This window comes from Ursus arctos, chromosome X (genome assembly GCF_023065955.2).
Source record: "Ursus arctos isolate Adak ecotype North America chromosome X, UrsArc2.0, whole genome shotgun sequence".
Lineage (NCBI taxonomy): Eukaryota > Metazoa > Chordata > Mammalia > Carnivora > Ursidae > Ursus > Ursus arctos.
Genome location: NC_079873.1, coordinates 1956342 through 2028430, shown reverse-complemented (window position 1 = coordinate 2028430; position 72089 = coordinate 1956342). Strand labels below are relative to the sequence as shown.

Here is a 72089-nt window from a genome sequence, read left to right as displayed (position 1 = left end):
TTGGAACAAAACCACCACCACAGCCCATTTTCCCGGCATTCAGCGTTTGCTCTGAGATTTGCCCTCGGTGAGCTTGCCTTCTGCTTCTCGGACTTGTTTTGCACATTGTGATGCGAGATTGGCCTGAGAACGTGCTGAGAACCAGCATCATTGGTTCCTCAGCCTGGCTTTCGGTGTCTATGTGCACTCTCCTGATTTCAGGTGTCTATCGTGCTTTTGCAGTAGATACTTGTCAGAAAGATCCATTTCTTCTCCTGCCTCAGGAGTCCCTCCCGTGGATGGGGGCAGTACTTTGTCCCGTTTACAGAAGTGGTTGAGAAGGAAGCTCCGTGGGCTGGGGCTGCCTCCACTCCGAGAGTCAACCCCAAGATGGCATCCCGCGGCTGTGCTCAGTCCTCGCGTCCGCCTTGCCCGCATCACCTCCGTGGAAGCTTTCTCTGCCAAATCGCCAGCGCTCTCAATTCTTCAGCATTTTGGTAAAGTTCTTGCATTCCGTCCAACGCTATCCTTGGAGGATCTGTGGACTTAGCAACCCAATGTCATGGGTCCGTTTTAACTTGAACTTGATCGCCATTTCTTTACGAATGTCACCTTGTGTATATTATAAATGATGTCACCTTCCATCCTTCCGTGTATTCCACACCGTGTGCACGGTATGGTAAGACTCAATAATTATCTGTCTCCAAATGCAACTTGGGAAAGGCAACTTTCTTCAATAATCATAAACCACAGAGAAGACAAGTAAGAGGCTACTCCCCTTTATCCTTGCACTAAAACACAACATGTTTTTGATGAGATCCTTCTGGGTGAAAGTCGCTGAGGCTCACGAAAACAAGAAGTAAAATTACTTCGGCAAAGACAGTTGGCCAAGGAAAGAGGAAAAGCAAAGACAGTGTTTTTCGAAAGGGTGTTCTGTGTTTTCCTCCAAATGGCTCCACCACATATGTGAGTTTGGATGTCGAATTCGGTGACCTGTGTGGGCTGGGGTATTGAAATGAAGACTGGCCCCTGGAGAAAATCCGCGGCAGGGCCGGAGCCCTCGGAAAAGGATCACGGACGTGTCCGTAACCGCAAACAGCTGTCTCTTGCAAACCGCTGGACAGTGGTCGTTCCTCTGCAATCTTAGGTGTGGCTCGTCCAGAAAAAGCCATCGGGCTGACTTCATTGTAAACTAGTCTCGGGGAAGGACGAAGGCCATCTGGAAAGAGAAAGACATGGTCTCTGACGCCGATTTCAAGTATTTCCCCCACTTCGCTTTACGTGGGTTGCAGGGACGTGGTTCCTGAGGGCGCCTTGACTCACACCATCTGCTCCCCCATCGGCAGCAGCATGAGGGCGTGAAGCCGCAGGAAACGTGAGTGGATCCGCGTCCCTGGGACGTGTGGGTGCTCCCCTGCAGAGGGGCACGTGCACGGCTAGATGCGGTGTGCGTGCAAAGTAACATTGCCTAACACGTCCCAAGAGGCCGTTTGTGGTGGGGTCTGATGAACCCATTACCGAGAACGCGTGCTTCAGAGATGGAAAACCCTAGTGGCTTTGCAATGGCTCTGCATCGCTCAGTTCTTTCAAGGAGGGAGCATTTGCCGATGACTTTTTAATTAGTCGTATTTTAACGATTAAAAATCTAGTTTTAAAAAGCAAATATGAATGGGGGTTTTGCCCATCTAATCTACAGGGCATGCCTTTGGGGCGGATGGAAACCTGATCGGTCTACCCAAACAAATAGGGAGGGCCTGTGTTTCCAAAGGGACGATTGACCAGAATAGGGCTTTATATGGTAGAAGGGGGAGATTTGTTTCGAATAGCTTTCCGTTAGCATTTCCACGATAGCCCTGTTCCGGTGTGTGGTATGCTGAACCCTCTCGCTCTGATGGTTGACGTACTAACACACAAGAGTCATTACATTAAGGCCGGTAGAAATCAGAACCACAGCATAGCCGTGCCGAGAATGCACGTTCTCAGCTCACGGACAACACCCACTGCCGTTTCTGCACAACCCAAGGCAGGCAACACCCATCTGTCACAAGGTGAGCAGCCCGCATTTCTAGCTCTGCATGCATTGACTCATAAACGCGCAAATTTGGAAGGCAACTGTGCAGACGTACGGGCGAGCCTCTTGCAGGGGTTAGAGTAGCGACTTCCACTTGACCTCAGCATGGGTTCCAGTTGTGGCTTTGCAGGTTGGCCTGCCCTAAAACGATAGAATCGAATGCATTTGCCTAACTTTAGAGAACCACCAGCAGAACCAAGAAGAACCTCGGCAAAAGGAAACTTCTCCCTAAATCTGTCCGGGAATATAGGCATGGATCCTATCATGCTTGGAACTTCACAGTGTCCTAATGATGACGTTTACCTGCAACTTTGCATGTGGACCTGGATGTGTGGTCAGTCACGCCATGCCTCCTTCACACAGTGTCTCGTGCATCCACAATGATCGGCACTAGACAAAGCAAAAACCCATCTACTATATGTTAACATCCAGCGTAGAATTAATAGTTAAAAACATGCAAAGTGCCAGAAACACTGGAAAGAGATGAACTTTTTGGACGTTCACAAGGTCACATGAAGGTTTCAGTTGATAACGCTTTGATGGCTTCTGTTTTCAACAGACTTGAGCCCTTTGATGGCTTCTGTTTTCAACAGACTTGAGCCCGTACTTCTTAATCTTAGTCACAAAGACCTTACAAATGGGTCCCTTCCTACAGGAATCATCCTTGTCATTACTGACTGATTGTTCCAGTAACCTACCCTCTGCAACACCCAAATTAAATGGTTTGCTCCTCTCTGCACCTGCGTCATGCCTCGGTTGGTTCACAACATGAATTCATGCATACTATGGGTTCTCCACGTCTTTGTGGACCAGTAAAACCCAATTTTCAGCACCAAGCCTCATTGGATGCCTCCCATAGGCATTTCTTGGGTTCTCTTTCCAGGAAACCCTCCCTTAGACACCGTTGTGTGTCCCGCGTATCGCCTAGCAGCTTGGAGCAGCCCTTCTGCCTGCTTCCCCACAGACTGCGAACCGCTGCGTACGTACGAGGAACAGGACAGACCCGCAATGACACCAACTGAAACCATTTACCACATAACCCGTATCTAAGAACATTCTTGTAGACACTTGGTGTCCAGATGCGTCCGTCCCTTGCACTTCCATTTTTAGGATTTGCTTCCACTGCAAAAATTTACTCTCACACAGTGGAAGCTTATGGAGAGCCTGTTTATAAGCCTACAACACGGGTCCAACTATAGACAGAGATGATCTAATTCACCAAACATACACTCATCCCCCCAACACATGAGCCCGGACAGGGAATGTTGTGTGTGTGGCAGCTGCTGGGTCCCACCCTGCCAGTGGAGGCTCTTTCTGGACTGCCTCCCCTCGAGCCTCCTGGAGGGAAATCCCTGTTTTATGTCTACAAAATACAAAATATCCCTTCTCTTTTCTCTTTCAAGAACCCTGTGGGGTTTTTTGTTAGGTTTTATTATGGGATTTTTCTCCCTGTTTGTGGCATAACGCATGTAAGAGTCAAGAAAACGATTTACTGAAGAATACAGTAAAACCTAGACGACAATGTGTGTGAGTGTGTGTGTCTTGAGCACAATCTAATTCTTCATGGCGAACCACCCTGCCTGCATTATTCATGACAATTGTAAATTTAATAGAGTGGGTGTGATCAGAGCTGTCTAAATTTCAAGCTACAGGCTCAATTGTTACTTCAGTGTACCTTCCTCCAGAGAGCTTCCCAGGCAGGGCTAGAAGCCTCCTTTGGGTTTTTTTTTTTCCAGAAACTCCTGCCTTTCTGATAAAACCTTTCCCCCACAGCACTCTGTTGCTCTCCCTTTCTTCTATCCCTGGTTATTAGTTCTGCCCCTTTGCTTTTGTTGTAGGTAGAATGATGGGTCTCCCCAGCAAAGGTGCCCACGTCCTAATTCCCAGGACCCGTGAATATTTTTGGTTACAGGGCAAAAGGGGGGTTAAAATTGCAGATGGGATTAAGGTTTTTCATCCACTGACCCCTCACGTCAGGAGAGGATCCTGGGTTATCCAGGTGGGTCCAACGTGACCACAGGGATTTTTAAACATCGAAGACGGCAACGGAGGTCAGACTAACTCTGTCTGAGAAGGACCTCATCCGCCGTTGCTGGTTTGAGGATGGACGGAGGGGCCGTGAGCCAAGGGATGCAGGCGCCCTCCAGGAGCAAGGGAGTGGATTCTCTATCGGAGCCTCCGGGACGAACACACCCCTGGGCACACCATGATGTTAGCACGGAAAGATCTTTCCCAGACTCCTAACCTCTGCAATTGAAAGAGACTCATTGGTTATGGCAGCCCTAAGAAATGACTACAGCTTGCTCTGTGGATGACGGCAGGCCAGCTACTTAAATCTGCAGAACACCAGCTTGCTCACGTAATGGTGTCACCTTCTACACTCATGGCCACTGGACTGAGTCTACTGGGCAGAAGCCAGGAATGCTGCTAAAAATCCTCTAATGCATGTGGCAGCCTCTGATGACAGAGAATTTTCTGACGCCAGACGTCAAGAGGACCCAGGTCAAAAAGCCCTACCTTCTCCAAAGCTGAGATTATTAGGCACATCTTCATCTTCAAAGTTCCTGCAGGCTACTGTTGTGGTCTTTCTTCACCACGTACCATAGGTGATCATTTCTTTTTCTGGCTTTCAGGTAGTATTTTTCCAAACTCGATGCACCACTCAGTTTCAAAGCCAATACAGATGTTTGTTCGCTCTTGTTATAGGAGCAGCCTTCCCCTAGGTCACACTTTCTGGACCAGTTACAGCTACATGTAAAATCAACTCTACGTTTGATGCTTCACTAAAACAAACACTGTATTTGCTCATAATTCTTTTTTTTAAAGATTTGTTTATTGAGAGAGAGAGCATGAGCAGGGGAAGAGTCAGAGGGAGAGAGTCCTCAAGTAGACTCCGCCCTGAGCACGGAGCCCCATGTTGGGCTTGAACTAGGACCCTGAGATCATGACCTGAGCTGAAATCAAGGGTCAGACGCTTAACCGACTGAGCCACCCAGGTGCCCCTGCTAATAGTTCAGTGAATCAACCACTTGTGCTGGTCTCCATTGGGAAGTCCTTCTGTTGGTCTTGTCTGGGGTCACTCATGCAGACGCCATCATCAGAATGGTTTTGATGAGACTGGATGGTCTCAAGCCAATTCATTCCCATGCCTACTGGCCATTAACCTAGAGCCCTGAGACCCCCATGTGAAGAAGCCAAAGCTCATCTTTGAGATGAGCAACCATGAGAGAGATACTGAGGAGACAGCAACACCACTAGCCAGGCATGTGAGTGGGTCCCGGCTGGGCTCATCCATCCACCCTCGGTGAAGCTGCCAGCTGACTTCTGCCACATGACGAACTCTAGACTAGACCCGCAGAAGGACCACCCAGTGGGGCCCAGGCCAAATTGCTCACCCAGAGAAATGTGAGCAAACAAGATGGCGGGTGTTCTTAGCAACTCAATATTGGAGTTGTTTGTTACCCAGCAATGCATAACTGACATGGGTCTTTAACAAGCAAACAGCTTGCTTCCTGGAGACGTAGAAGCTTTCGTGTCTATTTTATCATGAATTCTAACATGGCGGAGAAGTTCATCATTGGTTCTGTGGGGCTGGAAGGGACATGATGTAATGGGGAGCCTATGGGCAGGTGGTGGCTCGTTTTAGCTGCAGTGTGCTCTTGGCGGGTGTATTCTTCCTACATGGCTTAATGTTGTGGTCGTGGGCCAAGGTCAGCTTGGGTCTCCAAGGGAAATTCCCTTAGAATAGGGGAAGTTGGACACAGTGGGAGCAATTTATCTGCTTTAGACAGGATTTTGTTTGCTGGTCAGTTGACTTGGATATAGTATAGTCTCTTCACTGCCTAATCCATAACCCGTTCCATTCAACCATTACCCCTTCTTTACAATTTCCAACAAAGCCCTGAAAACGTACATGGTCAGGATTCCTCCTTGTATGCAGACATGATGTCATTATTTGCACAGAACATTTTAACTTTAGTTGGGAGTATTAGTAGCGGCTCTGAACTATAATGGAGATCTTTAAATGTTTCTGTTTGGGTAATTGATATTTTTTTCATTGATCTGGTTTTTATCCCTCATCTTCTTAATGCTTTGGTGCTTGTGTAATCTAAGGGAGAATCGGCCTGTTTCTGATTTATTTTATATTAACTCAGTGAATGTTTTTTATATGTACAAGAAGTCTTCTGAGAGTATTTAATATACTATTTTGATCTTTCTGTGCTAAAAGCATGAAGCCATAATTTTTTTCCTAAGGGTAGAAATCTGGAAGAGATTTAAATTATGATCAAAACAGCAAACTCGTGAAGTTTGAATGGTTTCTAAACTTGGAAAAAAGAATTCGTCAGACCTCTTTCCTTTTAGAAGAAAATCAATTCTCAACTCCCTGGCATTGTACAAAATACCCTTTTTTTTTTTTTTTTGTCAATGTACATAAGAATCAATTGTATGTGATGCATTGATTTTCCTACCAATCCTATCATCGTATTTCAAGTCATTAAAACATTGCAAAAACAGCTTAATAATCAGTTGATCATGTTAACCTTCTTCTTGGCATAAGGAGGAGGTACTTGGAAGACATATATGATTTAAACATGGTGGTGATTTTTCAGGAACATTTAGTCACGTTGCTTTGGGTAAGAAGGTAGGAAGCGAACAGATGAAGGAGAGCACACGGTGGCTTACACACGGTTCTTTCTCCATACGTCAGTGCGGGGAGCTGCTGGATGGGAGATGCAGCACGGTTTGCCCCGCCACCTGCAAATATCAGGAATTCTCCCGGGGGCGCCCGGCTGTCCGCAGATGTGCGCCATGCAGGATCAGACCAAAGTCCATTTAACTTCCCTCGCGCTGAAACAGAGCCAGATGCATTGGGACCGCGGTGGGAGAAAGGCTGGCCACACAACTCTCCAGGATGTCAGTTTTATTGAACATGATTTGAAAGGGGATGTCAGGAATAAGTCGCCTCTCACCGTGTCCTTGCAGCTGCTTTCTGGAGCTGGACACAGACTCCCCTCCTAATGTTTATTGGATCTCTGGAGTTAAAAATCAGCACTCAGAGTTGTAGAATTCTTTCCATGGGCCATAAGAGAAACTGAGTCATCCATTCAGTTACTGACCTATCTATGTGTATCGCGCGGTCCTGATTCCAGTGCAGGTGAGGGATGGGGATAAATGGAGTGAGGAGGGCCTCTGGATGGCCGTGGTGTGTGCATGTGTGTGTGTGCATGTGTGTGCATGGGATAGACAACTGACCAGCGATCGCAGGGGACATGGTGACCCTTAGGAGCTGGCTAGGGCACGGACAGGGGCTCTGTGCTGCTGGGGATGCAGAGATGGGTGGAGGGCGCAAGGCAGGCTGTCCCCACAAATGACCCCTACGTGTGCTTCGATGTGAAGAGTCAGTACACAGGGAATCGGGCCCATCACTGAATACTAACTCCTGGAGAGACAGCAATTTCTGTGTATACCAAGGTACCCATTTTATCCCCTTAAAATGTTTCATTTTAAATGCTCGTGTATTTATAAATATCTATCTACCTATTTGTCTATCATCTATGTATCAATTGTATATATATAATAAGCAGATAAGAATAAATAGAGTGGACTGTAATATAAAATATGAATGAGATTAGTTAGAATAGATAAATGGTAGCTGGGTAGACAGATATAGATACATAGGTAGGTGGTATATACCAGCTAGCTAGATAATAGGTAATAGATAGATAGATAGATATAGATAGATAAAGAATAGATGGATGGACGTATGGATGGATGGATGGTAGATAGATAAAGAATAGATGATGGATAGATGATGGATGGATGGATGGATGGATGGATGGATGGATGGATGGATAGGTAGATAGATGATAGATATAGATAGATTTTAAAAAAGTGGATGGATGGATGTATAGATGTGGATGGATGGATAGAAGATAGATGATAGATAGATAGATAGATAGATAGATAGATAGATAGATAGATAAGGATGATGGATGGATGGGCGGGTGGATAGATGGGTGGAAGGATGGATGGATGGATGGATGGATGGATAGATAGATGATGGATGATAGATGATTTCAACAGGTTTCAAAGTTTTCAGCAAGTACTTGGTTGACCATTTTTACTGTTGATAAAATTTATGGCAATTCATATTACACTGGATGGTTTGAGCATCTTTTGAAGATTCCTTGGCTGGTTTTTACTATTTTCCTAACAGCTGTCTAAGGAATGTCCCATTTGTCTGGACCCCAGACCTGAGCTGTTAACAGGGGAGCTGTTATAGGTACTTTCTGTCACAGGGAAGGCGAACAGACAGGTGAGTTAGCACGTGGCCCAGCCTACAACCCTGGCTTCCCTGGGTCCCCTATGGACATGTTTTTGGTAAATCAGTAAAATGGACCATTTCTAGGATTTGATCCCCTGGTGAATTGGCTTTTGGAGAACCGACCTAAAGTCAGGTATGATGGGATGAGGACCTGAGGTTAGTCAAAGGCAGTGTAAAGTGGAGAGACAGTGCCAGATGGTCCCCTGGGCTGGGATCCATGGCAGACCCCAGGCTGTGGCTGATGAGACGGACAGAGAGGGTCTTGGTGAGAAGTCCAAGTCTCTTCTGGAATGTGATGGGGGACCTCCCATAAACCAACGTGCCTCACTATGATATTTTTCCAAGAACGGACCTGTTTCTTGGTGTGCACCATGACTAAACTTCCCTAAAATTCCAGGTGGGCCACCCAGCTGTGGTGACAAAGCTCTCATTATTCCCATGAAGTGGCCAACTCCCACTTTAAAAAAAAAAAAAAAGCAATATAATTGACAGACACCATTGTCCAGGTTTCAGGGGTGCAGCGTGTTGATTCGATGCATGTCTGTCATGTATGGCTGCCCTTCTCGCCCGAGCTAGCATCTCCATTACGTCACAGAATTGCCATGTCTTGCCTACGGCAGGAATAATTGGGATCTAGCGTCTTAGCAGGTGTGCTGCTGAGAATCTAAAATTGTTGTCTGGAGTCACTAGCATATGCATTGGATCTCCAGGATGGACTTATCTACCAGCTGCAAGTTCGTACCCTTCAACCAACATCTGTCCTACCCTCCTGCCCTCAGCCCGCGGTAACCACTCTGTTTTCACAAGTTCAGCTTTGTTTAGATGCCACATGTAAGTGAGATCATATGGTATTTGTGTTTCTCTGAGTTTTCCCACTAAGCCTAATGCCCTCGAGGTCCATCCACACTGGGGCAAATGGCAGGGCGGCTTTCTTTCTCACGGATGAGTAATGTCACCTTGTACGTATACACCGCACTTTCTTTCTTTGCTTTTTCCCCTGGTGAAGCCACTTTCTTTAATTTTCATGTATTTATTTTTAAATTCCAGTTAACATACAATACAATATTAGTTTCAGCTGTCCAATACAGATTCAGCACTTCCATGTGACACCCAGTGCTCATCACAGCAGGTGCCCTCCTTCACTCCCAGCACCTGGTTCCCCCATCCCCCCATCCACCTGCCTTCTGGTCACCATCAGTGTGTTCTCTGGAGTTAAGAGTCCGTTTTTTGTTTGTCTCTCTTTTTTTTTTCCTTTGTTCATTTGTTTTGTTTCTTAAATTCCTCGTATGAGTGAAATCATACGGTATTTGTCTTTCTTTGACTGACTTATTTCACTTAGCGTTACACCTTCTAGTTCCATCCACGTTGTTGCAAATGCAAAGATTTCATTCTTTTTATGCCTAAATAATATATATGTTTTCTTTGTGTATATGTACGTCTTTATATATATATCTTCTTTCTATATATAAAGTCTTCTTTATATATGTATGTCTTCTTTATATATGTATGTTCTTTATCCATTCATCAGTAGATGGACCCTTGGGCTGCTTCCGTATCTTGGCTTTCTAGATAACGCGCCTGTAAACATAGGAATGCACCCACTCTTCAGGATCCTGTTCTTGTTACCTTTGGATACCGAACTCCCACTTTGAATTCTCCAGAGTTCAGATGCATTTGCAGGGAAATCTGAGCTCTCTCGGAACCTGCTACAGCTCTCCTTAGGTTTTACAGGGAGAGAACACACACACACAAGCCCATCACCGGGGCCACGGCCACCGCGGGTTACACACTTGGCATTTGCTCCACATCTGCTTTCCACTAAGTGAAATGAGTGAATGAGGATGACATCCACTTGAGAAAACAAGGAAGGTTTTAAAGCTGGTTCCATGCACATCCTTCGCATGTAACACCAGTACTCCAGTTAGTTATTTGCCTGTATTCTTTAGTTGAGCATTTGTCCGTGGTGGGGCAGCTGACATTTTGGACCTGGTCACTCTCTGAACGGAGGAGGTGTCCTGTGCACGGTAGGGTGTGGAGCTGCGTCTCTGGTCTCCAGCCACCATGTGCCAGGAGCACTCCCTACACCTCCATTTCAACAACCAGAAATGTCTCCAGACATTGCCGAGTGTCCCCTGGTGAGCAAAAGCACCCTTTGTGCAAACCTCTTCTCTGTGCGATATGAGTAAGAGAGTATTGCTTTCTCTCCCTACATAGATATGGGAAGAATGTAGTCGTGACTAACACAGAATTAGTACAGCTGGGTGAGGGCTGCCATAGAGGATGCCCTCTGGGTTTTGGTTAGGTTTCTCACGGACACGAAAAGTGTGGTAGAGATGACCTAAAGCTCAAGATCTTTGGTGGTCTTTTCATGAGATTTCCAAACCGCCAAGTTTTGAGACACTAGGAAGAAAAATGAGTTCTAGATTTGATGCCCAGTATCGTGCCTAGAGTCAAGACTAAAACGTCACGCAATTAAAAATGTGTGAGGAGGGTAGATTTCATGTTCAGTGTGCTCACCTGCATAAAATAATGTTTTCTTAGAGCAAGCCAAGACGTTCTCCTACACCGCGCAAGGAAGGGGGAGTCTGGGCTTGCCTGTCTGGGGGGGCTCTAGCTGCGTTATCAACAAAGGGACGTTATCTTATCTGTATCGGAACCTGCTACAGCTCTCCTTAGGTTTTACAGGGAGAGAACACACACACACAAGCCCATCACCGGGGCCACGGCCACCGCGGGTTACACACTTGGCGTTGGCTCCACGTCTGCTTTCCAGTACGTGACAAACACCAATAAACCACAACGTAACTGGCTGTTTACCTCCACTCTGACCATCCAGAGATGGGCTGACGCCCTTTCCTGCAGGAGGGACTCGTTCCCATAACATGCTCATCCACCCTCATCCCTAAAACCATTACTCTTCAGGTTAACGGAGTTACTGGTTTTCTTTGCATCTGGCTGGCATCTCATCCTAGATGCAGCCGTGAAGAGAAGTCCATGCCATTTGCTCGGTCGTGTTGGAAATCTTTGTTTCACTGAAACTCGGTTCATGTAAGACATGAATGTGTGTTTCTCTTGTTTTCCTTTTCCCCTAACTTCATCAGACCACAAGTAGGTTTTCAGATGATCGTTTGGGAGGTTTTCCTTCCAACATTCCACTTCCCGGCACGATGGAACGCAAAGTCAGGTTTCGTGGAGACTTTTCTTAGATCTGCTTCCCTCCGTTTCATAAGTTTTTGAGAGTCGAATAATTTATGATGTGGCGGGTCAGGGGAAAATATGCGGAGAGCGGATGGGTGTGTTTAACTTAAACATGTAGGGTGTATTGAAACCAAGTTGAACCTACAGATAATGTGTTGGGGGAATAAGGAGGGTGCTCTGTTACCAGGAATTCAACCAGATGAGGATCTCTAGTTCCTCGTCGCTGTAACAAGTGGGTGGATAAATTCGTGAATGCGTGAAAGAGAATCAGAGCTCCAACTCATGTCAGTTGATGTCCACCTTCAATCAAGCCATATGGGGAGACCGGGGCCGCAGATGGGCGCACGTGTTCTCCTCCACAGGGCTCCCCAGCAAAACAACCAGAACCTCTTTTTCAATAAAGTTCTCTTCTCTGCTTCCACATGCATGAACTTCAAAAACATTAAGCTCAGTGAGAGAAGCCAGACACAAAGGGGCACGTCGTGTGTGACTCCGTGGATCTGAAACATTCCAGAACAGGGGAATTTGCAGAGAGGGAAAGCAGCTTGGTGGACGCCAGGGGCTGGGGAGGGGACAGGGAACGCCCGCTCATGGGGCCACGGGGTTGCCTTTTTGTGGGGCAGAGACGGTATTTGTGCAACTTTCTGAATGTACTAAGTGCCTCTGAATGGTTTGTTTTAAAATGGTTACTCTTATGTTAACATGGCTTTTGTCTCAATTAAAAAGAAAACAAACAAAATGAAAACACTCGGCTCAATTGTGTCCTCAGTCGGGGTTTTGCAGGAAAACGAAAGAGAAAGCCTTTTTGAACCCGATGAACTTCCCGGCAAACAGATAGCAACTTTACAAAGAATTAAATTGTAAATTAAATTCCCACATTCTTTCCATTTTGATTTCATGAAAATGTATCTTCTTTTGAAGAAAATTAGCCAAGTTTCAGTGAAACAAAGAGCAAGCCAAGAAGATGCGCAGACTCCAAGTCAGGCTTACTTATCCAGGGAGGTGGGTTTGACGTGAAAATCTCAGCAAATATCCAGACCAAATGCCTCAGCATCACTGGGAATTCAGGCCCCGGGGGGCTTTGGACTCAGAGACCAGCAGGACACTGTAGGAAATGGGATTGGGACCCAACGAGATGATTCTGGGTGAAAGCATGGATTCTAGGATGAGGGAGAGGGACAGAGAGCTCTGAGGGCTCCCTGCGCCCTCCCTGTGTGAGGGAGACAGAACCAGCGGGATGTGTGCGTACAGGTAGCAATAGGCAGGTGATGCACCAACATCTATCCATAACCAGTGTCTATATCCATAGCCATCTATGTACCTATTTATCTTTCAAGATTTATTGTCAAGAATTGGCTCAAATGATTGTGTGGGTTTGGAGAGTCTGAAATTGGGTGGGTGGGCTGGCAGGCTGGAAACTCAAGGAAGCTTTGCAGTTCAAGGCCAAAGGCTGTCTGTTCCAGAAGTCCCTCTTCTTCAGGGGGAGGTCAGGCTTTGTTCTCTCCAGGACTTCAACTGGTTAGACGAGGCCCACCCACATACCACATAGGAAGGCAATCTGCTTTATTCAAAGTGTGCTGATTTGAATGTTAATCTCCTCCAAAGTCCACCCTCACAGAAATATCTAGAATAATGTTGAAACACATATCTGGGCACCACGGCCCAGCCCAGCCGACGTGTGCAGTTAACCTTCACGTACTAGTATGGGATGAATTACAAGTGCTAAGAAAATGAGGTGACAGTTCTGCATCAGTGGTTTTCAACTGGGGGTGATTCTGCTCCTAGGGGACACGTGGCAATGGAGATATTCTTTGGTGGTTGTCGTGGGGGTGAGGGGGTGCTCCTGGCACCTGGTAGGTGTAGACCAGGGACACAGCTCAACACCCTGCAGTGCCCAGGATGCCCCACTCCAGAGAATTATTTGGCTTAAATGTCAGATAGTGTGAATATTGAGAAGCCCTGATGTAAATGACAAAGGTTAGAAGACTGTTGGTTTGAACACTAGTTTCACGATAGTCCATTTTCCTTTGAAAATTAAGTAGATAGTTTTCATGTTATTTGATATTTACTAATGCATTTTGATACTTTTCCATATGAAAAGACATTTGTCTCTAACTGTATTATCTGTCTACCCATCCAGCCATCGTATCTATCCATCCATCTATCTGTTTATCTATCATCCATCTATCTATCCATCATATCTATCTATCTATCTATCTATCTATCTATCTATCTATCTATCTATCATCCATCTATCCATCCATCATATCTATCTGTCTATCAGCCAACTCTTCATCCATCTACCCATCTGTCATGTCTGTCTGTCATCTTTCTGTCCATCCATCTGTTCATATCCATCCATCCATCCATCCATCCATCCATCCATCCATCCAGTAAGTCTGAACAGCTGTCTCAACTGCTTGCACAGGAAGTGATTACGCCACTCTTCTGAAGAAGAATGACTCAGAGCCAAAGTATTAATCTTCCCACAAAGGTCTAACAAACATTCTCTGAACTCATCCCAATTTTAGATCACCCTGAGGATTTCTGGAGAAGTGACTCAGGCGGGCTTGGAAGGACAGAGAGCTTGCATATTCCATGTCGCTTTCACGTATAACGCAGTTGGCTTTAAAATATGTTTTCACAGGAATATAGAGCCATTTCTTTAACTCAGCATTTTCTTACTTATTTTCCCCAAGTGAAAGATTCCATGCTTTGATGACCTTGTCTAAATGTAAGCTTTAATCAAAATTGATATGACGGTGTGGAGAAAGGGGAACCCTCTTAACTGAAGGTCGAAATGCACACTGGTACAGCCATGCTGGAAAACAGCATGGAGGGTCCTCAAAAATTCAAAATAGAACTACCCTATGATCCAGTAATTCCACTTCTGGGAATACATCTAAAGGAAATAACGCTACCTTGAAGAGGTATCTGTACACCTATGTTCGAAGCAACATTACTTATAACAGCCAAGACATGGAAACAACTTAAGTGTCTACCAATGGATGAATGAATAAAGAAGGTGTGACATATATAAATCAAACCACAACATATATAAATCAAACCATTATGCTATACACCTTAAACGTGCACAGTGATACATGTCAATTATTTCTCAAACTGGACGAAAAACTGATACCACTAGAGAACTTTTTGTAAATAACACATAGATCATTTTATCAAAAACAACACTGAAGCTCATTTTGTTTTTAATAGGAAGGTGTACTTTAATAACCTGAATTTATCCATGGCTTCAGAGTTTCAACAGTGAGAACAGGAAATATATTCACCTTTAGAAGACAGGATTGAATACTTCCATCCGATTGGTACGCCTTTGTGGTCTGTGGAGAAGAAGGGGTTTGACTGGATGATCCCCCAAATCCTGTCGAGGTACGTATTTTAATATTCTAATTACAAAGAGCAAACATAATGTCCTGTAGACAGAACAAGCAAGTTCGACGATCCACGAAAGGTGGAAATGGCAACATGTGGGCAGACCCTCGGTCCAAGTGTCTACACAAGATGTGGCTCAGTCATGCATGTGACTGGATGTTGTTCGTTTGCATCTCAAGGGCATCTCCCGGGTGATCTGATGCAGCCGTTACAGTGGTGACATGGAGGGGTGCCATAGATTGAATGTGCGTGTCCCCCTCCAAAATTCATATGTTTTTGATGCCTAAACCCCAGGTTGATGGTGTTCCACAGTGAGGCCTTTGGGAGGACGTGAAATCATGAACGTGGGACCCCCATGAATCAGAATCGTGCCCTTATAACAAGAGGTTGAAAGAAGTTGCTTTTCTCTCTCCGCTTTGTGAAGACACAGCAGTAAGACAGCGTGATGAACCAGAAGACCGTCCTCGCCACACACTGATTCTGCCTACACCTGGATGTTGGACTTCCAGCTTCCCAAAATGTGAGGAGTACATTTCTTTTGTTGATAAACCACCCAGTTCATGGTGACTGTAAGCACCACGTTGTATGATAGATGTCTAGAATTTATTCATTTTGCATAATCGAACATATTTACCATTGATACACAACTGCCTATTGCCCTCTTGCCTGGGACCAGGAGAACCTTCTGTCCTCCCTGTATATGTGAGTTTGACTATTTCAGACACCTCCGATAAGTAGAATCATTCACTATGTGTGTTTCTGCATCAGGCTTATTTCACTGAGCCCTGCGCTCTCCAGGTTCACCCACATTGCACCGAATGGCAGGATTGCCTTCTTTTCTTTTTTCTTTCTTTCTTTCTTTCTTTCTTTCTTTCTTTCTTTCTTTCTTTCTTTCTTCTTTCTTTCTTTCTTCTTTCTTTCTTTCTTTCTTTCTTTCTTTCTTTCTTTCTTCTTTTCTTTCTTTCTTTCTTTCTTTCTTTCTTTCTTTCTTTCTTCTTTCTTTCTTCTTTCTTTCTTTCTTCTTTCTTTCTTTCTTTCTTCTTTCTTTCTTTCTTTCTTTCTTCTTTTCTTTCTTTCTTTCTTTCTTTCTTTCTTTCTTTCTTCTTTTCTTTCTTTCTTTCTTTCTTCTTTTCTTTTCTTTCTTTCTTCCTTTCTTTCTTTCTTTCTTTCTTTCTTTCTTTCTTTCTTTCTTTCTTTCATTTTTTTAAACCGTATCCCCACCTCCCCTCTCTTCCAGTAACCCTCGGTTTTGTTTCCTAAGATTCTTTCTTTCTTTCTTTCTTTCTTTCTTTCTTTCTTTCTTTCTTTCTTTCTTTCTTTCTTTCTTTCTATTTTTTTAAACCCTATCCCCCCCTCCCCTCTCTTCCAGTAACCCTCGGTTTTGTTTCCTAAGATTCTTTCTTCCTTCCTTCCTTTCTTTCTTTCTTTCTTTCTTTCTTTCTTTCTTTCTATTTTTTTAAACCCTATCCCCCCTCCCCTCTCTTCCAGTAACCCTCGGTTTTGTTTCCTAAGATTCAGAGTCTCTTATGGTTTGTCTCCCTCTCTGGTTTCATCGTGTTTCATTTTTTCCTCTCTTCCCCTATGATGCTCTGCCTTGTTTTCTTAAATGTCACATATCAGGGAGATCATATGATAATTGTCTTTCTCTGATTGACTTATTTCACTCAGCATAATATCCTCTAGTTCCATCCACATTGTTGCAAATAGAAAGATTTCATTCGTTTTGATGGCTGCATAATATTCCATTGTATATATGAACCACATCTTCTTTATCCAGACATCTGTCAATGAACATCTGGGCTCTTTCCACAATTTGGCTATTGTGGACATTGCTGCTGTGAACATTGGGGTCAGGTGCCCCTTTGGATCACTACATGTGTATCTTTGGGGTAAATAGCCAGTAGTGCAATTGCTGGGTCACAGGGTAGCTCCCTTTTCAACTTTTTGAGGAACCTCCATACTGGTTTCCAGAGTGGCTGTAGGAGGGTTCCCCTGTCTCCTCATCCTCGCCAACACCCATTGTTGCCTGACTAGTTAATTTTGGCCATTCTGACTGATGTGAGGTGGTATCTCACTGTGGTTTTGATTTGTATTTCCCTGATGCCGAGTGATGTTGAGCACGTTTTTATGTGCCTGTTGGTCATTCGTCTTTGCAGAAATGCCTGTTCATGTCTTCTGCCCATTGCTTGATGGGATTATTTGTTCTCTGGGTGTCAACTTTGATAAGTTCTTTATAGATTTTGGATTCTAGCCCTTTATCTGATACATCATTTGCAAATATCTTCTCCCATTCTGCCGGTTGTCTTTTGGTTCTGTTGACTATTTCCTTGGCTGTGCAAAAGCTTTTTATCTTGATGAAGTCCCAATAGTTCATTTTTGCTTTCGTTTCCCTTGCCTTTGGAGACGTGTCTAGCAAGAAGTTGCTGAGGCTGAGGTTACAGAGGTTGCTGCCTGGGTTGTCCTGTAGGATTTTGATGGATTCCTGTCCCACATTTAGGTCTTTCAGCCATTTTGAGTCTATTTTTGTGTACGGTGTAAGGAAATGGTCCAGTTTCATTCTTCTGCATGAGGCTTCTTTCTTAAGGCTGATTAGTACCTGTTGTCTGTATATCCACATTGTTTTGTCTGTGTCTGTTCGTCTGTGGATGAACATTTAGGTTGTTTCTACGTCTTGCTTATTGTGAATAGTGCTGCAGTGCACGTGGGGTACGTATAGCTCTCCGAGATCCCAATTTGAAGTTTTTGTCTGTCCCCCTAGGGAGTGGCATTGTTGGATTACTTCCCGTGTCACCCTTGAAAGCAATCAAAATATTCGTCTTTCACTAAGCGTCCTGGTGACCCTGACTAGAATGCTTTTACTCTGATTTCTTTCCCCCTTCTTGCTTTACACTCTTTTTGTACAGTTTGTTAATCTGTTCTTCCTTTCAGACCAATTAGACAGGGGGTCACGGGAGGTCCTGCAGGGAGTACATTTACATCCTGGGGTGGAGTTGTCGGGGGTAAATGTTTGTGAAGGGGAAGAGGGAGCACACCTGACCGCAGTGAAAGGGGAGAGGCGCAGCAAGAGCGGGGGAGGGGTTTGGGGGGTGAGAGAGGGAGGGAGGGAACCAGAGCCTGGAGCACAGCACTGAGGATGTCCTGGCCAGGCCTGTGAGGAGCCCCAGAGCAAAGCGGGAGTCCCAAGTCAGGCAGAAATGGCCCACACTGCTTCCTGCCCCACCCTAACCCGCCCACCACTCTCCATCAGCGTTTTCCAAAACTGTCCAAGGGGCCCAAGCAGTGCATTCACACAGCTGTACATTTTTGCAAATCTGCCAAGGGTAAGATATGTTTGAATTCCTTTTCTTAAAGACAACCCCTCCACACTCTCTGAGCTTCCCCAGCTGCAAAACCTGGGTCTTCCCCTACACGCACGCAAACCATTCATTCCTGGCGGGGACGGTGGTGGTGAAGGTGGTGGCCATTTTCGATGTCTCAGGCAGGGAGGCCCTGGGGTTACCTGAAACTTTGGTTCCTGTCCTGGGTTCAGAGCTGAGTGATCGAGTGAGCTCACTCCCTGTGAAGGGATTTACCCCGTGTACTTACTCACCATCCCCCACCGCCCATCTCCCCGTGCATATGCTTTATTTTGTTGGCTCAGCGGAAAGAATTAGGTTGAAATTCTTTGACTAGGCTCAATGCAAGGATTGCAAAACTCCATGGGTCTTGGAAATATGGTTTCAGTTGCAGACAGACACAAGGCAGGAAGCACACATGAGCGTCCCCACATTGGCAATTTTGAGCACATTTTCTTTATTCTTCGTCTTTGAAGCCTTAATAGCTACTGCGATTCAAGTTTGCGATGCCAGTAATGATCTCTTATTTCCTAAAATAATATAGAATGCAGTTTTATCCATATTTTCCATATGAAAAAGTCGCTTGCTTTCCAGTGCAGACCTCTGGAGCTGCCCTGAGGAATAACCGTGCCTATTTAAAGGAAACTTTCAACTTTGGGAAAAACATGAGAAACAAGTCAGTAGAATAAACGCCGTCTGGGCCCTTCCGAGAAATGCACATTCTCAGGTCCCACTGCAAACCTGCTAAAAATCAGAAAATCTGGGGCGGGACTTAACAACTCTGTTTATCAGACCCTCTGGGTGATTTGAGACAAACAAGGTCAAGTTGAGAACCAACCAAGTAGTTTCCGCCCCCTGATCACACATCAGAACCACCAGATTTCCAAAACTCGCCATGGTGGGACTCAACCCAAGCAATTCTGACTTAGTTGGTTTGGGGTGGGGTTTGGGCTCAGAGGGCACGACACTTCTTGAAACCATGGTTCTCAAACTTGACTGCATTTTGGGATCACTTAATGACCTTCTAAAAACCTCATTGCCCAGACCCAGCTGTTCAGTCTCCCCAGGTGGGTTTGATGGGCCGTCCAGGCCAAGAGCCACGCGTGCCTTGGGATTCGGCTTGGCATTCGGCTGTGCAGAGGATGTTGTGAATGCACGGTCTGCTTGTTCCCAGACTTTGACGTGCATGAAATCACTAGGGATCTTGGTAAAATGAGGATTCCCATTCTGGAAGTCTGACCTGGAGAATCACGAAGAACCCGGCTGGTGGAGGTGCTGCTAGTTAGGGAACGAGCACTGAGTTAGAGGCTCTCTGTGCTTCCTAGGGCATCTCGTCAAGCTTTCATCTTTTGTATGACGTCTGCCTTTGCTTTCGTTGTCTGTTGGTGCTTCCAGGTGCGGATAATGAGTGGAGTCTCGGTCATGGTTGCATCAGCCTTTCTCAGCCTCACTCAAGTGTCAACCGCATGGGATTAGATGACCCTCTGTGATGGAGCTATTCGTGTGTTGTGGTGTGCTGAGCAGCACCCCTGGTCTCCGCCTACTGTGTCCCAGGGGTGCCCCAAGCTGTGACAACCAGAATGTTTCTGGACATTGCCAAGTGTCCTCTGGGGATAAAGTCACCCTAGTTACAATAACTGCCACAGATGGAGGGATGGAGGGATGGATAGATAGGTGGAAATAGGGATGATGGATGGATGGATGGATGGATGGATGGATGGATAGGTAGGTAGGTAGGATGGATGGATGGATAGATAGGTAGGTAGGTAGGATGGATGGATGGATGGATAGATAGATGATATAGGGATGGATAAATGATGGGTGGATGGATACGTAGGTAGGTAGGTAGATAGATAGGGATGGATGGATGGATGGATGGATGGATGGTAGAATGGATAGATAGATAATAGATAAGTGGATGGATGGATGGATAGGTAGGTATATAGGTAGGTAGGTAGATGATAGATGGATAAATAGATGATAGATAGATATCAAGATAGATAGATAGATAGATAGATAGATAGATTATAGATAAAGTGGATGGATGGATGGATGGATGGATGGATGGATGGATTAGTGGAGGGATGAAAGGATGGATAGATAGATAGATAGATAGATAGATAGATAGATAGATAGATTATAGATAAAGTGGATGGATGGATGGATGGATGGATGGATGGATGGATAGGTAGGTAGGTATGTAGGTAGGTAGATGATAGATATATGAAAGATAGATATCAGGATGGATGGATAGATAGATAGATAGATAGATAGATAGATATCGGGGTGGATGGATGGGTAGATAGGCAGGTAGGTAGACAGACTTGCAAAGGCAGCTGGAGTGACCTCAGCAATAAGGACATCTGGGACTCGATGGGTCTCTGGGGTGGGGTGTCCTGTGTACTGTAGGGCAGTGAGCATCCCTGGTGTGCACCCAGCAGATGCCAGTCACACCTGTCTCCCAAGTTGTGAGAACCAAAATCATCTTCACACCTTGACAGGGGTTCCCGGAGGTACGATTGTCCCGTCCCTGTCGAGTACCTTGAGGTCCGATGAGCCCTGTGAGGACCATTTAGAATGTAACACATTTGCCTCTTCCGTTGTCACACCCTGGTCTATGAAGGGACAACGCCCAGCAGGAGCACGGTTTCTCCATGTCGTGCCTTCTGCACGGTCTTCTTCCCAACACTTTGGAAAGTCCCTGGCTCTCTGAGCTCAGAGCCTTCTGGCTGCATGGATTCAACAATTAAGGATTGCCACATTCTTTTTCAGTTCTGAAATCTGCTAGTGGGACCAGGAATGAAAAAGGAAAGTGTCATCATGCAGAATAAGGCAAGGAAAAACCCTGCGTCTCCTGTCTGTGGCCTCAGGGTCTGTGCTTGTTAAGATATTTTCAACGGTTGTTAAACTTTGTAGAAATACCAGGCGTTATTCTGTTCTTGCTGGTGGATTACGTTCCATGGCGAACCTGGCCGATCTTGCAAAACTCTTTAACGATAAGTAGCCCAGATAGATTCAAACTGGCAGAACTGACCATTGAAGAAAATTTGTTTTCATGGCCGCTTAATCTTTGGAAAGAGGAAGAAACAATTGACTTTATAGTCACTGGAACTGCAAACGTATCCGTCAGTCGCGTATAGAATATTTGCCGGTATTGCTGATTGTGGTTTTCTGGATGGTGGAACGAGTGTATAAATGGACCAGGAACATTTGCAGATGTGTTTGCCTTCTCTCTTTATGCTGGAAACAGCTCATCTATAATACCCAAAAAGGTATTTTTTATAATAGGGCAAGGGGATGTTTTTGTTCACATAGTCTCCATGAGAGGGCACTGGATACCACTGAAAAAGTCTTGCCCGGGGACTTGGGAGGTATTTTAATTTTTCCAGAAGATTCCTCTCATTCAGCTTCAAAATGAACTTCTCTGGAAAGTGAGTCTTCTCATTTACATATTATTATATATTGAGTAGGACCTGTTTTATGGAATAAGGATAATTCACCCATGGTTTGGGCAGAGCTCATCTTCTCTCTCTTAACTAACAAGCCTGACTTTCTTCATCCACCATGTTGAATTTCTGGCTCTGACGAAAACACCAGTCCACCCTTTTAAAAAATGAAATGGCCGGGGCATCTGGGTGGCGCAGCGGTTAAGCTTCTGCCTTCAGCTGAAGGCGGGATCCCGGCATTATGGGATCGAGCCCCACATCAGGCTCCTCCATTGTGAGCCTGCTTCTTCCTCTCTCACTCCCCCTGCTTGTGTTCCCTCTCTCGCTGGCTGTCTCTATCTCTGTCGAATAAATAAATAAAATCTTTAAAAAAAAAAAATGAAATGGCCTATGAGTTCCTCTTCCAGGGAGGATAACCACGCACGGGGAGCTTGAACTCAAGATAGGTAGCACACTTCATGACACTTGATCCGTACTCCCCAGCTTACAAATGCAATATTTATACGAAAAGCCCCATTCAGATACACCCTGCCCCAAGCGCATCTGATGAAGTAAGAAATAAAATCTTCTTTGTCTAAATAAATAACCATGTCCTGCAATGTCTGCGACACTAATTTCCCCCGGATGGAGAATTTCCACCGGCTCGCACGCTTCCGTAGAGTTCAGTGATCTGAAACTCTCACGGAGGGTGAGTGACTTAGACCCAGCAGGACGGAGTCTCTGCAAACCCCACCTCCTTCATCTTCCAAAGGAAAAGTCTTCACAGTGCGGTCCCACACTCTAATCTGATCAACTACACTAATCAACACTTTCATGCCATGACGGCTGGCGTGTGGTGGGTGCTCTGTATTTCGAACCCCACTCGCCGTTGGAAAAATATCCGTCGTTTTTGGCTTTGTCTGCAGATGCTCGTTGCTTTGGGTTAATGAGAGGGTATGGATGTCTAGATACTGAAAGGATGATTGTGTCCATGCGTGCACGGCTAATGTGATTCACTGGCCAATTAGAACCAGTTAGTGTCTTATCTGGTGAAGGTTGGCTCCTTGAGGAATACTGACACGCCTCCCTTTAAAGTTTGGTTTGCTTTGGATTTGTCTATGATTCTCCAAGCCAGGACGTTTGAGCACAGATGAATTAGCTCTGAAATAAAAAGTACTTTATGTGCCATTATGCTCGGGGCTAGATTGCTGGGGCCCAGAAAATGGCAGTGGGATCTGTGGGAACGTGCCGTTAGGGCAGCACGTGGCCAAGCATCTGCAAATCCTTTGGAAGGATAAAGAACCATCTGATGTGGCTGCTTGAAACATCCAGCTCCTGGTTCTGCCTGGTCCATGCAGACCCCGTGGCTAGCTAGCTTCTCATCTCCTTTGAGTTTGGAGGGTAAGGACGGCAACAATATTCAGAAAAGAAGTAAGTCTTCAACTTATAAAATTTTTCTTAAACAGAAATCTGAGAACCTCCCAGAATCGATGAAGCTGAAAATCAAAGCATAATGCAAATAGATACCTGGTAACTGACCAAGAGCCATACCCAGAATTTTAGTTGTCCTCAGATACGAGCTCTGCCAGTCAGTGGTTGTGCTAATGTCCTCAACCAATGCACGTGCTGCTTTTTATTATCATTACTATTTTGGGGGAGGAAAGGATTAAGAAGGATTTTTTAGACCCTGCTTAGTTGTTTTTTTTTAATAAGGTATATAAAAGTTTATTTCAGTAAAATTAACAAGAGTGTATCTCTATTGATATCTGTATATCTGCTATGTTTCTATCAATATCCATCTATCCATCCATGTGTCCATCCATCCATTCATCCCTCCCTACTTCTATCCCTACATCTTTCTGTCTATCTATCTATCCATCCATCCATCCATCCATCCATCCCTCCCTACTTCTATCCCTACATCTGTCTGTCTATCTATCATCTATCATCCGTCCATCCATCATATCTATCATCTATCATCCATCCATCATATCTATCCATCCATCCATCCATCCATCCATCAGTCCATCCATCCATCCATCCATCCATCCATCCATCAGTTCATCCATCAGTCCATCCATCCATCCATCCATCCATCCATCCATCCATCCATCATGTCTGTCTATCTATCTATCTATCTATCTATCTATCTATCTATCCATCCATCCATCCATCCATCCATCTACCTACGTATCTATCTGTTTGGTATAAGAACATGAAAACGGTTATATTTAAGTGGTGATCTCAAGACTTGTGTTACTTTATCCAGGATCTAGCTGTGGTCAGCATGTTACATTTTACATAAATAAAAAATATATGCTATTTTAAAACAAATTTATTGAGGCAAAATTTACATAACAAAATTAACCATTTTAGAGTAAATAGTTCAGTGGCATTTAGCACAGCCACAATGTTGAACAACAACCACTTCTTTTTTTTCCCTCCCATCATGACAAGTGTACTCCTTAATCCCCATCACCTATTTCCCCCATCCCACCTCCCACCTCCCTTCTGGTAACCGTCAGTGTGTTCTCCAGAGTTAGGAGTCTGTTTCTGTTTGCCTCTCTCTCTTTTTTCCCCCCTTTGCCTATTTTGTTTCTTAAATTCCACATATGATTGAAATCATATGGTATTTATCTTTCTCTGACTTATTTTGCTTAGAATTATATCTCTAGCTCCATCCATGTCATTGCAAATGGCAAGATTTCACTATTTTTATGGCTGCATAATATTCCATTGTCTATATGTACTGCATCTTCTTATCCATTCATCAATAGATGGACACTTGGGCTGTTTCCATACCTTGACTATTGTAGGTAATTCTGCTATTAACTTAGGGGTGCACGTATCCCTTTGAATTAGTATTTTTGTATTTTGGGGGTAAATACCCAGTAGTGCAATTGCTGGATCACAGGGTATTTTTATTTTTGAATTTTTGAGGACCCTCCATACTGTGTTGCGGAGTGACTGCACCAGCGTGCATTCCCACCACCAGTGCACGAGGGTTCCCCTTTCTCACATCCTCGCCAACACCTGTTCCTTGTGTTGTTGATTTTACCCATTCTGACAGGTGCGAGGGGGTCTCTCTTTGTGGTTTTGATTTACATTTCCACGATGATGAATGATGATGACCATCTTTTCATGTGTCTGTTGCCATCTATAGGTCTTCTTTGGAGAAATGTTCATGTCTTCTGCCATTTTTAAATTGAATTATTTGTTTTTTGGGCAAAGGCAACAACCGATTCTATCTAGTCCCAGAACATTCTCATCCCCCCAAAAGGAGACCCTGAACCCCTCCCTATTTCCCACCTGCCAGCCCCAGCCAACCACTGATCTGCTTTCTATCTCTATGGATTTGCCTATTTTGGACATTTCATACAAATCGAATCATAAAGCATGTGGCCTTCTGTGTCTGACGTCTTTCACTGAGCAAGATCTTCTCAAGGTTTGTCCATCTATTAGCAGGTGCCAATGTTTCCTTCCTTCTCACGGCCGAGTAACCTTCCGCTGTCTGGGTGGACCACACTGGGTTCATCCATTCATCTGTTGATGATCATTTGGGCTGTTACCACCTTTAGGCTCTTTTGATAAGTGCTCTCATTTTTAAAAGAGCATCCTCACGAAATGCTTGGCTTTTCCACCTCTCAAGTGGCACTTTTTGCATTATGGAACAGGAGACTGATTTCCATCATTAAAGCTAAAAATATAGACCTGGGAATCATATGCATGCCAGGAAAAACTCTTGGGCAGGGTCTGCAGACCGGTATCTCATCTGACACCTAACTATTCCGTAATGTGCCATGAACTTCTGAACTTGAAAGCAATCCTCTCCATGGGAGCGTGCCTGTAAAGGCTTATCTTCTTGCTTAAGAACAAACAAAGCAGAAAAACACACCTATGTAAAGAGGCTTCTCCAGTTTCCGTCCTAGCATCGGGCACAGGATCCCAGAGTCCCTGCGGCCACAGGGCGCCTTCTGCCCAAAGGTGAAGAAGGAGAGGGAACACCTGCCCTTTCTCTCATTATGGATTCTCCTTCGGGGGCTCAGATAAAGGAATCATGACCTAAGCAAAGATTGATGACAGAATCTTGTTCCCCACTGAAATTTGGGGATTAGACAATGGCTTGGACGTTTTCTGGGTGTAACCGAACTAATTAAACAACTAATGAGCTTTGGTGGGATTGAAAGGCACTGTTGATACAACTATATGAACACACAACTTTGTTAACGGATTATATTAGTTTCCTAGGCTTGCCGTAGCAAAGTACCACAAACACTGGGTTTCAGGACTGCGTCTGTCCCCGTTTTCTTTCTCAGAAGATGGACTTACCGTCTACGTCTTGATGCGAATTTAAGGCTCTCTGGACCAAGTGCTTCTCCCAGTCTAGTCCCACGTGCACCTGTGTCTTTTTATCTCCTTGTCTCATCTTCCTTGAGGTCTTATCCCATCTATTAATTGCATCTGGGTCAATCCCTCTAGTGCTGCTTGGGTAATTATAAAACTGGAAATGGGACTGTATCCTTCTCTGGAATCGAATCCTATATAGTGACTCCCCATCATTTAGAGCACAGGTGGGCCCCTCCTCACCTCCCTCGTTTCTTGTAATTCGTCAGGTCGTAATGATCTTTGGCTTTGCAGGTGGTCTGGTTTCCATGGCACCTGCCCAACTCTGCCACTGGTATCACAAAAGCAGCCATAGAAAATACATGAATGTGCATGGCTGTGTGCCAATAAAACTTTATTTGCAAAAACAGATGCTGGGCCATATTCGAACTACGGGTCGTAGTTTGCCACCCTCTGATTTAGAGGATAACATCCCAACATTTAAGCTATCAGGTACAAAGTTCATCATGACCTGAGTTTGCCCCCTTAAACGATTCTTATGTCATGTCCCCTAATGCCGGCTAATGGTGCCTACATTCCCGTTCTGCATAAAAAATATGCTGATCAGAAGCCAGCCACATATGCAGACCATTTTGTGAGGAAGGGATGTTGTTAGAGGTTGAACTGTGCTTCCTCCAAATCTGTAGGTTGAAGTCTTGGCCCCCCAGTATGGCAGAAAGTAAGCTCATTTGGACATGAGGTCTTTAAAGAGGCGATTAAGGTAAAATGAGGTCTGTAGGATGGACCCTGGTCCCATAGGACCGGTGTTCCCATCAGAAGAGATGAGGACACAGACACACAGAGGGACGACCACGTGAGGACACGGGGAGAAGATGGGGTCTACACGCCACGGAGAGAGGCCTCAGGAGGAACCTGCCTCGGCCCCGCCTGGATCTCAGACTCGCAGCCTCCAGGAGCTGGAGACGGTAAATGTCTGTAGTGGAAGCCGCTCTGTCTAGGGTTGTTATGGTTCCCCGAGCACGCTAATACAGGCACCTTCTCAGTACCCCAGAAGTCACATTGCCTTGTTTTCTTAGCGTATTTGCTGTCCTTGAAATGTCTTTCTGGAATCTGGTGCTTTTGGGTTGGAAAGGGACAACGTGTCAGAGACTCAGGGTAGTAAGTCACTTCGTTCTGTCTCAAATGAGGACCAGGAGCTGACTCCCCTTGGAAATGCCTCTTCCCGACCCCATTTCTTTGCATTTGGGGAGCTGGCCTACGAGAATGGCTTGGTTCTGATTTTTCCATTCCTCCCTAGTTCATGAGATGCTACAATGGATGTATTTTTCTTGGTGCAATAATCTTTGCTTGCTTGCTTGCTTTTTTTTTTTATTCCATGCTGTTTCTCGTCTGGCTGAGGGAAGTGGAAAATTTTAGGCAATGGTCCCGGGATCTCAGACCGCTTCCAAATTCTTGCTATTGAATAAAAATATTGTATGTTCTCCTTCTCTGCCATTGGCTCAAATGGACTTTTTGTTTTCATCACATTCTCCAGGTGATTGACAACCCCCCCATTTGTTGTTGTTGTTTTTATTTCATCTCTACTGCTTTCGCTGCTTTGAAAGCGCGCTCTCATTTTTCTTATTTTAGGTGACATTTTACAAGCCTTTCACGGAATCGGCGTGTGTACACGTGCGCCGAGCCAACGTACACATTCTCGGAAGGGAAGAGGCGTTTGGCTGCACCTGGCTCTCCTCTCACCCGAGATGTGCGTGCAGTGCCTGAGATGTGTGTGCATTTGACCGAAATGTGGACGCCTTACCAGAACCTTATTTTATTTGGGTCCTGGACATGGGTATTGTCACCCCCGTTTCTCTGATGATGAGTAACATTGAGTGTCTTTGCATGTGTCTGTTGGCCATCTGTAGGTCTTCTTCGTGTCATGGTGTCTTCTGACCATCTCACCAGACGTAAGGACAGAGCAGTTGGAATTCCGCTCACAATTTAAACACTGGCTAATGACAATAATAAGGAGGAACACAGAGACATAAGTTTTCATGACACTCTGTGGGGTTTCATTGGAGACCCAGTCCCTACAAGTAATGGCGTCTCCACTTACTGCATGTGGAAACTTGGCCACGTTGTCTTATCTCCCCGCACTGTCGTTCCCTGATGCTGACATGAGAGATGGTCACAGTGCCCGTCCCGGGAGGATGGTCAGGTTGTGCGTGGGACGTCGTGAGTCTGACGGGCTTACAAACGTGCCTGGGAAATATTGAGGCGGTCTAATGCCTGTTCTCTCTTTTCCCTCTCGACTTCTATATTTGGATGCCATTCTCTTGTCTGCATATGAAAATGAGATTTTTCTCATTATCAGTAGTTGGGGAAGGTCTTTTTAGATGTTAGTTGGTGACCCCAGAGGTCAGAGTCTTCAGGGCTGAGTGTTGACTTCACAGACGTTGTCTCTGTGTCTAATGCCATCAAACAGATTCTCACTAGCAGATGAAGTTTAGACCCACAGGTTAACCTGCACCTAACCCACGTGCTTTTGGGGGATGATACAATGTTCAGCTTTGTTTGTTAAACTTATGCGAAACTGTCATTCAGCTAGGTGTGGCCATGTCACTGCATTCAGGGGATTTTACTCACCGTGTTATGGGCATCTAGGAAAGCTGCTGGCAAAGAGCTACTTCCTCACTGCTTCCTCATTGTTGCTTCCAGGGATGCAGGTGGAAGCGATGGCTGGAGCTCCAGCATCCACCTTGAGCCACGAGTCAACCTGGAGGATGGAAGCCATGTGTTGGGGTGTGAGAGCAGAAAAGTAACAGGAGGGTTCCTGGGCATCTTTAAGCCACCACACTGGCCCTGATCCTTGTTCCAAATATCAGAAGCCTTCAGGTTTGTTTTTACTTTTGTCTGAGTCTGACGCTCCTCTGCTACTAATTCTCTTAAGGAAAACTACCTGGTGAGTCTTGCAGAAATCTCTGGCTGTCACCGAGCATTGCTAACTTTCTAAACATCAGGATTTCAATTTCCTACCACGGGCCTCCGGTTTGTCTGCTCTCGACGTCAAGCTACTTGCACGGGACTGTACATTCTTTGAGGAAACCAAACATTCCTATAGTTGAATCCAGGACAGAATTCGGTAATTGTCCGTCTGTTGTTCCCTCTGGCCAAACCGGGAGCAGATGAATGCGAGTCAGCCGTGTCGAGGTCACAAATCTGTGTGTGCGCGTTTGCGGTGAGGACGGGAGGGGACTAAAATGACAGACACCCTCCTCCTCTTCCCCACTCTCTGAGCGCAGAGAGTGTGAGAAAATTAGCGCCTCCCCAACATATTCAAGAAAGGAAACTTGGATTTCCTCACTGGCAGTCCTTCTTTAGCCCGGTTCCCAGCGCGGGAAGAGCACACGGCACCTGGTCCACCACGGCCCCAGATGTTCGCTTCATGACATCTGCTTTATGACATTAATTACTTGATGACTGACCTTCACCTTTGGTGGAGGTCACACAACGAGCTGTGAAAACTCCACAAGTCCGTTGAAGAATCCTCTTAAGAGCACAGCAACGGACTGGCCGTGAACTCGAGCTGTGAGTTTTGGCAAGGAGCGCCCCCATAGGTGTCTGCGTGCTGGATGCAGGCCTCCAGAGGGCACTCGTTCCGAATTTGCTTGGAACTCAGGGCAACCCTTCCCCACCAGCAGAATGGCAGTGAGGCTCTCCCTGTGGTGGTGTTGTCCCTACGTTCTGAACAAGAAACTTTTGCAAATTTTAGATCTCAGACTTATTTTTTTTTTTTAATTCCTAAACTACTCTCTGACCCAGAGACCTTTGTGTGCTATGATGGGGCATGAGGTAGGGGTTAAGATGTCCAGATGGAACAGTGACAGGCACAGCTCACCTCAAGAAGGGGGAGTGCGAGGGGTCCCCAGCAGAGCCCAGGAAGCGCATGCCACGAATGGTCCAGTGACAGGACCTTATCCAAGGACGAGTGAAAGGTGGGAGCAGAGTCTGCACACAGCAGGTCTGCCGACATCGCTCCCCGAGGCTGTTTCCATTGTGGGGCAGAACACGGGGAGAATGACAGGGATGCAGGAGGCTTTTGAGATGTAAGCTGGGGAGACAGGTGGGGGGAACAAGGTGGCAGGTGGGAGACAGTGACAGGTTAAAGGGACCTGGTGGGGGAGAAGTGTGAAGTTGGAAGGGCCTGGGGGGGACAGTGTGAGGTTGGAGGGACCTGAAGTAGGGACAGTGTGAGCTTGAAGGGGAGGGGCCTAAGAGAGGACAGTGTGATATTGGAGGGACCTGGGGCTGCTGTGAGAGGTTGGAGGGACCTGGGTGGGTTGTGGGGTTGGAGAGATGCAGGAAGACATGGTGTGTTTGGAGGGACCTGGCGAGGACAGGTGTGTTTGGTGGTCCCTGGGGGGAGTGTGAGGCTGGAGGTTTGCAGCCTGTGGTGGGTGAGGTCCAGGACCCCTCGTACCACCCTCAGATGTGTGTCAGTCCCTGAGTCCCGCCGTGCTGGAGTCTGCCTGCAAGGGCTTCCCGGAGAATGGTCTGAAGCTTCAGTGTTTCGGGCACCGAGCAGAGCAGAAAAGGGAAATGCAAGCAGACATAATCCTATGGAAAATAACCAGCAGACACCAGAATGAAAGATTGGATTCGGTTTACACATGCACACACATGCCTCCCGTGACAAAGGAAAAAGCAACCCTTCCCGTGGCTGGCAAAGAAAACTGAGTCGGGCTCCCTGGAGCCGTCACTTACATTTATGGCAGAGTCTGAAAATGTCAGCGTGCCCTGGGCACCACCGTGACATGGAGGGATTTGTGTTCATTCTGTTTCTCCTTCTGGAGTAGCTTTTCTCTCCTGGACGTGCGTCTGCTGACTGACACCTCTTCCGATCCCCAGGACGTTCTGACCAACCCCGTCATCCTTCCTCGCCAAGCTCATGACCACTGTTCTAAATCACACACCCTGGGCAGAAATTCCTGGATTTGCTGAAAATCTTAGCAATAGAATGCCTTCAAGTTGGGGGTTTCAGTTACCCCAATAGGACCAGAGGGACAGTGTTTTTTATTGTCTACAGGGAGTTGGCTGCCAGGGGCAACGGCCTTATTTGTCCTTTTGCAATTTGCAACCCTTTCCTTGTTTTGCACCCAAATGGTCCTATCCTGGTCCCTCACCTATCGAATGCTTGGACCTTGATGGTTTATCTCATCTCCAAATGCACTCTCCTGGGGAGCATGGGTGTATGAATTTTCAGGGGTATTAGACTTCAGCTGAGTCACACCAGCGCCTTGGTCACAGCCTGGGATCTCAGATGCCCCACGGGTTTTAACACAGGCAAGATGAGTCCCGTCTACTGCACGCTTTTCCTGGGATTGTGGCCTTCCATGTTCATTCCATGGGAGACATCTCACCATAATTTAACACCTGTGAATGACGCGTGTGCCTCCCTTTCATCCCCAAAACCGTCTTCCCTTCTGCTCCCCTGCCGAGAAATCTCACCCCAATAGGTCTCGAAGGTGAAGCATTTCCTGCAGGGCAGCCCTGTGTTCGTGCTCTCGGAAATCACCGCACGCGTCCCTTGGTACAGTCCTGTCAAGACGTCTCCTTCTGCAGGACCTCATGCCACCAAGGGACAAATCCACCCTGCTCACGAGTTCCGACTTCTTTGCCCTGTGATTTCGTGACCCCACGAAGACCCCAGATGAACCGAAGTTCTGATATCCTGAAATGGGTGTGACATTGACTTAATCTCTGAGGGCAGGAACAGGGGTGGAATGAGTGAGGACCCTCCCTGCCCATCTGGAACACCTTTTAGGGAAGGAAAGTCTTTGCGTCATTCCCAGTAGGGAGGGCAGCTGAGGGGCGCGAGAGATTTTAAGACCTGGCATTTGTTTGCTGTTCTCACATTTTGTAACAAGTTTTTACTTATGGTGTACTCTACCCACACACCTGCATTTGAGTCTTGCATATAACCAGGGAATATATATATATACATAATATATACATATATAACACATTATATACATTATATATACATATACATACAAAATATATACATATACAAAAAAATATATACATCATATATACACATATACATGACATATAAACTATATACATAATATATAAATATATACATATACAAATATATACAATATATATGCATATATACATTTTATACATACATACATAATATATACATTATATATCATATGTACATATATACATGACATATAAGCTACATATACATCATATATATATACATCATGTATATACATTATATACACATAATATATAACATATATATACATTATATATATATGTCCGCACATGTATATATATCTGTACGTATGACTGCATGTCTGTGCTATTTAGTGATGTAATGACAGAGTTCCGGTAGGATAGCCCAGGAAACGGAGCGACATTAACCAGCTTGGGAAATTCTAACCTGGGGCATCATCACGCCTTCACTGACAATCACCCCAGTCTAGACGTGTCCTGACCACCTCTGGTTTGCAGCAGGAAGCACGTACGTGCTTGAAATATTCATCCTTATCATACACGTGCAGGACACGAAGACTTTGTTTCTGCCCAGCTTCCAGAACTGACATTTTCTTAGATCCCAAACGGATATTGAGTAAATCACACTATGCCAGACGTCACTGGGGGAAGCTAGTCACCGAGGGAGCATCACTGAGGGAACACAGAGGACATAGTCGCCACCCGAACGTGGAGTTCTTCCGGGTCAAACTTGCTAAGTCGAAAGATTTTAATTCTCAGGTGCATAACCCCGCACATACCTTCTTCCTCTATACATTGAACTTTGTGGACCAGCGTGCCTAATAACACTGACGGAGAAAGTAAATGTTTTCATTTTCCATAACCTGAATCAAGTATGCACAATTCAGATCAGCTGTAATTATCTGGACCTCTGAAGCAAAACTCTCTTCCTCTCTTCTTTCTTTCTTTCTTTCTTTCTTTCTTTCTTTCTTTCTTTCTCTCTCTCCCTCTTTCTTTCTTTCTTTCTCTTTCTTTTCTCCCTCCCTCCCCCCAGAGGTAGAGTTCAGTGATTCATCAGTTGCGTATAATACCCAGTGCTCATTACATCACGTGCCCTCCTAATGCCCATCACCGAGTTACCCCTTCCCTCAACCCCCCTCCCCAAACCCTCTTCTTCCTTTCAAAACTACCGAACATCATGAAAGCAAAGCACACCCTAGACTTAAAATATCTGTGAAAATTGCAGATTTCCCCCTTAATTGCCACTGTACCCAGTTGCCTAATTGTTGCATTTCTCATAAAATGCTGGGGCTGCTCTTTATCTCTCCTAGGTGTAAATGTGTTTCTCATCTTCCTAAATGCGTTTGCATTTTTCATTGTTGTTGCCCTCAGTGTACTGAGTGGAATATTGCATACTGCCCAGTCTGTGAAGAGGAAAGATATAAACATAAACAGCGCATCTGACAGTGTGTGACCTGGTCTGAGGTCGTGCATTCAGTGGAAACCAGCCCTGCACTTGGAGGGTACCAGCGCGCTCGACGGAACTTCCCAAGTCAGAGACTCAAAGGACCAATGCAAGGCTTGACCAGCTCTGCTTGGGAATTTCCAGAATCGCGTATGTCCAAGGCGGGCCATCTGACATTGTGATGATATCCCAACGCATTCCCTAGGACGGAACACAGCGCTTGCCGGATTCTAAGCATCACGTGAGAAAACATTGTTCCCTCACGTCGCCTGTGGTTACACCGGCGTTCTTGGCAACCTCAGTAAGTCTGGGAAGAATTTCAGCCCCACGGAGTGGCTTTCTTGCCTCTGAACATCAACCTACTTTGGGACAGGAAGCGAGCTGATGCCAAGTTGACATGGGACAGCTTTGCCCGTGCTCGACTTGCGTTCTTCGGTTTTGGTTTTTCATGGTGGCTGTCACACACAGTTCCATTCGTCTCAGGTGCACGACAGAGCCATGCAATGACGCCATACGCTGTGCTGTGCTCACCACACCAGCAGCCAGCGCCCATCACACGCAACACTGTTACGACACCGTGGACTGTATTCCCTGGGCGGTACCATTTATTCCTGGGACCGATTCATTCCGGACCTGGCAGCTCTCCCCCGCCTCCCCTCCTCCCATTTTGCCCTCCCTCCGTAACTCCACCCCTCTGGCAACCATCACTTTGCTGTCTGTACTTACGGGTCTGTTTCTGCTTTTTTTGTTTGTTCATTCGTTTTGTGTTTTAGATTCCACATATAAATGAAATCATATGGGATTTGTCTTTCTCCACCTGACTTGCTTCACTGAGTGTGATACGGTCCATCCATGCGGTCTTGAATGGCACAGTCTCAGCTGTTTTTATTGCTGAGTAATATTCCATAATACTCCACCGCGTGTCTCTGCGTGTGGGGGGGTACATATGTACCGCTTCTCCGTCCATTCCTCTGTCCATGGACACTTGGGCTGCCTCCATGTCTTGGCTGTTGTCAATAATGCTGCAATAAACATAATGATCTGTTTGTCTTTTCCAATTATTATTTTCATTTTCGTTGGGTAAATACTGAGTAGTGCAATTGCTAGGTGGTGGGGTAGCTCTATTTTCAGCTTTTTTGAGCTTGCACTCCCAGCAACAGTGTAGGCGGGTTCCTCTCTCTCCGCATCCTCGCCAACACCTACTGTTTCTTGTCTTGTTGATTCGAGCCATTCTGACAGGTGTGAGGTGGGATCTCATGGTGGTTTTGACTGGCATTTCCCCGATGATGAGGGATGGGGCGCATCTTTCCATGGGTGTGCTTGACTTGGTTCCGATGCCATGCCACCATGACTGCCAGCCTCTCTCCCAGACATGTGTCTGCTCTACGCCGGCGTGGGGACGGAGTCTCATCAGCCTTCCCTCAGCCCAGCCATCCACCCACTATCTGCGATTATTCATCCAGCACTCACCAGTGGCTCCTTCCCGCCTTCCTCTGGCCTCAGAGGAGAGCAAATCTCTGCATTTCTGTTTCCCATTTGTTTTCCCCCTTTGCTACCAAGGCCCATGCACTTAGCACTCCCTGGAGTTCTGTCCCTTCACTTGCCCAAATGCTCTCATATCCTGTCTTGCAAACCACAAACGAGCCAGTGTAATTTCCACCCAGTAGAGACCCAGCCGCCTGTATCGGGGGCGGAGGGGCGGGTGGTGAGGCAGCTGAAGACACGTGGCTCCAGCTTCTGCAGAAATTGGCAAGAGGCAAGAGGAATTGTCCCAGTTTGCTAATGAACATACAGAAGGAAATTATCTTCGTTGTTGGGCTGTTGCCTGCAAATGTGTCATGTTCTTATCCACATCGTTATGAGACTTGATCAACTGGGAAGTTTAACTATTTTGGAGGCACTGCTTTGCTCTATAGTGATGTCTTTGGAAGGGGGGATGCGTCGGAAATATCTGGAGATTCTTTTTTTTTTTTTTTTCCCAAAATCAGATGGTTAAGATTCTCCCCTTTTTGCCAGACCTGCTAAACCAGAATGCCAGGGGTGGGGCTGGGTGCCTGAATTTTGATAATATTCTCCCTGGGACTTCGATTTACAGGCCTGGGTGTGAACCTTGCAGTAAAGAGCTGGGATATCTGTAGTTAGGGCTGAGCTTTATGATTCTATAAACTCTTAAATTTGGGATGCGGGGGTGGGGGTGGCAACAAGCCCAGATGTCCCTTAAAGCTCAGCGAATAGCTTGTTAGAAAAGTAGATTCAACTGTGAGCTAAAATACAGTTGACCCATGAACAATGGGTGGGTTAGGGGCACGGACCCCCCAAACAGTTGAAACTCCACGTGTTGCTTTTCAGACTCCCCAAACACTTAACCACTCATACCCTACCATTGACTGGAAGACCTCACAGTAACACAAATAGTCCGTTAACCTATATTTTATACGTTATATGTATTACATACTGTATTCTTACAGCAAAGTAAGCTGGACAAAAGAAAATGTGAATCAGAAAATCATAAGGAGGAGAAAATCCACGAACGGGGCTGTGCTGTATTCATTGAGAACGATCCACATGTTGGCGGACCCATGCAGTCCACGGCCGTGTAGTTCAAGGGTCAACGGCAGATCTTTATTTGTATTTGCTGGCATGGAAGCCTTGGCCTCAGAAAGCACTGTCACATTGGAGCTGCCAGTGTATGGCCCCTGTTCTTTTCATGCCTTACCGCCTCTCCAAATACCTGTTGTGTTTTTCCTTTTCATGCCCAGAAGGCCCAGCGACTTCTTCTTGTCCCTCTTAAATATCCAGAAGCAGTTCACGTATGGGTGAGTGGAGGACCTCTGCACACTTAATGCTCCCCGTCCCACATCTGGGCCACCATCACTACCATCGTACAACGGTATATAGTCTGCGTTCCATGGCATTTACGGTGACCCTTTGGAAAGTCTCATTTCTTTGGTTCACAAGAAAATCTATAAACGTCCTAAGGCTGCCCATTGGATGGAGAATGCATTCGGCCCTCAGACATGGTGAATAGGGTGAAGATTAATTACATAAGCTTTTAACACAGGGACCAAACCACTTGGATTGGGTTACTGGTAGAATAGAACGAGGAACATCAAAGAAGTGTAATTCATTAATGCCTCCCAGATTTGCAACCCTCCTGCTCTGAGTCCTCCCACGGACTCAGAGGTTCAGTGTTTAGACACATTCCAAGATGTGGGCCTTCAGTCGTAAGGTTGAGAAAGTCAATAGGATGCATCAGGTGCCATACTTCCACTTCTGGTTAAGATGGAAGTAGTGGACTTACCCTCCAACTTCAACCACTCAAGAAACAAAGAGTCAAAGTGTATGAAAGAACAGTCTTTAAGACCGGACAGTAGGCACTTACGAACAGTAATCCCCAGGAGACAGAAGAACAGAGCAGGTGGAATCCTTGTCTACTGGGTCACCACACAGCACCAGCAGGACCTGGCCTTCAAGAGAGTGGAAGGAGGCATTGGGGCGCCCAGCACATTCCTTCCATAGCTCTTGGCTGTCACGTGGCCTCATACCACCATAGCTGCAAGGGAGGTGGGGAAAAACACCCTCCAGGGCAACTGTGAGCCCAACAGACCCTCAGGGGCTCTATGACCAAAAGGACAAAGGGAAGAATGGAGTGGAGTGGGGCGTGGGAGTGTCCCTGTCTGCCACTGTCCTCAGGGGGACGATGAGGACAAGGGAAATGGCAGTGGGTGCAGCAGAAGGAGCAGATTGGAAAGGGACGTAGGAATCGGTGGGACTTTGGGAAGAGTCTGACATGAGCACAGGACAAGGGGCTGAGCAGCTCCTAGAAGATTCGCTCTTGACTGTGGTTTTTTCGGTTGGGAAGGAAGTGGTGCCATGTTTCCTGGGGCAGCATCAGAAGAACCTGGAGCCCGGCTGACCTGTGGACGGGTGCCGAGGGATGGCAGGAAAGGAGGGAGGTCAGTGTGTGAAGACACTCGCTGCTGAAGGGAACGAGACAGAATGGACAGCAGCCTCACAGAAGGACGAGGTCAAGAGAAACCGTGACGGTGAAGACGGGGCCGTCGGAGAGCATCTGCTGCTTTCCGGCAAACAGTGCCGAGCACCATCTGCCATCTGGTATTTATGCAGAGTCGGGGGAGGGAAAGGCCTAGAAGGAGCCAGAGCGAATGTCCGGGAGGTGCCTCTCCGGGAGGCCAGCGTGGGCGGCAAGAGAGTCGGGAGGGTCAGATGTCTGTGGTCAAGACATGACTCACCAGTGGTGGCCAGGGATACTGGAGGGCTGAGGACAGTAGGCTTCAGAGGGGGACGGGACTCCCACCGGGGACACGTGCTTCCTCCCGGGTCCGCGATGCCAGGCTTGCACCTCCCAACAGCCAATGCCACCTGCCTTCTCCATCGATGACACCACCCCCAGAAGCCACCTCCATGCTTATGAGTCAGCGCCTCACGCCCCCGATACGACGACGGGATGGTCTCACTGATGCACTTTGATCCTCCTCCAAGTGCTTTTCCTTGGTGTCCCTGAGAGTGCTGAGTAAGCCCCACAGCCCCTTTCCTTTCCTTCTCTTTGTTTTTTTTTCTTAACAGCCCAGAAATCCCCAAGTCCCCTCATTCTCCAGGAATCAGACTGATGTCATCAGAACCTCAGCATGTGCTTTCCATTAATGATGGAAACTTAACTTCTCATGACCGAAGGAGTTTATGAGAAACTCAAGGGTGTACCCTAACATGTTTATGATTGAAAAAAAAATGACCATTGTCATTGGGAAGATCGTCTGCAGATATTAAAAAAATTCTACAAACGTTAATAAGAAGAGACTCTGTACTCTTTCTATCAAATATCCCATCGTCTGTAATACGACCTGCTGTGTCAGGCTATGAAAGCCGGAGAGATGTAGTGCTAACACCATCTTGATGTCATATGGAGAGGTTGAATATATGTCAATTATTTTTAAAATATGCACCATTGACAGAATCTAGAAGTTCCAGATGTTAAAAGAAAAAAAAAAAGTTTATCCCCTGGAGTTTTGTTGGAATCCTGTGGTGTTTATTCATGTCCCGTCCCTTAGTAAGACCGTTTATTCCCTTGTTGGAGAGAAGTCAGTGATGGTGAAGGCATCTCCTTCCCTATGTTTCAATGGCCATGAAACATTTTCTTCTTCCCCGGACACTTGACATTTGCTCACCTTTTCTCACACATTAACACGTTGGACCCATAAGCGTGTTAAAGGCTGCCTTGCCTCTTGAGTGGGGTCTGCTCCTGACACGTAGGGTTGTTTTTGTTCAAGTGTTCAGGGACACGCGCTGGCCAGAAAGTCACCGATTCTTACCTTGTAAAGGCTCATCGTGTCTTCCAGGAGAACGAAGAGCAGAATGGGAACAGGTGTAAGAGATCACTTAATGTTCTCTTGGAGAGACAGCATGAGTGGGGGAATGGCTGGCTGGGGTCTCGTCCCAGTTGGTCCATCTAACCTCTTGGGACCTCCCTGAGCTACCTATAAACTCTACGGGGAAGGGTCCCAAGCTCCATTTCTGTTCAAACACTGCTTGGCTTTCTTCAAGCAGAGAGACTGCACTGAACTACGGTGGCCATGCCTCCCTGCTCCTGCATTGTCCCAGATGATGCTGGGATTGGTCACAATTAAAAAACACAACAACAACTCAATTTGCCCTTCCAAACTGTGGCAACTTGTTCCTCTAGGAGCCTGAAAATACGTTCCCCAGGTCTCCATCTCTAGAACCTGGGAATGTGACCCTCTTTGGAGAAAGGGTCTTTGCAGGCTGTCCACATCTGAGCTCAGCCTTGCCTAAAAATCTACCCATTCGGGACTTGGCGGGGATGAAGGTCCGCAGCAGAATCCAAGGAGGGAAATCCTTTTCTGATGCATGCTGCGGGTAGAGGGGGTAAGGTTGCCTGATGCTTCCAGTCCTGCATCCTGAGGGCCCCGGGCAAATCTCATCCAGATTCCTCCCCAGCAAGGCTCAGAACTGGCAGACTCTGAAGACTGACAGGTTGAGGTGAGTCACCAGCAGAAGCTGGAAATAAGTCCTCAATCTTTGTATTTAGGTCAGTGCCTCCCAAAGTACGGAGCTCTTCATCCATTTGGCATATCTATGTGAGCAAAACTGGCATCTGACCACAGCCTCTGCCAACGATGGCAAAAGAGTGAGGTCAGCCTTGAAAATAATTTTCCAAATGCGTTGGATCTCCAGATTCTCTTAGGATACAAAGCTAGAGTCCCTCTATTAACAGCCTAAATATGTTTCCCAAGAGCATCCCAGGAGCACACCAGGAGCACGTGAGCATCTGCTCTAGTAAATGAGAGACCAGAGGGGATGAAGTAGGGAAGGCCCCTTCCTCAGCGTGGCTGCGCGTTCCTTTCGGAGGTGTCCTTACTGGATGGTTGCCAGTTCTTGTTAGCTGAATATTCTAGTAACCTGAGAATTTTAAAAGAGTTTGGTTTTTAAAGTTAGGTAGCACTGTCCTATCCAAATTGCAACGGTAACTGAGTGGAAGTCACTACCATCTAATTGCGGGGGTTACCTTCATAAGAAGCTCAACAGCATGGGCATAAGTATAAATTCATATAATATGTAATGCACTTTACATATATTAACTTTTTAAAGTCTATTGATCATCTATCTCTTACTTATCATATGTATCAATTCTCATCTATCTACCATCTATCAAATTTATAAATTTCCCATTTAACCATGTCTATCATCTATCTATCTATCCATCCATCCATCCACCTATTATTTATCTGATCTGTATACTCATCCATCCATTGATCCATCCATCCATCCATCCACCCATCATTTATCTACCTATCCATCCACAGTCTATCTATCATCTGTCTATCTATCTATCTATCAATCATCATCTATCAATCATCTATCTATCATGTATCCATTCATCCATTCATAGCTAATATCCTCAGTGACTCTGCTATTATTCTCATTCTTCAGATGAAAAACCACATGATAGGGTCATGAGTTACCTTAGGAAGGTGTCATTGTCCTAAGAGATGGAGCTGACACCTGGCCTCTCCTACCTCTTTCATTAAAGATGTGTGTGTGATTCACAAACCCCTGGAACGTTTTATCTACTTCAGAGGCACCATTACACCACATCAATTGGAGACATCAGTTATGTTCAATTTTGTTGTTCTGCAGAATAATTTAAGGTAATTCAGTTGGCATTATATATATCCACCAGATACTTAGTTTTATTAAAACATAACTACTGCTGTGTAGAGTCCCTTGAAAAGACCTTTTAACCAAGTTTTTTGAGTGTGTGAAATAGTTCTGATAGATGTTGGAAGGTAAAATCACATTCGTGACCTTCCCAAGCACAGAGTTCCATGGGAGGGGGGATCTCCATATAGTCGGCTTCTCCTTAAGCCCATATGAGCCCATGTACGTGTCCTTACACTTACCTCGGAGAGGGACACCAGCGCTTACTCTCAAGGCCAAATTTGGTTCTTTATTTTACTGCTGATGTAGTAATCACTTACTATCTGATGGATATCAACCTATTTTACCTGTTATGCATGTGTTTTTTAAACATCTGTTAGTAATATTCCCACTCTTTCCAGCAGTCAGGACCTAAAGGACTTGATTTCACCGTGGGAGGTAGCCCAGCCATCAGAGCCCTGTGCCCATGGCAGGTGGAAGTATGTAAAAAATAGTCTACCTCCCCGACACCAAGGGTCTTAGAACAGCAAATGGGAATTATTTGTTGTTAGCATATTGATTCATTGTATTAATAGTATGTCAGCTTATTAATTTATTACAATTAATATAATTAGCATATAATTTATTATATATAGTATATTAATCCTGGTAGTATATGAAGTTATTATAGTACTATATTAGCTTACTCTAATCCCGATAGTGTATTAATTTACTATACATAGTATAGTAATCTTGATAGTATATTAATTTATTATAGTATATTCATTATAATACTGATAGTATACTAATTTATTATAACCCTGATGGTATATTAATATATTGTATATAGTATATTAATCCTGATAGTGTGTTAATTTATTATAGTTTATTACTTTATTATAATCCTGATAGTATGTTATTATATATAATATATTAATCCTGATAGTATATTAATTATAGTAGTGTTTAATTTATTATAATCCTGATAGTATTTTTATTATAATCCTGATAATATATTAATTTATTATATATAGTATAATTAAACCTGATAGCTATTAATTCATTATAGTAGTATATTAATTTATTCTAAGTGTGATACTAAATTAATTTATTATAATCCTGATAATATATTATATTAGTTTATTATAATCAAAGGATTCCAGTAGACACTTGTTCCTACAAGGAAGCCATAACCAAAAGTCACTCACGATAACATTGTCTAAACGGCATATAATTACTTTTGGCAGGTGGTCACGAGACCAGTGGGTTTGCATGCAATAATCTCATACAGTGGTCCCGATGACCTAAAATGATCTTTTGCATGCAATGTCTCCTGAGACTTCACAAAGACACTGCATTGTTCAAATCCAGAAACTCTACAGATGAGCAATGGGGATATTTCTGTGGCTGGGATCAGTCTGACCTTGAAACATTTCCTTGGCTAAAATGATGTGAGGGATATGGAAGTTGCAGGAGACTGTGTGTGCGTGTACGTGCATATGAGAGAGAGAGAGAGAGAGAAAGGGACAGGAAGGATGCTCATTTATAGGGACCATATTAGCTATATTGAGAAAGACTCCCCACCCATTCTGCCATGAGCCCCCTTGATAGGGTCATAATCATACTGTTCTCCAGGCAGATTATTAGGGTTTATACATATGTCCTTTCTCAGCCACAGAAAATGTGGGTTTTCCACGGCTTTGCCAATTGATATGACCTTAAAATGCCATTCATTTGGGTCAAGCTACCATGTGAGAAATACAATATTTGGGGATGAGGGCTGGAAAGACCACTGCTCCCAGATAGCAAGGGTTTTATTTTATTTGACTATGTTTGCAATTCTCCAGAAAAATTTAATCCAATGATGATGAAAACTTTGGAAGGCAGACTATATAAAAATTTACTCTTCCTCCATCTCCTTGACCTGAAATTTGTTAGTATATCCCTGTCAACCACAATTTTCAACTCAGCCTGGACCATCCAAAAGGTGAATTCTGGACCCCTTCTGTTGTACTTCTGCACAGAATTGCTCCCTCTAAACAGCACTGTGTTATTATGCACAGGGGGTTAAGATGAAAATATTTATAGCAGAGTGTATTTACAAATTGTGTCACTCTCTTCACTGTAAGGGAATTAATGAAGACATGTTTGGCATTAATGACTCAGATATGACTGGAACAGCTTTCCTTTGTGGGAAGGAAATGTTGAGAAATCGTTGTTCATATAACAGGTGAAGTCTCACTTTTTCCCTTGGCTGCCAGGAAGCTCGTAAGTCAATTATCTTTAAAAGTCTTGTCATTGTGGTGGACAGGGATATATTTATATAAACAGATTTCAGGTCAAGGGGATGGGGGAAGAGTAAATTTTTAAATGTGTGCCTTCCAAGAGTTTCATTATGATTAAAGTTTTCTGAAAAATTGGAAACATATTCAAAAGTAGGGAGAGGGGTGCCAGGGTGGCTCAGTTGGTTCAGCATCTGCCTTCAACTCAGGTCATGATCCCAGGGTCTTGGGATGGAGCCTGGTGTTGGGCTCCTTGCTCAGCGGGGAGTCTGCTTTTCCCTCTCCCTCTGCCCCTACCCCCTGCTTGTGCTCTCTCTCTTTCTCAAATAAATAAATAAAAACCTTTAAAAAAAAAAAAGTAGGGAGAATAATCAATTGGATTGCCCCATGCATCCATTATGTCCACTACTTACCAACCCATGGGCAACCCTGTTTAATTTATACCCATACCTGTCCCCTCCTACAACCCTCACACTTACCTTGAAGCTAATCCCAAGCATGGGACAATTGCATTCAGTTATTTAATTACACCTTATTTTCTTGTGCGTAGCGTTAAGCACTATACACAATACATTAGGAATACATGCAAATTTCCAAAACTCATCTTCTTGCACAATTCAGTCAACTTGTGCCAATATGCTGGCCTTTGTGCTCAGTCCCAGCCTTGGAAACCAACCCAAGACCATCCCTTAGTGATAGGAGGGTGTCCGATTGTCTGGTCTTGCTATGGCATTGATGGCCCTTATCTGAGTTTCTCCTTTTCTTGGACCCGATAACATTTTCCAGAGTGAAAAGATGCAATTAAAAAAAAGTCTATCTCATGATTGGACTATTAGTAAGATACTCCAGGAGCCAGATGAGACAAATAATTCTTTTTTGCCCCCTGTAATAATTGGAACCATGACTCATGGCTCCATTCCCCAAGGAGGCATGCCATCATCTTCTGGGATTCTGGAAGGAGAGTCCGTTCTATGCTAGCATGAGATGAGTTTGTATGTCTGCAACCTGCTTGGATCAGGAGGTGAGATGGGCTTGATGCTTCCTGGTACTTTCCCCCTTGTCTATGAACCTAGAAGCCAAGACACCATATTGACCAGTCTTGCTCCGCCATCTTTTCTTTTCTTCAAATGCCATTGCTGCTTCGATGACTGTGCAGTTTCCGCTGAGCTCTCAAGCTTGCATGTCCATGAGGCGCTGACACATAAATCATCATCCCCACGCTCTCCTAAATCAAACACAAACGAGGCTGTCGTGTGGAATGTGCGTCGAGTTCATAGCTGCTGCTGGGTCTATAGTCTTGCGAAATTGGTATTTATGGTTAGTCCACTTAAGCAATTATGATCTTCTCGGTTTTTGTGCACTTGGCAGGGGGGAAGACATGCCCTGGCTGCTTGTAGAAGTAAAAGTAATGGACTGTGTTTTCCAAAAGTATTGACTCAGAGCATTGGAAGCTGTTAAGTGTAGGACTGCTTGATGCTAGTTAGGAAAAATGGGAAGGCAGGAAGACCACACCCATGGCTGGGGCCCGTCCACGGGTGGCATGGGTGTTACAGAGGACGGATTCTCAAAGTGGAAAACCCTCGTTCACTAAGCAAAAAAGGGAGAAGGTCTATGGAACCCCAGAAGAGGGATTTGCAGGAAAACGTGTCTGTTGTCAAAGACGGGGGCAGTTTATAATAGATTGTTTCTTAAGCTTTTGGGTCTCCTCTTGACTTCTGCTCAAAACTGTAGGGCATGGCTCGGCAATCCTTTTCTGTAAAAAGGGTAAATATTCAAAAAAATGGCTTTTGTTTGCCCTCTGTATGGTCTCTGGTGCTGCGTCAACTCTGCCCTGTAAGCGAGTAAGTGGATACAGACAATATGTAACCCGTGGGCAGGCTGTGTTCCAATAAAACTTTATTTATGGACACAGAACACCATAATTTTCAGGTGTTGCAGAAGAGTGTTCTTTTGACTTTTCTGCAACCATTTAAAACAATGCATGAATTAATCTTAGCTGACGTATAACAACAGGCAGCTGGCAAGGTTTGGCTCACGGGTCGTTAGTTCCCAACTCCTGGTCTAGATGACTTGTTTTTGTCAGGGATCTTCAGACAAACAGAACCAACTTGATATATACATAAGAAGAGATCTCTTCTGGGGAGTTGGCTCACATGATTATGGAGGCTGCAAAGTCCCCCCACCTGCTGTCTGCAAGCTGGAGGACCTTCCAACTTGGCTGCCCAGACAAGAAGATGAGAAGCGAATGCTCCATGTCCCAGGCTTCTTGGCATCTGGGATCCTCACCTGAGCCTTCCAGGTAGATCTGCTGTCATTGCCTGAGGCCCAGAGATGAGCTTTGACACTCAGTGGTCACAGCAGAGGAGCTCATCTTCCTATCTGCATCGTGGCAGGGGGAGATCTCATTCTTCTGGGGATGGCAGAGGAAGAGTCCATGGTCCCATCCTGACATCATGGGGGCAGAAAATGGCAGGGGGAGCTGTGTGGCTTCCACACAAAGGCCCCACGACCTGTGGGTGTTTGCCTTTATTTTATGGACCCTGGTACCATCATTCCCATCTGTGAACCATGCATCCTGGTCCTCCGACCCTTCCAGGGCTTGTTCATTCCCTTTAATAAGGTCTGGGTTCACATCTCTGTTTTTATAGAAGTACAGTTGACACACAATGTTACATTAATTTCGGGTGCATGATGTAGTGATTTGACAAGTCTACCCACTATGCTATGCTCCCCACCTGTCGTAGACACTGCCTGCACCATACAACACTATTCCAGTACCACAGACTATATTCCCTGTGCTCCACTTTTCACCCCCGTGACTTTTCATTCCATAACTGGGAGCCTGTATCTCCCACTCTGCTTCTCCCATTTTGCCCATCCCCCCACCTCCTTCACTCTGTCAGCCACCTAGGTGTTCTCTGCATTTATGGGTCTCTTTCTGCTTTTTGTTTGTTTGTTTATTCCTGTGTTTTGTTTTTCAGATTCTACTTGTAGGTGAAATCGTGCATCATTTGTCTTTCTCATTTCGCTTCACATAATACCTTCTAGCTCCCTCCATGTTGTCCCAAATGGCAAGATCTCATCCTTTTTTTATGCCTGAGTCATATTCTGGATGGTTCTCTTCTTAAAGGGCCCCAATCCTCCCAGCTATTCGTAGGAAAGAAATAACCCCATTTCTTTCCCATGATGGTCGTGAATGACTCGGAAGTCACATTTCCTTCCTGCTCACATCAGCCAGACTGGTTCTGGTCCCTGAAAGTCAGAAGTGTGTCCACAACAGCAGCTGGTATTCACTGGGTATCTCCTGTGTGTCAGGCACAGTCTTCTAAAAGGATCGCATTTAAAGTCCTCAACGCTCCTGGGTGCGGAGGCTCTTAGGGCCTTTGTTTTTTGGATGAGAAGATTAATTTTTAGAGAGGATAAAAGGTTCCTAGAGACTTGCCAAACATGGTAGAGTTAAGAAGAAGCACGTGGCATATGTGGCCTACCTCCATACCTAACACGTTCAGCCCCTGAGCTCTGGGGCCTGGGGGACAAGGAAGGGAACAGGTGGAGAAAATGGGTGCTGGCTCTGTCCTCCTGATGTCCAAACAATGATTGCTTTTATCTGTCTGCAACTCAACTCCAAGGGAGGTACCATTGAGCTGGCATGACTCACCTTGGGGGTGTACCCATGGGTTAGACCATCAGACGGGACTGTTCAAGTGGCTTTGTTTTAATATGGCCTGTGACGGATAACAGGCTATGGTGCCCAGTGTGGGTCAGACATCGGTTTAGATGTCCCTGAGAAGATACTTTTCAGATGAGATGAACATTTACATCAGTAGGCTTGGCGTTAAGTGGATTGGTCTCACCAAATCCATCGGAGGACTTAAGGAAAAATAAACTCGGGGCTTCCCCACGAAGAAGGAATCCTGCCTCCAGAGCACAGTATAGAAATTCCACCTGAGTTTCCAGCATGCTGCTTGTGGACTTTGGACTGAAGCTTTCAACATCAACTCTTAGCTGAATTTCCAGCCTGCTGGCCTGCCCTGTGGATTTTGGACTTGCCAGCCCTCAAAATCACATGAGCCAGTTCCTTAAAGTAAATCTCTCTGTCTCTCTCTAGGTAGGTAGACAGATAGATGGATGGATACTTAGATATGATGGGTGGGGAAATGGATGGATGGATGGATAGATAGATGATGAAAGAAAGAAAGAAGAAAGAAAGAAAGAAAGAAAGAAAGAAAGAAAGAAAGAAAGAAAGAAAGAAAGAAAGAAAAAGAAAAAGAAAGAAAAGAAAGAAAGGACATAAGGATGGATGGATAGAGAAATGATAGATACGTAGAGAGATAGGTAGTTGTAGGGGTGGATGGATGGATGGATTGAGAGGTACATAGATTGATAGGTGATAGATTGATAGACAATTTAGCTAGCTTGCCAGCTAGATGGATAGATGTTAGATGATAGATAGATAGATAGATAGATAGATAGACAGACATAAGGATGGATGGATAGATAGTAGATTCATAGATGATAGATAGATAGATAGATAGATAGATAGATAGATAGATAGATAGATACAGATAAAATGAAGAGCTAGCTACAGATAGGGATATAGAGGATTTTTATATCTCTCTAACTGTATCTCTGTGTCTCTATGTCTGCCTCTCTCGATCTCTTGTTGCTTCTCTCTCTGGAGAACCCTAACTAGTACGCAGCCCAAAGAACACAAAGCAAGCACAGCACCCCACAACAGCTGGACCACATGTGCTTCCAGGGAAAGTTCATTCCCGTGATCTCCGTGAAAGGATTAAGCTATTTCGGGAATCGCCGACCTCCGGCAAAATCTGAGGATGCCCTGTCTAGACAGGTCTTTGGTTTTACTGCATCTGAGCAGAGCCCACTCCAAATGTGCGCAATATTCTAAATACCTGTGGTCTGTTAGCTGGGAGGTCGAGATAAGTGACTTTTATTAAGCTGTCTAAACCTCAGACGCTGAGCGGGATTTTCAGGCTCTGACATCAGGTCTCAGATTGGCGAGAGCGGCGTGAGGTTCGCAGGGGGCTACGCCATCCATGCAGCCAAAATACATTTTTTAAAGTTGTATTTTCTCCCGAGATGGTTTTGCATTCAGTGATGGGTGAAACTATTCAGCAGGAGCCCTCTGGCCCGATTGGGGAAGCTGCCCCTTCTCCCCAGGCGAGTGTTCTCAGTAGGTAATGGAATCCTCTGGGGTGTGGCATGTTTGAGAAGCCTGGCAGATGGCTCTGGGCTCTTCTGGAAGAATCAGTGGCTCCATCCTGCAGCTGTGTTTGCTCGGTGTTGCAGGCTGTCCACATTCTTCAACGACGACTGCATGGGTTTTGTTTTTATTACTTAGCAATTCGACAGGATAGCCACACACTTCATTAATCTGCTGACTCCCTCCATATGCCTCCCTTCTACACATTCATAATTCGGAAATGAAAGCAGCGTGACACCCCTTCCCCTGCTAATGGTTTTCGTCCAGCACCGTTGTCTTGCAGCCCTGCTATCTCCACGAATTTCTGTTTCTTGCCCCTGGGCTGTGTCCATCTGGGCTCGAGCCGTTGCTGTGCTTATGCAAACCGTACTCCCCGTCCTAAGTTAACCATACTCGATGCAAACTCACCCTCCAGGCAACGCGGGCTGTCCACGGCCATCAGAGAAGCTCCCCTCGTTTGCAGCCCTGCCTTCTGCTGGCTCATCTTGCTCCTCTCCCGCTCCATCCAGAATTCTCAGGCAAACCTAAGTAGATGATGGTCTTTGCAAAGTGCTTTTGTTTCTCTGTTAATACTGACTTGGCCCTTTCCCATTTGGAAACCAAAAGCAAGCAGCTCCCCAACCATTATAGTCCTTCACCTTGTGCTTGCGAGCATCGCTCTGCAACAAAATTTTATATCCATGCACTTCTAAAAAAAATAGACTTTAGCTTTTAGAGGAATTTTAGGTTCACGGTATAATTGAGTGGAAGGTATAGAGAGTTGGACTTGATCTTCAACATCCCGTGCCAGCGTGGGACACTTGTAAAATTACAACAGATGAACCCACATGATGCGTTATTTTCACCGTGAGTCTGTAGTTTACATTAGGGTTGACTCTTGGGGGTACACATTCTGTGGGTTTGGGCAAATGCCATTTATTAAAAATTTATAACATCGAGCTTAACCTTTTTTCTTTTTTTGTTTAAATTGTGTTAGTTAACGTACAGTGCACTATTAGTTTCTGGAGTAGAATTCAGTGATTCATCACTGGCGTACAACACCCAGTGCTCATCACGACAAATGCCCTCTTACGATAGCTCCCACGGAGTTTTGGGGTCCAAGGTGAAGAGAGAGTTGTGCCTTTGCCTATTTATTGTAATACCCATCAACATTTCAGGATCCTTGATGGGGATTTTCTTTCCCCCAAACTTCCCCACCCCCTAGCTACCATCAACCAACAATTGCTTCTCTCTTGTACTTGTATTTCTAGACAATTGTATTCTTCCAGCATGGCAACTGAGCAGAAATATGTATGTACAGACATTCGACTGCATTCGCCACCCAAACCACTGGCCTCCCTGCACAATTATTCCTTGGGGTCTAGCGTCATCATAGAATGCATAGGAAGGAGGACTCACCCAATTTACTATTCTAGAAATATTCTCTAAATGTGAACAAGTATCTCACACTCGGCTCACAAAATTGTATCATCTTTCCCAGGGTCCTGCCACCGGCAGACATCCCTTCCCTGGGCCCCCCATGTACAGTGAGTGGAGAGTCCCCCCATAATGAAATGCAATGATATCTACTGGCAACGGCCCAATGTGGCGATGGATGAGGAAATTTGGAACCATTTGGAGAGGAAATCCACGTGAGTCCTTCTAAATTGGCTTGGGATCTGCAGAAAGGGAAGGTTGGCTAGAGGGTGGCACGACCCTCCTGGTATCTTTTCATGGGGTATGCACATTGCATTGTCAACACCCAAGCCATTAGATGACATTTGCATCAACATGGCAGGTGGCCTGTTCCTTAGATGTCCCTCTAACAAAAGCTCCTACCTGTGTCTGGGTTGGAGATGAATAAGGACAACCTGATGTTGAACTTAGTGGCCAATGCTTGGAGACATTACTATCTTTGTGAAAAGGGCTTCATTACCACTGGGGCTTGTGGCCTCCTTGACCACCTTGTTCCGGCCATCATGGCACCCAGCCTGTCCCCTGAGAGCAAATGGGCTCCATTGAGAACATGGGAACCACTATTACTGATGATGGTGGTCTACATGTTGAGTGGGAAGGTTCTAGAGATGTATTGTCTGACATGGTAGCCTCTAGACCCCTATGGCTAATGAAATTGAAATTGTTTAAAATAAAAGACAATTTAAAAGTCACTTCCTTGGTCCTACGAGCCACATTTCCAGTGCCCAGTAACCACCATATTCGATCCCATTGCTTGGTACATTTTCCCATCATTGCACAGAATTCTGTAGGACTGACCATACTAGTCTAGACACTGATATTTCTGAGGAACATCCAGTTACAAAGAGGGTAAAGTATTTTTAATTTCTGGAATTCTTCTGATTATAAGATTCTAAGGCACATGCATGATACCCACATAAAATACTGGCAACATTCTCTTCGTTTCCAGGACACAGATCTATCTACCTCGAAACTTGCAGCTCACTAGATAATGTAAAAAGTCATGCTATGAAAGAAAACCAAATTCTGAAGAATCCCTAAAATTGCCCTATATCTAAATAGGTATGCATAGTCATATCACCCGTGTCTAGCGTCACTTATAGTTGTAAGTCTACAACTGTGTATAAACATGTATCTGCATGTTCTTACGTTCTGTCACTATCATGTTACCACCTCTAGACGAACGAAAGACAAGACTTGGGCTTCTCAGAGGAGGAACCAGCAAGAAACGTCGAGAACCAAAAAACGTTGACCAGTCATGTTTGAAAAATGAGCCATGAGAGTTGTGCCCAACACCATCTGTCGTTTGAGATACGCAAGATTGCTCAAAGTAAGTAGGCTGGCTGTTGGGCCCCTGGGGGGCTCAGTCGGTGAAGCATCTGCCTTTGGCTCAGGTTATGATCTCAGGGTCCTGAGATCGAGTCCCACATCGGGCTCCTGGCTCAGAGGGGAGTCAGCTTCTTCCTCTGCCCCTCCCCTTGCTCATTCTCTCTCCTGTGCTCTCTCTCTCAAATAAATAAATAAATAAATAAATAAATAAATAAATAAATAAAATCTTTAAAAAAAAAAATAAGAAAGAAGGCTGGCTGTCCTAATTAGACAAACACTCAGCTGGCTGGTAAAGATACCAGAGAATTTGTTGGACTTCACACGGTCACGGTTTATTTGTTTTAAATCACTCGTCTGTTGCGGGTGTCCTTGCTCCAGTAGATTTCTCCCAAGTGCTGAGTGAGAGATGCGGGTTCCTCGCCAAATTAGCGCTCTGCCGTCCTCCACACCTGCCTCCCGAGCTAGGCTTGTTACTGTTCTTGGCTTGTGGCTGGGGATGTTTTTGCTGCTGTGGCTCCAAGCCCATATAGCTGCGAGGGGAAACAGCACGTGCATGCCCACCCCTGGAAGGTTTCCCTGGTGCACACCGTTCCACTCACATTCCTTGGAACAGAACTCAGCCACTCAGACACATTGCACCATAAGCCCAGCTGTGAAACGTCAAGCTGAGAAGGGGCAACAATTGCTTTTTTATCCATTAGTAGTCCCTACCCACTGGTACGACCATCTGTTGGTGCGCACGCGAAGGGATCGGAACACCCATCCCTCGCTCCCAGGTCTGCAAATTAGTGCCATCTCTTTGGAAATCCATTTGGCACCATCTTTTACAGCTGAACATGACCCAGCAGTTCCCTTGGTTGGTATAACTCTTGTGTACGTGAGCATGTCTACTCATGCCCTCACGATAATGTCTGTACCGGTGATAAACCTGCAAACAACCGCCCCGTGTGCCGACGGGAGGACGGATATATGAAGTGCGAAGTAATTGCACAATGCATGTTGTGCAAAAGCGGAGGTAACAAATTAAATCTGTATGCAGCGACGTGGGTGAATCTTAGCTATGCGGTGTGCAGAGAAAAAAAATACACGAGACCAGACAATGTGCTGTCAATGAATAAGACTCAAAAGTAAACATCCGTATATGACATATGTAAGTGTGTGCCTATTATATATGTCTTACCTATAATAATATGCTATACATGATAATACAATATTATCCATGATAATTTGTATAATGTAGATAAGAATCTTAGAAAGTCAGTGTTGACAGAAGAAAAACATGGAAGACCAGTGTGCTGTCAATAAATAAGACTCTAAAGTAAACATACTCATATATATAAGATAGATATGAAATATATATGAAATATATGTATTACCAATAATATAATATATATATAATATAATATGTATGATAATATATATAATAATAATATATATAATATATAATAATATATGCTATATACAAGGCATGTATATGTAACTAATATATAATAAAATATAAAATATAATATATGATAATGCAATATTATGTATAATATATATGAGTAAGACGTATATAATTTATATATAATATATACTATATAAAATATAGTAATATATGATAATGCAATATTATGTATAATATATATATGAATTCATATATATGAATAAGAAATGTAATTTATATATTATATATTTTTATATAATAATATATTACTATGTATATTACATAGTAATATATGATAATGCAATATTATGTATATATAATAATATATTACTATGTAAACATAGTAATATATGATAATGCAATATTATGTATATATAATAGTAATAGATGATAATGCAATGTTATATATGATCATATATAATATGAATGATGTATATATGTAATTTATATATAATAACATGACACATTAATATACAAACTATAATAATATGTGATAATGTAATATTATGGATGATAATATATAACCTAATAAGACATGTGAATGTAATTTAAACAGACACATACCTATCACATATATGTTTCTTAGAAATTCCTAGAAATCTCAAAATCTTAGAAATTCAGTGTTGGCAGAAAAAAATACAGAAGGCCACACAGTGTGCTGTCAATGAATAAGACTCAAAAGTAGACATAGTTGTGTCTTATCTATAATATAATAATATATTATATATGTTATTATATTATGTATGATAATGTATATAATTCACATAAGGCATGTTTATGTAATACATAGAGACACATATTACATATATGTCACATATAACTGTGTACATATACTATATAAAATATATTGTTGTATATTATACATGTGAACATATGTGTGTACTCCTATATGTAATATATAGCTGTGTATACACTCACACACAAACATATGTGTATATGTCTTAGTCATGTATTAGCCAATAGGACCCAACAGTGCATTAAAAGGATTATTCACCACGACCAAGTGGGATTTATTCCTGGGCTGCATGGGGGGTTCAGCATCCAAACATCAGTCAACACGATTACACATTGATTAACAAAAGAAAGGACACATTAACAAAAGAAAGGACAAGAACCATATGATCCTCTCAGTTGATGCGCAAAAAGCATTTGACCAAATACAGCACCCTTTCTTGATCAAAGAGGGTCAGACAGAGAAAAGTTCCTTCTTATTCATGGGAGGTCCAGTCGTTTGTGCTACTCAGGTCTTCAACTGATTGGACGAGGCCCACCCAATCTGGGGTAGGCCATTCTGCTTTGGTGAGTCAACCTATTCAAATGCTGATGTCACCCAGAAACACTGCCACAGAAACACCCAGAATTATGGTGTTAACAAATAACTGGGCACCCCGTAGCCCAGTCATGTAGACACACAAAATTCACCATCACAATGTCTACATACATGTGTGTGTGTGCGTGTATGTGTGCATACATACACCTGCATCTTGCAATGCCTTAAGTGTCAAGCCGGCCTCGTTTGCTGGATGATGTGCACTGTAGTCATAGTCCGCAGTCATCTTGCGATGGCATTTGTTCTACCCAAACACAAATTCAGCGAAGGATCGGAGGCAATAGAGACAGACAGACATCAAGAACAGATAAGCACCATGTCACCTAAAAATGCCAGTAACTGCAGAAAGCTCGTGAGTCCGCCATGCTCATCACTGGGGAAAGATGCCCGTCCAGCCTCCCTGTTGCAGCCACTGCGTTTGGAGGGGCTCTGCCTTGCAGCTGTGAGCTCTGCAGGATGCTTCTTCCTCCCTTTACATCTGTCTCCTGACGATCTGTGTTCCTGGTACACGTGCAGAGTGCTATCCTTGTGAATAATCCTGCGGTGGGATACACCATGGGAGGACCCAGCCCACCTTGCTCCTCAGTGTTGAATTTCAGTAACGAGACTTCCCATGTAAAACTTGGCAGAGAAGATTCCACAGAGGAATCAAATTTTTACAAAAGGAGAAGAACACCCACCAGTTGGTCTTCTTGAACCCTAGACCTCGTGAATGGGCTAGATTCTCGCAGCCTACACGACCATTTCCGCCATGGGGAGGACAGACAGACAGCAAGATCTCCAGCTATCTCCCTTGAAAGATCTAGCCCATCCAGGTGTCCCCAGCACCCAACACGGTGGTAGATGGTTTGATTTCCACCTGCTGCAGATAAGACAGTTCCTTGCAAACACTCTTGAGCCACTGCTTCTAAAACCAAGACTCTCAGCGACACAGGAACCATTCCAGCAAAGACGGGCAGAACGCATTTGTATGGGGTGCCAACAAGACTTTCAATCCTAGAAGGCACTTTGCAAATGCACACGTATTACATTCAGTCTCTTGGAAGGGCCATCTATGAATATCGATGAACAATACCCACAGAGATTGAGAGCTATTATATTCGGGAACATAAATGTTGCTCAAAGAGGAGTCATCGTCCTCCCCATATTTAGAAGCCACTCTGGTTTCTGAACATTATTTGCAGAATTTAGGACCCATTCTGGTTTCTGAGTGTTATTTACATACACTTGGTTCTCACATATTTTTTCCGGAAGCCAACACACATGTACGAAATCTGTGATACCCCCTCACTCCCCACGCATGGACACATGGTCCACATCTCAAACATCTCATGTCTGAAGAGCAATTCGTGGTCATGCCTGGTTATACCCTCTCTGCCCTCGGTCCAACATATGTGAGTAGTGGGCATGACCCTGACTCAGTTGCTCAAAACCTGGGACCCATTCTTGGCTGGCTTCTTTCCTGCCATAGCCCACAAGACATCACCATTGACCCACTTTTTCAAGGACACAACCCATTCCCGACCTGTCCTTTCCTTCTTCTGTCCTAGAGAAACACCCAGTTCGGAGGATGACAGCTGTACCTCCCATAGCTCTTTGGAACCTGTCTGTGCTCCTCATCTCCAATAAAGCCACTTCTCAAATCCGTGTTTTTCTCTAACCCGCATCCCCGCGATGAGCCATGATTGCTCTCCCTAATCTGCTGTCTACACAGCAGCCAGAAGATGCTCGAAGAGGTCAACCAGCCCATCCCACACTCTTAATTAACACTGTCCCATCACATTCAAGAGCCCTTCCTGGGCACTCCCTGGCTGTGTTCTTGGATCTGTCCATCTCTCGGATCTCTGTTCCTCTGTCTCTGTCCTCCACCCTCAGCTGTGTGGAATGAGACCCAGCTCTTCAGAGACTTGGGTCCTTCATCAGACTCCTGGGTCCGACTAAGTGTCCTTTCCGCCCACCGCCTCGTTTGAGGCCACGCAGCGCAGCACTCTTGAGCTGTTGTGGAACGCCCCCGGGCAAGCCGTAAGTCACTAGCCAGAGTGGAAGCCAACATAGTGCTAGGTGTCCCTTCACTCCCGAATGAGCTCCTCTCACGGTGTCCAGGTCTATGGCGGTCTGTCCCTTGTCACGTAACAGGGAGGCTCTCCACACTCTCGGTGTACCTACCCCTGAGCTTATACCGTCTCGATAAATTGTCCATAACTTACTGACGATTGACCAATGACATGTTATTGGCATTATGAATCAATTAACCATCCGCGAAAACTTCATGCACCCGGAGACCTCTTCACTGTGGCATTGAAGTGCTTACACGAGTGGACACGTGGCTTGCCTTCGAGGTCCACTCTGCAGCCAGAGAGAGCCTAGCAAAACAGCTAGGAAGCCTGGACACATAAATTGTCCTTTGGGAATCCGTATATTGTAGGATTAGTGAAAATCAGTGCCTTATGCATACAGGTCACACAAAGATGGCTGTGCTTAAGACCGTCTTTACCAAGTGCAGGGGGAGACAACAGAAAAGGTTTCAGGTTTTCTTTGTGAGTGAATGTCTGTAAATACCGGCCAGGACCCATCAACACCGCTGTCATGTTTCCACAAATCTCATTTGGAAATGCAATCATGTATTTTGGGAGAGCTCTCCCTGAACCGCATCGTGAGAAGTCATGTGGCCCCCTCCCATCCCTCCAGGCTGGGACTTGGCACGCTGGTCTTCCAATTCAAAAGAAACATTTATTTTTCTGTGTGAGGATGAGGACAGGGAGAAACACAAGGACCGCATCTTCTGTCCAAGTGAAGGGAGGGAAGGAAGCCAGCGTGCTGGTTGGATAACGTCTCCCCCAATTTCACGTCCACTTAGGAACCTCGGAATGCGAGTGCCTCCGGAAATACGGTCTTTGCACATTGCATTAGTTAACAGGATCAAAGTCCTATTGCATTGGAATGGGGAGAACTCTAAAATTAAGGACGAGTGTCCGTAAAAATGCCGAGAAGACCCAGGTTGCATGACAGTGGAGGCAGGCATGGGGGTGACCTGTCTACAATCTGAGGCATGTGAAGGATCGTCTGCAGCCCCAGATGCTGGAGAGGGGCACAGAGCAGACCCTCCCCTCGAGCCTCGACAAGGACCCAGCCCTCGGAGCTGTGACAGGACGTTTGCACCGTCTGCAACAACGCAGCATATGGTTCCGTGACGGCAGCCAGAGGACACGCACACACCCCGTTTGTGTTGATCAGCTGTGTTAGGGAGGGAGTGCAAGGTCGGGGAAGGTTACAGCCTCTCTGGAACACATTATGCTAGAGGCTCCTGAGGGGGCATGGGTCGTAAAAACTGTAAGAAGCACCTCCCTCCCCCCAAAAATCACAGGTGCTTCAGAGTTCCGGGCAGCAGAACACGTCTGCGATTGCTTTCTCTGTGTGACCCCTCAAGATTCCTCTTAGCCTTAAAATCTGATCTCTGTTGTGAGAATAGGCAGAGGGGAGAGCCAGAACGTCTCCGTCCAGAGCCCCGCGATGCCGTGCTATCACACAAGCTTGAAAGCATGTAAACAAGAGACTCAAAGCTCCTAGTTTGCTGCCAGACATAAGCGATAAATCATCCCTGACCTCAGCCCCGGACACAATCATCAGCACATTAAACGGTACCGTGCATGCCTCCCACGGCCAAATGTGTTTGAGTAGCAATTAGAGCTGAGAGCCTCCCCATTTGAGGGAGGAACCGTCGAGAACGCTTGCCAGCCACAGCGCCCGGGGCACTAGTCCGTGCTTTCACAGCTTGGATGTGGACAAGGACCGTCTGAGACACAGGGCATTCTTTATGCCACGGCCGGGACAGATTCCCGAGCCGAGATGCGTGGGCATGCCCCCGGGGAGAGACCCCCCGCCCCCCGTGAGGTGTACCAGGTGCGTGGACTGGACTTGCTCACCTGGACCCTCTCCATCCCCTTCTGTCTGTTTCTGTTCATGCACTTTGTCACTCACCTTGACTGAGCTCCTTCCCATAGCCACTGACCACCAGAATGGTGGCACTGAACCTTCCCCGTCCCCAAACATTTGCGGAGACCTAGAGCCTTTCTGCTCCTGTTTTTACAGATCTCACAGCGGCAGTGGGTAGCTTCTTGAAACGCTCCTACTCCTTGAATTTCGTGATTGTTAGGCACTAAACTATGTCTTCCCAAATTCCTATGTTGAAATCCCAATGCCCAGGACCTCAGAATGGGACTGTACTGGGATATGCGGTCTTTAAAGAGGGGATCAAGGTAAAATGAGCTCAGCAGGGTGAGTCCCGATCCCATAGGACTGAGGTCCTTATACGAAAAGGGGATGAGGACACAGACACACACAGGGATGACCACGTGAGGACACATGGAGAACACAGGGTCTACACGCCAAGGAGAGAGGCCTCAGGAGGAACCAGCCTCAGTCCCGCCTGGATCCCAGACAATTAGCATCAGCCCCGCCCGGATCTCAGACTCCCAGCCTCCAGGACCAGGAGCAAACAAATTGTGATACTCTACGATGTTTTTTCAATCCTTCTGCCAACCCTTTCTTTATCATTTGACAGAGCTCTCTTGGCCGTTAAATGTTGCAACCAGACTTTAAAGAGGCCACAAAGAAAATTTCCAACACTCCTGTGCCCACCATTCAGCTCGAGAGGTGGGAGCTGTTCACCGTTCTAGAGGATGACTGTGGAGCATTCCTAGGCTTCAAAACTTCTTTGCAAGCTCTGGTTGGTTCTAACTCCTTATTTTCCGTCTACACCATGCTGTCAACACACACAAGTTCAACTAACTACCCCTGGGTCAACAGTAAGTAAACATATATTCATAGATATTTTGCAGACATAAAACACTTCTCTACATGTACATATATGTCCATGTTCATATGTGTATCCATACTCAAGTCCATATTCATGAGTATATATATGAATGTTTGAATATACACGCATATGAGACTTTCCCTCTGTGCTTTAAACCAAATACGAAACAACCTCTAATTTCCTAGCTTCCATGTCTAGAACCACAAGTACCCAAAGTTTTTGGTCTCAGAAACTCTTTACATTATTAACGTTTATCAAGGACCCTCAAGAGCTTTTGTTGATGGGCATTATATCTGTCACTCTTTATCATATTAGCAATTAAAACTGAGAAATGAAAAACACATTACTTCATTTTAAGGTAATAAAAAAATCTATCATGTGTATTACAAAATAATACATATTTTAATGAAAAATAATGACGTTGTTCCAAAATGGGGAAAAAATTAGCGAGCAGAGTAGCAATGTTTTGGGTTTTTTTTTTAAAGATTTTATTTATTTATTTCACAGAGAGACAGGCAGCGAGAGAGGGAACACAAGCAGGGGGAGTGGGAGAGGAAGAAGCAGGCTCCCAGCAGAGGAGCCTGATGTGGGGCTCCATCCCAGAGCACCGGGATCACGCCCTGAGCCAAAGGCAGATGCTTAACAACTGAGCCACCCAGGCGCCCCAAAGTAGCAGTGTTTTACGTTGTTTGCAATTGTCTGCCTTAATTCAAGAGAACGGTGTTTGCGTATCTGCTTTGACATCGATCTGTGGTCAATATGCTGTTTGGGTTGAAGGATATGAAAGAAAGTTCATCCTCAGACAGGATGTATCTTTCGGACTTTTTGGATATTCTCTGATGTGACGGATTTTCTCTGATACAGCACCCAAACCTGGCGTGTGGGGGGCAGTTAGAGCCTGGTTGCCATGTGGAAGTGAGATGATATCAATCAGGTGTTCATACTTTGTCAGATTACAGCCCACCATTCTCCCTGGCTCTTAGATGCCTCTTGTAGCCACGTGCGACTCCCCGGCATCATACATCGGCCATTGGCAACACGTCAGTGGCTATTTGCAGATATGCCAGATACCAGTGTTTTGTTACAAGACATAAAAAAATAATCAGGCTGCTTATCATCACCACCAACCTCATGCAGAGCCTTTAAGCATCGGGAGATTGTCACATCCTCAGGAGTTGTGCAGGAAAATCCCATGAATAGTGATCAGTGAACCAGATCCTGTCAAGTGTACTTCCTTCCCACCCAAGCCTACACTCTCACACATCATCCAGTTAAGGGAAAGATGCACACGGACAATGAAACAAAAGAAATAGAGCACAGTGCTAGAAAGAACCCTTAAATGTCCCTCTGATCCCTGCTTCCGACAGGACAGGTACCTTCTCCCCATGATTCAGTCACTCTCCAATCAAGGCGCTGCCGTGAAGAACTTTGCAGATGTCATCATTGCCCCAAGTCAGTTGACCTTAACCTAGAGCATCTCGGTGGGCTTGGCTTAATCAGGAGAGCCTCGAGAAGGAGAAGGAGAGGAAGAAGGAGAAGGAGGAGGAGGAGAAGGAGAAGAAGAAGGAGAAGAAGGAGGAGAAGAAGGAGAAGAAGAAGAAGAAATGGAGCGCTTCCTGGTGAAAGAGACTCAGAGTCACAGAGATTTAAAAGTGGGGGGTTAGTCCACGTAAGGGGGATTCTCTGTGGCCGGTTTGAATGTGTGCAACCCTAGAAGCTCAGAGTAACCCCCTGCTGACCACCAGCAAGGAAACAGACACCTCCGACCTACCATGCGTGGAGATGAATTCTTTCCACAACCCCGTGGACTTGGAGGAGGCCCCAAGCTTCAGATGAGAAGCTTCATTTCAGCCTGGTGGGATTCTGAACAGAGGACCCAGTCCCGCCGAGCCTGGGCTGCTGACCTCCACAACTTCCTGCTAATAAGTGTTGGGCTGAGTGAGGTGCCATGTTTGTGAAAGTAACACAAGCAGGTTTATAAACATTTTCTAGGGAAGAATTTTGTGTATTTGACTGCAGTACAGACCAACTACAAGTACATTGACCAGAAGCCCACCACGTTTAAGGGAATCATGTTTTTAAAGACACAAGGAACCTGTAAGTATCTTTATGGTTCCAAAATTGTGTGAGCAGAAGTGGGCACAGAACCTGTGCAACTCCTAGGAAGACAAAAGACCATGAGGTGCACCTTGAGGATCCCCATGATTTCTATAGACCAGACTGCTGGTCTCCCATTTTTGCGTTCGTGAAAGGGAGGTGTGTTTTGTGTTTGTATTTTTCCAGCTGTCATTATTGATCAGAATAAGGGAAGTAGATAACTCGTCTTTTAGTTTACAGACCGTTGGATTCAAGGGATCAGAACCTAGTCAGGGGAAGGAAATTAAGGCTCATCGGTCTTATCCGGCCCTTCACTTGTTTGTACAAATAAAGTTTTATTGACATGCAGCCTCACCCACTTATTTGCATATTACCTGTGACTGTGTTTATATTCCAGGAGAGTTGAGCTGTTGCAACAGACACCCAGTGACTCAAAAAGCTAAGAATATGTGCTTCTCAAAAAAAGTTTGCCAATCTCTGGTCTAGACCCACTTTACAACTACTGGTAAAAAAGATTTCCACTCGTTGAAATTGTGTTTTCTTGCAGACATACTCAAGTATCTACAGAAACCGAACCTCCCCTGAGGATAGAAATTGTCGCAGTGCCCAACAGCAGAACAGTCATCATGTGGAAGTTTCAATTCTGTTCTTTTGCGTGGTTTCTAAGATTCCAGTCAATGAACCACCAACAAAAGAAAAAGAAACTCTCATCACTTGGATATTTGTGATGATTGAGTTGCCTCTTGCTGTGTGCAAAGAACCAATGGTAAATTCCTTGCTCCGGCTCACCTTTATTAAACTCGGGCCCTTTTTTTATGACTCAGTCTGAATCATATTCACTGCTTTGGTTCGAAGCAGTAGCCAACGTCTTTCCCCCAAGCTGAGAGCCCCAAGGTCGGTCCCAGGAAATGGGCTGAGCTCTAGAGGCATCCTGATTGAATTACGCTTACATAACAAGGGAAAAAATCAATTGCACGCGCATAATCGGTGGAGTTCCCCCTTCACCCTGACCCCTTAGCAGAGCAGAGTTGCTGAAAACATTCCAGTGGAAATGATAAGTCCAGTTCTGATGGTTCCTTGAGCAAAGGCATGGCAAATGAGTTATTGACTGTTTATACTCCTTTCTGGTTTGGCTGAAGACTTCGCAGTTTGTGGGAAAAGGCTGTTTGCGATCACGTCTTGATTCCGTAAGCCTCAGCATTGCAACAGACTTCGGTCAAAGCAGCAGTGAGCATCAGATCCCAGGCGGTGTGGCTAGAGGACATTCTCCCCAGCCTGGTGGCCCCATCTTCTCTTGGCTCCTCTCTCCTCCCACGTGAGCTTTTGGTTGAGGGCTGAAACCATTTCCTTATTAAAAACCCTGGCTTTTTTGGTAAGCCAGTAATGTGCCCACTTGCTTGCATTTGTGTTTCTTTTGTTTCCATTCATTTTAAGAGAGGAGAGTCATGCTGGAAACGTCCCTCCACGTCCGCCTACGGAGAAGCCACAGTCCCTTAGACGGTCCTGGACTAGAGGTGTTGGCTCAGGCTCCATCCTCTCTGTGGTCCTCCCTATCTTAGAAGAAGAACACCTGTGTCCTTTTGTGTGTTGATGGGCAGAGTTTCCTCAGCGGCCAAATCCTTCTGGGCATCCGCAACACACACACTACATACACGCATGCCCTCACACCCAGGTGCCCTTCCCGCCACGCAACCTGGACAGCAGAAGATGCTTCGGGAAACATTTAGCCATTGTCATCTAAAAATTCACTTTTTTTTTTTCCTGGAGAAGTATTAGCAAAAGCTCCCCAAACATCTGAGATGGTTTCTGCATGGAAGACGTGTCATCACTCTGGAGTTGGAATCCTTCCCGTATTTTCTCGGTCAGCACCGCGTCTGCTGGCTCGGAGGTCTCCCCGTATCACGTGAAGTGTAAACTCAGAAACGCAAAATGAGCCTTGATCTTGAGTTTTGTGGCCATGAGAGGAAGTAGTAAGACTATCGACATGACAGTATCTATGATAATGTACTAAAAAAACCCTAAGCCTTTCACAGCATCTGGCTTTGATTTAGCTGTTGCGACAATGAAAATTCTTTGGACGTCCGCAGCAGACAAACTCCAAGGCGGGTAGTGGACGCGTCCCCGTGGCTGCATAGGCAGACCAGCTGCAGGGAACAGATCAGGAGTATCCAGGGAGCCCACAACTGTTAGGAAAACCTCTTTCTCAAGAGTGTCATTTCTCATCTTGAAAACACCCACTTGAAAGTTTCAGAGAAGAATTCGGTGCAGGGAAACGCATGCTGCGTGCTCTAAGAATAATCCCTGAACTCAGGGGACGCGGACAAAAAATATTTGTGTCCTGCTCCCAGAAAGTCCGATGGGGCATTCGTCATTGAGTGGTTCTATTGGGTCATTCTTCGGGAGGAGGGGTGGCCAGCCCCCAGAATGGTTCTTTATGGCCTTGCCCTGCTAATATTCATGCTCCCGTGTGGTCTTTTTCCAAGGTCGTGTGTATGTCCCAGATGTCCCGGAGTCGCTGCCTGTGACCAATACGGCAGAACTGATAGCTGGCATTGCATGCCTACATTATAAGTAAGATACCTGGTGACTTCCATCTTGCTCACCGTCTGTCCTGCACCCTTCACTCTGGGGGAAACCAACAGCACGGTCACGGGCAACATTTGGGCGAGGGCCACATCACAAGCAACCGAGTCACTCTTTCTTCCCACAGGCACGCGAGTGCACCTGGAACGGGTTGCAACCAGCCAGTCTTGCTTTCCGGTGACGGCAGCCTCCACCAGCGTCTTGAGCTGGGAGCACCCACAGAGAGCTCTGCAAGATTTCTGACCCTGAAAAACTGTGTGACATAATGAATGTTTGTTCTTTGGAGCTTCTAAACTTTGGGGTAATTTCTGATGCAGCAATGGGTGACTCACAGAGCCTTTCTGCCGTTGTCACTCAGCAAAGGACCTTGCTCCACGTAGAGATGGCCTCCGGCACCTGTGGCCTCCACTGTTGCCAGAAGAGACATAAAACGGCAGAATGTGTGCATATCCTGCATACGTCACACCATGCGTGCATTATTTCACAGATGCCCTTCTGCAAGATGGCAACTTTGTTTTTAGCAGATGCCAGGTGAAAGGTGTAATAATCATTCCTGGCAAAGAGTCTCATTTGTTCACACTTACAATCATGTCAGCGAAAATAACAAAAACATGGATTGGTGCCAAACCTGTGTTGTTACTTTTTTTCTTTACGACCCGCTTACCGTTAGTGATTTCCGCTGCTTCCACCTGGGAGGGTTTGGAGGGACAGGACGCGCAGACACACGGTGCCCACAGTGCGCTCCGCTGATTGTGAACGGCTGTGACTTTGCCCTCACGGTCAACACGTGCGGGCGAGCTTGTGTGTGTTGGGGTTTACCCTCAGTTTTCAGAATTAACTCCCATGCAGGCTACAACATCCGTTAAAACGTAATTGATACAAGCACAGTGACTTGAAGCTCGCTGTACCGTGTATCATTACCACACGGTAGGAACTGTAGCAAATTGTTTTAGTACTTGCACCAACAAAATATACTTTCAGGCAGGACCTTTTTATCGTTGATAAAAATGTTAAGTACCTCCAGTGCAGGGAAGTAATTGAATAAAAGGCCTGGTTTTGGTTACTTTTACTACTATGTTTAAATGCCCTGCAGATACGTATCCCTTTCTTTCTTGTATGTAGAATAGATTGTTCACTTTGTCTACTCTTGGGATGCCACATTTGCGGACAGATTTATTTTATTTCTAATTTTTTGCTTTTTAAATTTTTAAAAAATTTAATTGCAGTACAGTTAACGTACAGTGTTGTATTCATTTCAGGTGTATAATATAATGATTGAACAATTCTGTACACGGCTCAATGCTCATCATGGTAAGTGCCTCTTCAACCCCTTCACCTACGTCAACCATCCCCACACCCCTCTGGTCCCCATCTGTTAATTTGGAAGAGATTTATTCATTTTAAAACTTTTTTAGAAAATATTTTATTTTTAAGCCATCTCGACACCCAGTGTGGGGCTCAAACCTACAACCCCGAGATCAAGAGTTGAATGCTCCACGGAAGGACCCAGACAGGTGCCCCTGGGAGAGATTTATTTTTAGTAGGATGGGTTGTCAGCCCAAATCGCATTGCCCAGAATTAGTAACCATGGTCCCACATGCAAGAGAGAGACAGAGAGACAGAGACGGAGAGAGAGAGAGTGGGTCAGGGCAAGTGTGTGGTCCTGTGATCCCAGCAGCATAATGGATCATGTCTTTGAGCATTCCCTAAAATTCTCTACCCTCCTAGCCCTGCCAAGATTTCACGTTTCTTTCAACAAGCTCTATTTTCAAACGAGGTGCATAACCCTTTTCCCTTCTATTAAAAAATCAGAAGTCCTAAATGTTATATTAGGTTGAGCTGCAAACTCACCTTCTGCCCCCAAATATATAAGCCTGCTGTTCCTTGGGGTCTGTGTCTGGCTAGAATAGTTAGAATACATTTCCCACTTTTTGGAACAAAAATATCTCATGTATATTCCAAAATGCACTTTGCATTCACATTCCCCAATCCATTTCATAATTTCGATGATGCAGAATTCTGGAGAAGTCTTCCAGGTTGATGGGACATAGGAAGTTACTGCTTTGGGGAATTCTTATATATGAAAAAACAACAACGGTACCATTCAGATGAATGATTTTTTTTCCCCTTCTTTGTCCCCCTTCATTTCACTTAGAAATTTCCATCATAAAAACATGCAGATCAACGATGCCTTTGGAAAATTCCAGTTATGGTTAGGACACCGACATCACCTCCGACAGCTAGCTCTTGTGTTTGCATGATGACTTTTTGGTGGATGGGAACGAGGACAGTTAAGTTCAGGCCAAGTGCAAAAAAGCAAACAGTGCATTCCTTATGGACCATTTCTCCATAAAATAAGTCCCCTCCCCCATGATGCTGCAGACAAGAATTTATACAGCAAATGACGTATCGTCAATAAGGTAAGTGTTTGGGTCGGTGTGTTAGTAAATTTCCTCCTGGAAATAGAGACAACATCTTCAATCCCACGTCGCTTTATGGGCAAACACATCTCAACGTTCTTATAATCTCCCAATCAGATCTTGCTTATTAGGTTTTCTCATGCAGTGGCATTGGGATCACTCTTCCCAATATTAACGGGATGCCGGGAAGCATCTCAGCTCAGCTTCTGTAAGATCTCACTCAACGAATTGCACCTGGATTGTTTCCAGCTCCCCACTGATTCCGTAGCCAATGCTTCTGTGCATCCGCTAGGCATCATTGCAATAACAAAACGCTGAGCTCTATCTGAGGGGTGCAGTTTTAAGCAACATGCTTGCTGATTGATTTCTTGAGCAAGATGCATGATGCCTTATGTTATTGCTGTCCAGCTAAGACAGGAGCTGACCTTTCCTCTCGACCCAAAGCAGCATCAAACTATGGTGGACAAACCGCAAAGTGGAGAGTGACTTGTTGCTTGTAGGGACTTCAGTTTCCACCCTAATGTCGATGCTTCCTGTCGCCTGTGTCAGCCTCATCCACGCAAGGCACCCTGGGTATTGAGTTATCACTCCTCCAGGAGAATTCTTGTTGGCTCGACTGTTACGGCCGCCAGGCTCGGCCGTCTGTCTCCATCTGGTTTACATGTCAAACTTATCCTGGGCTGCGTTTAGTGAGGCAGGAGGAAGAGGGCATGACCCTTACAGGAACTGATTTTCCTCATTCCCAAGTCTGGCCACTTCTAAAGGGAAGAAGGGAGAAGGGGGACTTGCGGGGTGGCTTTGTCTCCTTCATAGAGCTCCCTTATTGCCGTGACCCTAAAACCAATTATTATGGGTCCTTGGGATTTGTTGCTGCCCGCTCAACACAAAGGGTGTATTCTTGTTGTTATCGTAACCTCAGGATTGTATATTTGGACCTCTTATATTTGGGGTAATAAAGCTTTACTCTTCCCTCACACAAGAGCCCCTCATATGGACATCCACGGTGACATGCATATTGGGGTATTCGGCAAGACATGGGATGGGGAGGACGGGGGCGGACACCAAAATGGCCTTGGGCAATGGTATTCGAAAGGATATCACAAAAGTAAGTCAGTGGGCAATCGTATCTGTTCCATTCTCCTCCGTTTTGAAATATCTATCTTTCCTATCCCAACCTGGTAATGAGAACAGTGTTTCTAACTCTACTTTCCTATTTTACGCTATAATAAAAATAAAAGTACGGGGCAATAACTTTATGGCATATAATTCCTGCTAAACCATTATACGACAAAGATCCCGAACGGTGGGGCCACATATTCATTTTCCCTTCTTACCAGCAGCAGAAAGTGTTCAAGTGTCCCTATTCTAGGGAAAACGATGACTGTCAGAAACACGATTTTTTGCCGCACCGAGGAGAGAAAGCACAGATGATCGTCGAAAAACCCATTTTTTTTCTTTAATGGGACATTTACTGTTTACGTGTACTTGATGGGAAAGTGACTTCTGAAATCCGCAAAAGGGAAAAGTCTGGAAAGCAAAGAGGACCTCAACATGAAAGGCAGCCTCTGGGACCTGAGCCAAGAGTATTCCCACCTTGAAAATGTCCACCAGTTGCCAGCTTTCCACTCACGTGAGAAATGAGGTGTTATGTTTCAGTTTCCCTTTTATTGAGATGTAGTCACTTTGGGATGGGCTCTCCTGGTGGAATAGGGGATTCCAGATGCCCACGGCCCAGAACCCAGAGCTTTTGGCTCAAAGGAAAAGGAAAACACCAGACCAGGCACCATCACTGCTGGGGATTCCTGGAGTCTCCAACAGCTGGAGGTGGTGGGACAATTCGGAAGAGAGGCAGCCAAAAATTAAAGCTGTCGAAGGTGGCATGATTGGAATGACTGAATCTCAAATAAAGTGTTTTCTTGCAAAGGCAGAGCAGAAAGACATCTGCCAGGCACAATGGCGGGAAGCGACAATGACAGCCACATCCCCTGACCTCATGATGCATGAGCAGCCATTGTGCACAATGCAAGGGACTCAGATACGTTATACTCATGGGTGTGTTGGAGGGATGGGATGCAAGCAGCATCCCCCACAGCAAGGTGGGGTTTGCATCAAGATGAGTGATGGATGCTTTCCAGGGCAACCTTGGCAGTCCTCTGCCCACTGGGAACAGCTGGGTGAGGGCAAGATCCCGGGGTCATAGTGGGAGAGAACTGACGTCCACCAGCTGCACAGAATCAACACTCAGCTCTTCCCACTGTGAGAATTCCGTCATCTTGCTGCTCTCATGGGGCAGAGGCAGGGGACCCCACGTTTTCAGAAACCCACAATGGTCAAGCTTCCATAATTTTGCCAAGATGACAGCCATGAAGCAGGATGTCAGAATGACGTCCAGCCACGCAGGTGCCCTGGAATGACCACATTCCATTTGGCCGGTCCCATGAACCTCTCTTTTCTTTTAGGAAGTGATGCCAACTCATTTTGAGCAACAGTAACTTCCTCCTTCATGACTCCTTGTGAGCTTTGAATGCCAACATTCAACGGGCGCCCAAGCCTTCTCCAGGTGGCTCCATGAGTGCCTTTTCTATCATGTCCTTCTCTCCTGGCCACCCCATCTTACTCTTGTCACCAAAACTCTTAAAAGCAAGATGAGATCTTCATATCTTACTGCTTGAGACAGAACAAAGGCTTCTTAACTGCCCCCCAGTCCATGCTCCCCTCACTGGACATCAGCATTCCAACCCCCCACCTAGACCCACCGTCCATCATGATATGACCCCAGCATGGAAGCTCCACTTATTCTTGAGACACAGCCCCCCTTCTCTCCCATCCCACTCCCTGTAGTCTCTATGCATTTTCCACATTATCAGCTCCCCCAAATGACCAGCTATGCCGACTCACTTTCTCCTCGCTTGGCATGGAAATATTCTTCTGCCTTCTGTCCTACCCCACACATCAGGAGCAAGATGTTTCATGGGATTTTCCCTGTGGACACAATATCGCAAAGCTCAGGCTAAAAGGTGCCCATGACCCGCCATGATGGTTCGAACACCTGGCCACAATGGGGGTCAGCCACCTCCTTCAGGCAACAAGGTCACTATCCCAGACCTGGGATCCCTTCTTAACCCCAAACTCCCCAATTTTCCCAGCCTGAGTTTGACCTCCTAATGTCACTGTGTGTTTTACACTGAAGAGTGTCCCTCTATCCTTACCTTTGACTCACATTTTTTTTAAAGATTTTATTTATTTGAAAGAGACAGCCAGCGAGAGAGGGAACACAAGCAGGGGGAGTAGGAGAGGGAGAAACAGGTTTCCCGCCGAGCAGGGAGTCCAATGTGGGGCTCGATCCCAGGACCCTGGGATCATGACCTGAGCCTAAGGCAGACGCTTAACGGCTGAGCCGCCCAGGCGCCCCTCGACCCACATTTTATTTTATTTTTTTTTTTTTTTTTTAATTAATAATGATTTTTTATTATATTATGTTAGTCACCATACAGTACATCCCCGGTTTTCGATGTAAGGCTCGATGATTCATTAGTTGTGTATAACACCCAGTGCACCATGCAATATGTGCCCTCCTTACTACTCGACCCACATTTTAATGTCTGAACATGGCATTTTAGCAATCTGCTAATTGTTACGAAAAGCTTCACTTGTTGGAGATGCAGAATCTCAGGTCCCAACTAGGACCTTCTCGATCAGAATCTGAATTTTAACGAGATCTCCCAGGTGACCGTGCGTACCCGAGCGCCATCTTAAAGCACGGTATTTTGTCTTCATTGTGGGAAGAACGCTTAGCATGAGATTTACTCCTTAAAATGTTGTGTGCATGGTGTGTGAACATTGCCCACAACAGCTATCTGCAGCATTCTCATCTTGCTCCACTGAAACTTTATACCCATTGAATGACATCGCCCCATTTTACCCTCTCCCCTAGCCCCAAGAAACCGCCATCTTACTCTCTGCTCCTAGGATCTAACCGTGGTAGACCCCTCCTTGAAGTGGAATCCTGTAGTTTTTGTCATTCCGTGGCTGGCTTAGGTCACTCCGCATAATGCCTCCAAAGCTCATTCATGCCATTGCCTATGGCATGATTTGCTTTTTTAAAGAGATGAGTGGTATTCCACTGTATGTCTGCACCACACTTCCTCCCTCCAGCCTTACTGATTATTCCCTGCCCAGCTTTACTGAGATACAATCAAGATCATGCACATTGAAGGTGTACAATCTGATGATTCGATGCACTGCTAATGTCTCGAATTTGTCCAAACAGATACCGTTTCCCCCTCCCGTTACAGATTTGCTTCCACTGGGGGGCTCTCTTGCTGTGTTAGCTGTGTGCTTGTATCAGGAGGTAATGCTCAGAGGCACGTCTGACGCTTCAGTCCCGATAGTTGTGGGGGCCAAGGGCAGCCTGCCCCCAAAACGTGCCACTTTGGCATACTGATATTTTAAATACAAGTCGCTTGAAAAGCAGGACACTCAGATCCTCCTCTGTCCCCTTGCACAGAAGAAATGAATGGCTCCTGTGCAAGGTCCCCTCCCTGGCCCTGGAGGTAAAGAGACATCCTTATCAGCAGAGATGGGAAAGGCAGAGCCCCGGGCCTGTATAAACAGAGCTTGTGACTTTTTAGTAATTTACCACCCCATCCAAATTCTGTTTAGAATTCCTGACTCAACTGGAGCTCCCAACATGACATTCTGTGTTTTGTCCATAACTGACGAGTTTTATTATCTCTTTGTCTGGAAAACATAAAAAATGCCCTCCTTCGTTATTTCTTTAGCTCTTCATTTCATTATCGGACCTCCATGCTCATGCAATAAAATTTTGGTTTTGGTTTTGTGTTATTCTGTTAATCTGTCTCATTTGATTTAATTCTTAGTCCAGCTGGAAGACTTGAAGGGTAGAAGAAGAGTTTTTCCTTCCCTTCATAGACATGGTGCTTTGATTTCTTCCTGACTGCCCACACCCAACCCCACTTCTCCGGATTCCAGATTCCATGCTTGGTGAGGATTCTCTCCCTGGCTTGCATATGGTGCCTTCTCGCCATGTCTTCCCATGGTGGAGGGAAAGAGAGCTCTGGCGTCTCTTCCTTTTCTTATAAGGGCACTAATCCCATCATGGCAGCCCCAACTCCATGGCCTCATCCCAATCCAATTCCCTCTCAAAGGCTCCCGCCTCCAAACACCATCCTATTGGTAGTTAGGGCTTCCATAGATGAATTTTGGGCGGGACACACATTCAGTCCCCAACTGGGTGCAATGTTTTTATGCCTTATGGCAGACGCTTGTGGGCAGATGGTCCAAAGGGAACAAACAAACCGAAGAAATGGAAAAACCTAATTAATTCCATGCACAACTTGGATACGTAGTACCAACTAACAAAAGTAGAATACAAAATTCTATATTACGAGAAACACATCTTCTCAAACACGCCTCCCCCAAAATGGAACAATATGGAGCAAAATATTAGTCGTGGGCATCACTTGGCTGTGAGCTTCTGAGAAAGTTTTCTCTAAAAAATTGTTTTATTATGTAATGAGCACGGGGTGTTATATGCAACCGATGAATCACTAAACTCTACCCTGAAACTAATAATACACGATATGTTAACTTCCTTGAATTTAACTTAAAGGAAATTATTTTGTCACAACTGTACACATCATAAAATTTAATCATTTAAAGTGTAAATTCAGCGGCTTTTAGAATTTTCATATCAAAATATAAACATAGCAAATGTAGCATTTATAGCAAAATCATCACCACAATTAATGTTAGAAAATTTTCATCACCCCCCCAGAAAGGAACCGTGTTGTCGTTAATATCCCCCCAACCCTCCCAGCTCCCTGGCCACCACCAGTTTTCTGTCTCAATGGACTTGCCAAATCTATACTTTAATATGTGTTTTCCAAGTTTGCTATGATGGGAGCATATTACTTTCACAATAATTAAAAGAATCGCATATTAAAATTTATTCTACAGGGCGCCTGGCTGGCTCAGCCCGTGCAGCGTGCGACACCTGATCTTGGGGTTGTGAGTTCGAGAGCCACGTTGGATGTGGAGCTTACCTAAAAAATAAAATCTTTAAAAAAAGACTTAAAAAAAGTTTCTTCGGATAAAAGGAAGCACATGTGAAGTGTGAAGTCACAGCTCCAGGAAGGGATGCACTGAGCTTTGAACATCATCATTTTGAAAAAGGAGCCCCATCTCTGGTTGATCTGCCTTCCTTCAGACTCGCATTCCCCCCAACCCTGTCAGGTGTTCATTCTTAGATTGGTGCATTTTCTGGGTAATCCCAACAATTTTGCCTTGAAATCAAGAGGCTGATTTTTTGCAGAAGTTTGGTATTTTTCAAGTGTGTGTCTAATATCCTACCTGAACAGCTGCTTCTTACCACTGCTAAAGGCATTTGTTTGGACCAATTTGTT

The 72089-nt window shown here is 45.3% G+C and overlaps 1 long non-coding RNA gene across 1 annotated transcript; it reads left to right on the top strand.

Moving 5' to 3' along the window:
• The first annotated feature begins 13942 nt into the window (after positions 1–13942).
• LOC130543253 (uncharacterized) lies at positions 13943–30148 on the top strand. Its single transcript, XR_008958466.1, has 3 exons — positions 13943–14966; positions 15264–15489; positions 27703–30148. It is a non-coding gene; the product is annotated as an uncharacterized LOC130543253 (long non-coding RNA).
• Positions 30149–72089: the final 41941 nt, after the last annotated feature.